This window comes from Oryzias latipes, chromosome 20 (assembly GCF_002234675.1).
Source record: "Oryzias latipes chromosome 20, ASM223467v1".
In the NCBI taxonomy this organism is placed as follows: Eukaryota; Metazoa; Chordata; class Actinopteri; order Beloniformes; family Adrianichthyidae; genus Oryzias; species Oryzias latipes.
Window position 1 is genome coordinate 7591081 of NC_019878.2, and position 72089 is coordinate 7663169.

The following is a 72089-nucleotide window of genomic DNA, read 5'->3' on the forward strand; positions in this document are numbered from 1 at the left end:
AGTCCATTGGTTAGTCTCCTTAAAATGTCACAACGTTGGGATAACATTGCTAAAATTAACCCACAGATATTTCTCTATCTTTGCACTGATAGACAGCAGGGAACTGACAAAGATCAGTTTGTCCTTGAAGATGTCAATAATACATACATAAATGAACTGCAGCGTTAATCCCATTTCAGGTTAAATCTATATTTGATCACTGTTAACTTTATGATTGCACATTTAAGGCCACCTTAAGGAATCTAGCAAAGTATGAAAATCTGCTTTAAGATGGACTGGGTATTACTGTCTAATTTTTTAATGAGTTCTATTCTATGGAGCCCATGACCTGACATTGATAAAATAATAAATATCTTGTTCACACAAAATAATATTCTATGGACTATGTAACTCAATGGACTATGTATGGACTATGGACTATGTCACTCAGCAGTTACATAGAGTCCAAGTGGACCCCTCTATTATTTCTTCTGCTGTACAGAACTGTCACTGTAAGGTCTCTGGTCCCTGTCGTGGTAGAAATCCCTAACCTGGGGGTGAACAGGAAGTAATGGATGCCGTCAAGCTGAAGAAGAGTTCTACTCAGCTTGGCTGGCTTGTGGGACTATCGAGGCAGCTAACACATAGTTGTCGAGGCAAAAACTTGACCTGGGAAGAGTTTGGTGAGGCTATGGAAGAGGACTATTGGATGGCCTCAAAGAGATTCTGGCAAACTGTTGGGTGCCCTGGAATTGAAAGCAGTTGTAGCTTTGAGTTTGCTGGACCAAAAGCACCAGGACTGGTGTTTTAAATGGTAAATGACATATACTTATAACGCCTTTCTACTCTCCTTAAAGGCCCAAAGTGCTTTACAGTCATAGTCCCATTCACCCATGCACACAAAAATTCACACACTTTCGCCGGATTTACACAGATGTGGATGTGGTGCATGTCCCTTGCGTTGTGTGAGGAGTCAGTTTCATGACCATCTGTTAGTTTACATTGTCTCCATTGCACCCCCCCGCCCCCCTGCTATCCTGGTTTCTGGAGAAGTGGTTTGCCCTGCCGCCCCCGTGTGAACCAGTTCAATCAGGCCCCACGCCTTCTCCTTCCTCTCTTGAGTTCTTGTCAAATGCATGTGTTATGTCATAAATGTTATGCTTTACAAAATTAAACTTTTGTTGTCCATGGCGAAAAAGGATGCGACTGATATCCTCTGTGATAATGTCACCTTAAGTATAAACAACATTTTATCATTTTTTACTTTGAAAGTACAACAAGTTTTAACTTTGAAACCAGGACCTGTTTCCTGTCTTTTCCAGCTTTTTGCCCACGTCAAATGCAGACATGACGAAGGCCATGTAAATGTTCCAATTGATAAATGAACGTCCATTTTTTGGGTCAATGTAAAGGCCGTGTCTCACAGCTACTACGTAGTTTTTGTGGATTTTGCAAGAATGAAAATTGGTAATACATAAATTTATATGGAAATAGTAAGAAGAAATGGTTTCTTACCATGAAATGTTCACAGATGCATCACGAATGAACCACATTAAAACCACAGAATAAACCATGCAGAGAACACGTAAATCAACGTAAAAGTCTACAAAAATTGATGCAGAAATCTGGCCCAAAATTTAGTTGTGAAAAGCCAAACATTTGCTAATATATCATGCAGAAGTCTGCGCAAATTGTGTAAGACTTACATAATTATTACATATAAACTACATAAAATATGAAAAAACATAATTCTCAACAGACCAAAATTTTGAACAGCTTAAAACCAAATTCACGTAAAGACCCGTCAGCTGAAAGTCTTGATGGACACGTGCGCACATCAACAAATGACGAACACAAGAAACACTTATAAATTACTTATATAATGCATGTATTACGGAAAGCTGAAATTTCATACCTGGAAAATGTACAAATGTTAATAGTGACTGTGTGACATTGCCTTAACAGAGACGCACCAGTGTAAATCAGCTGTTATGTCGGCTCTGCTGCCTAACGCTGGCGCCACCAGGAGCAATGTTGGGTTTAGTGCCCAGGGCACTTTAACACACGGGGGCAAAGTGGGCATTAAACCAGCTATATTCCTATCAAAGGTTGACCACTCTACCTCTGCACTACGGAGTAGTGCAGCCATTCATTGAACAAAGCCATTGCAAAATGAAGAAAATAAGCAACGAAATCTAGGGATTCAAACCAGCAATTATTTGTGAGACAGCAATCTAAACCACCATGACACTTCCTCTGCTTAGAGATGCAATATAGTAAACATTACAGTAAATGATAAATGACGTATTCCTATATAGCACTTTCTACCTTCAAAGCGCAAAACAGTTACCCCTGCACACACACGTTCACACACTGAACACCAGCACCAACCTTTCACCACCAGGAGCAACACGGGGTTCAACGTCTTGCCCAATGACACTTCGACACATGAGCGGGCAGAGCAGGAACGGAACCTGCAATCATATGATTAAAACATTTCAGTCTTCTGTTGTTAAACTGATATGATCTTAACTATAGGGCTTTTATATTTTTGAAATTTTTTATTGGATTTCATAAACAGCTTCCTGTGATTTAATGACTAAAATGTAAAATTGCATCAGTTAAAACTAAATGAATGTGAGTTAGCTGCATCAGATTCCAAACTGTGTAATCAGACTAAGGAAGCCCAACACTCGAGAGACCACTCAGCCCTGAAATATTGCACTCCATCTGCATTGTCAGACTGGTACTTTGGCAAACTGCAGTGTAATTATATATTACTGCAAACTTATAAAACTTTACGCAGATTGGAAACACTGGCATGTCTGCACGATGAGCCTGTATTTTCCCTCTGGCTCTCCATCATTCTTCTTCCTTGCTGTTCTGCCTGTCTTGGATTGTCTGTGCATCTGCTGCAGCAGGAACAGTCTGACAATTGGACTCTGACCACACTTGTGTGTGCATGTTTGTTACCAGCTTTGTGGGTTTGACCATTTAACAGCCCAGTGACACTTGGCGGAGCAAAACAGAGACACAAACAAGAGAGTGTGCAGACTATACGCCGACTGATTCACTCAGATATCCATGGAATCTGGTGGGCCACGGCGATCCACGCGGATGCACATGCAGGCTAGAGGATCCATCAATCAAACGATACCTGTGGTGGGCCGAATCAGCTGTAATGAATCAGGATTCCTTTTCTGCAGGGAGGTTCAACGTGTCAGTGAATCACCGTGTCTCTGACACTTTCTCCCAACTTTCCGTCTGCAAAAGGACAGCAGCTGTCACTCAAATAAACCTTCTAGGGCACAACTCCTGTATGAAATACAGCGGCGCCTGGAAGTTGAAGCAGAAGACGAAGCATGAAATTGTGAGACTGAGAATCAGTGGTCCAGGGAGGACAATAAGCCTTTAAATCAGAGTACTTTTAATAAAGCTTAAGAATAAAACACATGGGAAAATTCCAATAATAGGATGCAAGTGTTTATATTTAGTTATGCAAAGCATTAAAAGGCACAAGTCAACAAAACGTAGTTTCATTTATGAATTGACAGTAAATCCATTTCTGCATTTTGGCCTAATCTACCTTTCTTTATCATTCCATCAAACAATGTCCTGGCAGTCAGAATTCTTTGAATGAAATACAACATGTGATCTTCAGTGCCTCCACTCTCTTCTCATAAAATCAAGTCTTTGTTATTATTTTGAAAAATCTGTCTACTTTTCAAAACATTCATTTATTGTTACTGTCTCGAAACAGCTATAAAAAAGTTGAGTTAAAAACTTTATTGGTTTAGTTTTTTTAAAAACTGAGGAATGTGAAAATATGTGTTATTTAAAGAAATATTTAATTATTTTCCTTTACAAAAATATTCTTTTAACTTTAGGTGTTTTTTTTTTGTCTTAAAAAGGCTATTTCTTAGCAGTTTTATTCATATTTCTGTCCATATTTTCTGACACTTTCGGATTCTACAATGTGTTTGCAGCCAGTTCAGCTGAAATTTGTGTTTTCCTACTTGGACTTCATCTCCTCCTTTTGCCTATGTCACATGCACCCATACAGGGGTTGACCTGTTCAGGTGCTGCAGGTTTTTGGGTTTTCAAGGCCTGTGGGGTTGTGGACAGGAGGGGCGGCATCTTAAGAGGGGTGCAAGTCTGTCTTACAGATTTTTTAGGCTAATGCTGGCACTTCGTAATGAAAATAGAACGTAGGATTGTTGTGCGTGTGGTAAGTGTATCGTGAAGTATTTAAGGTTGACTGCACGTATGATGTCCTTGGATGTGCGAGGACTGCACACCTATCACATAAACAGGACTAATGGGCTTTTTGCACGGTCCACATGGTTCAGAGAGGCAGAAAAAAGGAAAAATTCCAAATGACGTGACTGAGTCTCACCTACTTCACCCTTGTGTTGCTAAGGTGTTCACTGCGACCTTTTCGCCCCAGCATGCCCAAAAAACATGTGCTTGAACTGTTTTGTTCATGAGCGACCTTTGACTTTGATATTTCCTGCAGGCCCCTGTGTAGATTTGGCCATTTTTCACCTTCATCTATAAGGGCAGTTGAGACAAAGGTAATACAGAGTTTTGTTCAAACTGTTCAATTATTCCTGAGTTCTAACCAATACTTTTGTTTGTAAGTTTAATAAATTATTCTTCATTCCAAATGCTTATTTTCTCTTATTAAACACTTAAAAGTCTGAGATGTAAAATTATTAACCAAATGTCTGAACCAACTGAATAAAAATGATGAGGTAAATAATAGCAGATCAATTCAAATTGCAGGTTTGAGCTGAAGTGTTCAAGATCCTTCTATTGTGACACCATGGTGGTTCGTAAAGTGGGGGGAACTGTCAGGGGGTGGGAAAGATTGCTCCTTGTTGTTCTTACCTTTCAGGTAAAAATCACTCAAAAGTGCCGTCGCAGGATGAGAATCTGAGACTGCAAAAATATATAAATAAATTTATATAAAGGAGAGTGTATCAGTATGAAACAGTTGAGCCTCTATTGTTTTCCGCACCGTCACATTGCGTGGCAGCACTGCTCCTTTGTTAGAAACAAAACAAAGCCTTTTACTGAATTGATGCAGTCAGTTACTGTCTGAAAGCGTTGCGAGGCTGTTTGTGAAAGTGATTCTACAGCAATATGAACAGTTACAGAACTGGGAAATATGATTGTTATGGGAACCTCTGTAATATTAGCACTTTAGCATGCTTGTCTCAACCATAAATAGGGTGCATAGAGATTCCCGTCAGTCTGTCTGTTGATCCGTTTATCTGTCTATTTACTTGTCTGTCCGTCCCTCTGTCCGTCCGTCCATCTTTCTATCTTGGTTTTGTAACATGGCATCAGAAAAATGTAGCCATGTCCTTCATGACTTTGAATTAACATAAACAGCAGGCATTATGATATAGCAGCTGCCTTAGAAAGAGCTTTCCATCACCCTAAAGATGTAAAAAGGACAGAAAAGTGCTGGAGGCTGTGAATAAGTGAAGCCATGCAGCAGTAACAAGAAAAAGACATAAACTGCTAGAGGACTAACCGGCTAACAGCAACTAACATCCGCTTGCTATCATTTGTAGTACACTATATATCAATAAGGCATTAAAATATCAGAAAATATCTATTTTGTGTAGATTCTTGTTGTATTCTAAACATATAGCTACAAGTGAATGGTTGATTAAAACTGTAAAAATGTGTCATTTAGTATAAAACTGTAAAGTCATTATTTAGCCAAAAAAGCCACCCCCATATTAACCACCATCTATCCATTAGCATTGCATTAAAATCCTAAACTTAACAGTATATTCTTTATTCTTATTAGATTTTTTTTTTTACACTTTTGCTTTAACGTTTTATTTCACTTTGACAGCGCTTCAGTATTTGGTGATACTGTAGTGTTTAATGGATGTTTTGCTTTTGTGTAATCATACTTAACAAGTTACCAGAGAAATACCAATGTTTTACCAAACCATATCATTGTAACACTTTGATAACCATCCAGTATTAACAAATTCATGCTCTCTTGTTTCTACACAATTACTATCTTGTTATACTGCATTTACACCAAACGTGTTTCACGCGTCAAATTGGAGTCGGCTGTTGCTATCTTGATACTTGGGGAATTCGCTGCTCAACGCTTGTCCAAAAATGTGTTCATAAAACTGATGCAAGTGGGAGGAGCTACCGCCAAATGTTTTTAGCCTGATCGCAACATCTGTATCTATATCATTTACAATGCATGGAAGAAACGGATGAGAGATCAGGTTTATTTATTTTGAAGAGCTCTACAAACAATGATGTAACCATGTCTCCATGTCTGGGTTCATGAGATCATTCAGAGATTCTCCCCGTACAGTAAGCTTCACCATCTACTGCAGGAGCTGTGTCTAAATTATGGCCGCTATTAGTGCTACTTCTGTCTCTGTGACCCACTTTGACGACCTGCTCCCGCATTCGTCCGAGGAGGAAAAAAAAGAAAAACAACTATTTGATTATTGTCTTGATGCAAATAATCAAGTTTGGGAGTAGATTGATCAGCTTCGCCCCAATGTTGGATTTGGACTCCACCCCCTGATCGTGTCATTGAACACGTCTCTGAGGCCCTAATTGGTTGGCCTGATGCCAGTTCTTGGCAAAAGTTGAGACTTTTTAACTTTGAACATGTCGTCCAAATCCTGTCGCAAACCTGCTGCTAGACCGATGCGCCGCAGGACCTCAGATCACATCTGTACATTGACTTAACATTGAAACTAGAAGCCTCAGATGCGCGAAACGTGTTTTGTTTTGAATGCAGCTTTACTGTGCTGTGATGTCAGCACAGTATAAGCCTTGATTTTCTACAAGACAGACTTGTACCAAAATTAATAAAAGCTAGTAAAAATGAGGAGGTACAAGAGTCAAACTAACTATTCCATTTCTGTCTGTGATGTACTCATGAATGCATCACACATTTTAATTTCCCTCCTTTTTTCCCCAGACAACTTTATCTGCTGAACTGTATGAGCCTGCTCTTGTGAAATGTCACATTATCACATTTGGCACGAGGAGCTTTTAAGTGGAGATATTAAATTAGCCACAATGTCTGCATGGAAGCACTCGGAGGCATGACTCATGACCAAAGAGAGGTCAAAAACCCTGCCTGTGGGCGCGTCTCCACTGCGTTCAAAAAACATTGATAGCTTATCAAATACGCAAAGGTGTCAGAGAGCAAAGGAGATTTCTGAGCTGCACCGGAGTAGCAGGCTTTAAATGACGCATTGTTACCACTGCAGATACCAGTTTCTGTAGGTTTAAAACAAATAAAACTTATTTAATTACAAAACTTTTTCCAAAGTAGGCCTTGTGTCCTTGTAGCCGTCTTCAGGGGGTTCCATGCCGCTCAAAACTCAACGAGAGGAGGATTTTTTCATTTACCAATTATTAAGAGAAGAGAAAGGGTGTATCACTGCCTCATTGGTTCCAGTCCTACCAATTATTACACCACTTTTAAACAAGCAGCTTAAAGCAGATTAAATGAAATCTTAGCAGAGCAAAGAAAAAAAGCTGATGGGGTTTGCTGCCAAATGGCTCACGGTTTTTCAGTCCTTGGCTAAATATCCAAGATCCAAAGAGGCAATTAGCTGCAAGGATTCATCAGCTCCTCATAGTCTTTTTTTTTTATAACTCTCAAAGGTACTCCGACTGAGTAAAACATTTGATAAATATACAGTAAACCCATTTTGGCAGATTAGTTCACTGCATGACGTTTTGTTTTTTAAACCAACAAGCATTTATTTTTCATCTTCAAAACCAAGACCAAAGCTCGTTGCAATTATAAGGCGTGGTTGGAAAACACTCGCTATGCTGACGTCTCATCCTTCATGTCCCGGACTGATTAATTATGAAGAATCATGAGCAGCACATCCCGTCCCCGGTCAGATCTGTCGCTTTACTGATCTTTTCTTATCCATGTTTTGCGGCAAAGCAGGCATTTGAAATGCTGCATCAGCATGTGGGTTTTTGTGGCCACAAATGCAGAAGAAAAAGGAAGTCTGAGCGGATAATAAAAAGTCTGATTTGTCATTGAAAAGGTTCGAGGTTCATTAGCATTTCATCATTCAAAGGGTTCATGTTGCAGTGATAGAAATACTTTTGAAAACTTCAAGGACTAAAGCAGATCACATCAATTTGTAACCATTTGCAGCATGTTTCATAAGACTTTTCATGAGCAAGGGTTTGAGAATAAATTCTGTTTCATGCATTGTTTTACCACTTTCTTCTTTTTTTTTTTAAAATAATCTGGAGCTTGGCATCTGCAGCAAACTGACTCCAGAGAAAAAAAAACATCCTTCTGCTTGCATCTTGATGGAAAAGGAACTGAAACTGCAGCAGGATATGGAGCCAAAACACACCTCAAAGCTCAGCGAGAGCTACTTGAAGACCAAAGAGGACCAAGCAGCGTCGACTGTGGAGGGCTGTTTTCACACATGCACTGCAGCCCTCAAATATTCAACACATGTTCTGCAGGCCTTTCATGTGAAAACACAACTGTCAGGGGCCCTGGAAGTGGCAGAGTTTACCCAGTCAGCTCACAAGCAATAAGTCTGCCAAATCAAATGGGACCATGAGGGACTTCAGCAAATACAATTGTACTCTAATTGTTATAAAACCAGAAAGAATTGTGACAAAATAAAAAAAGACTGAAAAGAATGTACAGAGGAATTTGTTGGGAGTAAATATTTTTTTTAGATATTATTAGGTCTGTGCTTATTGGTATTGCTTCAACAAAATCAGATTTAACAGGTTTATGGTGAATGAATACATAGTTCTGACATTAAGATGGCTGTAATTCAAGCCTAAAAAATGTTTTTTTTTTGTCATTGGTTAGTCAAAATAATTTGTTCTTCATGAAGTCAAATGGTGTTCCTGTTTACAAATCTTGTATCTAAAACTTTCAGTCAGAAAAAATTGAATAACTAAATAAATAACATTTCATCAGACATTAGGTATTTACCATGTGAGCTCCATCATTTATGTCAGTGTCCTAGGCACTTTAACGTTAGCAGTTGGGTCATCTAGACCCATTAGACAGTGCGCTGGACCATTTTTCTTCAATGATTTGTGATCTTAACTGGTGTCCATGGATTACATGAAATCTTTCCACCTTTATGCACCTTTGTCATGGTAGGGAGAACATGTCAATGTAAGGGTGGGGTCATCTAAGATGGCACAAGGGTTAAAAAAAAGTTTGTCTTAATTTTGCTAAATATTTGTATTTTTGAGAGGAATTTTGTCAATTAAATAAATGCAAAGCCAATTTATCTTTATCTAGGTGTTTTTTCAGCAATTTTTGTGGGATTTGTTGCACTTTTCAGATTTACCTAATGTTTTTCAATCAAACAAATCAAGATCATCTTTGACTAACAAACTATTACCATTTAAACTCAATAGTTTATCCAGTTTATTAGCTTTATTGGCTTCATTTAGCATTGTGCTTAACGTAAGTAACACCAAATAATTCCAAAGGTCACTAGCCTTCTAGATTTTCTTGCATAATTTGGCTCATTTGAACTCTTCAGCTGTTAGCATTCTTACAAGTATTTTTGCAGCAAATGTAACTTGTAATAATTTGACTTATTTAAGTTAGGGGAAAATGCCTCTTGAGGTGTCCATTATGACAAATTAATGGACAACGTTGAGCTGTGAACTGTCCAACGTGAAGCAGATGCTATTATTTTAACTATAAAAAATCTCATGGATAAGCTGGAGTTGACAGATGGAAAACACTCTGTTCATCTTCCCAGTAGAGAATTGATTTACTTGGTTATCAGACAGAGAGAAAAGTCCGACTGCCAGAGTTTCAATAAACCTAACAGTTCTGCGGTTCATGACCGTCGAAATCTGATAACAGGAATCACAGCAAGCTTGGAAAAAACACCGAGAGAAAACATCTTCATTTCTTTCAGGTTTGCAAAGCTGATTTCCAGCAAACTGCATTGTGAAACTGTTGGTTGTTTGGCTCTGTAATATCTGAAGTGATGCATAGCTGCTGTCAACAACAGCATGGGACTCTCTGGAGCAGCTGCACTCTGAGCAGCGACCTGCATCCCAATCTTCATCATCACTGAAAGGGATTTCATGTTTGTTTGTTTGTAACAGGATGAAGGAGATTTCTTTGGTGTCCTCCTTTTAATGTTTTGTTGGAAGTTGTGTTGCTGAGCACTATAATGACAGAAATGTTCTGGGAGTTGCAGTTCATGGCCTGCTGCTGGGAACTGTTAGTACAAACAGGTTGGTTCGCGTAGATGCTTTGTTTCCAGTTTGATTTGTTAGGTGGGAAAACTCACCTGTACTCTGGTGAGGACTAAAGGAGTAGATTCGATTGCCTAAAATCGAACACGCCTGCTTTGCAGAAGAGTTTGATTGACAGATTCATTGGCCAATGACTACTTTAGTTGCTGCATCAGGAGAGTCTCATATTTCACCGCAGGGATTTCTCTCACAAATGTAGGGAGATTCACAAAAGAGAGGGGGTTTGTAAATGCACATTCTGTAATCTGTGAGTTCATATTACAAGTGTACCTAAAAATTGTGTTACAGCTGTGAATCAGAGCGTTTGTATTTGTGAAACAGGTTGTGTGCATTTCTGAATGTTGAGACTGAATTAACTTTATACTGCCTCGGCAGCGTGTTTGTATTTCGCCCACAAAAAACAAACAACATCCAAACTTTTACATAGATGGATGTGCATACTGTGCATAGAAAATGAAAGTGTTTAGCTGATCACCGCTGGCTCCGTGGTGATAGTGTGTGTGTTTCTCAGGTGTGGGTGGGGGGGTTGCTCAAAGAGGCATGAATAGATCAAAATACATCTTTGGGGATGATTTTTCATGAGAAATTAACATTGTAATACACTTAAAAGCTCAAAAAGTTGATTTTTCCATTTAAAAATCAAATTCCAAATTAAATCCTCTTCGCTTTCCGTGAGGTGAGACACCTTTGAGAGTTGGATTCTTCCAGGCTTGTCCTTTGTCACCGATTCTGTTCATGACATTTCCAAACAAAAATTCCTGTTGCCGCCACATGGTAGAAGGGTTTGATTATGAGACGGAGAAAACAGAGAGGAGTTTCCCACAGCAGATACAGGACACGCAGGAAAGATTGTATCTCCAGCCTGGCCAGGAAACGCCTTTGTGGCCTCCCAAAGGAGCTGAATTGGGACATCCAGTTCTAAGCATCCTTTCTGAACTGTTGCCACGGCAACCCAAACCCAGACTTAAGCAGAAGATGATGGTTGACGGATGAGACTAACAAGTGCTATAAAGTGTCTCTCAGGCTTTAGAAGACTCCTGGTTGGGGAAAAAAAGACAAGTTGGGACACCAGAGTAACAGAAAAATGTAGCCTTATTCTTGCAAAGATAATTTTGACAAGATGAACAAAATTTAAATTACAACATGCTAAATAGAGAAGACCAGCTATAAGACACTAAATGCTCAACCACAAGACTGGCAACAGCTAAAAGCTTCATTTCTGCCTATTCAGCAGTGTGTGGAAGTCCATTTTGTGTCAGGACCATTTTGAACTGACCACAATAACAGAGTCTTTTACTTTATCCTTCAACTTGCTTTTTTTATTTCCTCCATGTCTTGTGAGACTAATAAAAATATATTGTTATGGTCTTCAACTAAATTGTTCCAAGAGCAAGATTACAAATAAATTGAACCAAAGTCATATTATGATGCAGACAATCCTTTTTTTATACTATATTTTGCTGAGAATCCACAAAGGCAACAGAAGAGACATTGGTCATAGGGTTCATTAGACATCACATATCTGTGTTCATACCTGGGAATAACTTTGCTACCTGTTTTTTGTCATCGGTTTTTACTTTTGTTTGATATCATATAAGTCTATTCTCACTATTTTCCCACTAATGCTTTACATACACCTTTGACTGAATACAGTACTCCCAATAAGCAATGGATGTCGTAAACATAGTGTTTGTTTGACTTCACAGATTTTTGGGATAAAGAGATAATTGTGTTGGGGTGATAGACGCACTTCAATTTGTGTTTTTTACACATAACGACCCTAATGTGTATAGTGTTATTTACTTATTGGGCCCAAAACAAAAAGAGAAAGGAAAAAAGCATTTCAATGTGGTCGGGTCACATTGCACAGAAATGATGGTCGTCAGCGTCGCTGGAGAAGGTGGATTGAGCGACACACCGAGGTCAACGTGGTACCCCGGGTTCACTTTGGTGGAGGAGGTGGAACAGTCTGGACAGGCATCACCAGTCAGAAGAATTCCACAAGTTTCTGTTCATGGATGACAATGCTCCACCACATGATGACAGAACTGTCACAGCTGGACTTCAGGAAGTGGAGTATTTCATATGGTTTGGTCAGCAATGATCCCTGATCTGAACTCCATAGACCACATCTGAGGCCAGCTACAGCAGAGACTGGATGATCGGACGTCACCCCCAAGTGACCTGGTAGAATTCCATGTAGCACTTGTGGAAGAGTGGAACTCATTGGCTCAGAACATCATGGGGCTAGTGAGGAGGATGAGATGTCACTGTCAAGCTGTAATTGGGGGAAATGGTGGAAATACCCGCCATTGACATGGCCGATTATGTTACTTGGGGTTACCTTTATTACTATCTTAATTTGGGGGGGTAATAAAATATCAAACTAATTGAAATAGTGTTTCTTTTCATTTATTATTAGTAATACCAAAGAGAAACATTTTATATATTTGATTAAAATTCAGGCCAAACGGGAAAAAGTATCATTTCATATCAAGTCGACAAGACTCATGAATTAAGTTTGGTTGTGTTGTTTTCCTGCAGGATCCTTAAAACTACACGTTAAACAGAGGTCATACATTGAACTAAATTATGCCCTTAAGTGTAATTCTTGAAGCTGTGCTATTCTGGATTGTAACATAAGCAAAAAATGTATTGCACATGAGGTGGACCTCACTTTTTAAAACCCCACAGCTTTAGTTAGAACCAGTAATCTGACAAGCAGCTACTACTAAAGTTTTGCTCCCGGCCTGTCGGCAGAACAGCAGGGAAAACAGGGATTTATCCAGGAAGGTAATAAAAACAGGTAGATGAACACTGTTTTTCACAAAATATGAGCACTTTTGTCTGCATGATTTCAGCTTAAGGTGGATCAAAGCCAGTCTCTGCTTTAACTCAAGGCAGCTGTTCACACTGCTGGTTCAGAGGTGAGGGGGGCTTTACATGATCCTGATGTGCTGAGAGTGGCCAGCCTGCCCACTCCGCTGCAGATCGCCTATCTTACAACAATAACCAAAAATCCGTGGCCAGCCAAAACACACGAAAGCACAAAAATCCCCGCCCTGCCCCTCAGATCTCCAGAGCAGGAGCTTCTGGGTGGTGGTTACCCCCCTGAAAGAGTTCCGGCTTCATATGGCGAGCTCCTCTTCACATCTGGCCCGAGTTACTGCAGGCACTTCATCCCGTCAAAGCCCAGCTGTTGTGGGAATTGTTTTGTTTCTATAGAGGCGTTTAGATCCCAGCTGTACGCGGCGGGAGGAGGAGGCCTTCACATCTTATTTGTATAATGTGCTGCTGTGTGTAAATGATTGTTCTTTCTGATATTTGACCATTTCCCCTACAAACTAGTTTCTGGTCTTTTTTACTGATCAGTTGCAGTGGGCTGTCATCCCAGGAAAACAAAAGCTCTCCGTAGGAAGAGACTGAGCAGATTGGATATCCGGCTTTGGGTTATGATGTAGTGAGCTCACTTGTTGTTAGTCGACTCTAAACATAATCACATCTCAGCATGTGATGGGTGACCCCGCACATTCAGTTTTAGACACTGCTCACAGACAAAAGACAACATCCACGGTAAAATGTGGATCCCTGCCCAACAATCCTCCAAACATTTGCATTGTTTTCCTGCCATCCACTCACTGCAAGCACTGACTGAAGAATGTAGCCGAATTAGGTTTGTGCTGCACTGTGGTGCAATTGTTTGGGTTCAGGTCAAGTCCTGCATCTCTGCCACATCCATTCGAAGGATGCAGTGACCACTGGATACTCCAGTGTTCTTAAAATACTTCTAATTATAGGTCTACAGTCGGATTCGGATGGGTAATGGACAATTTTGGTCCAAAGGGAGCCACAAATTTGCAGTTATTACAGCTCAGCCAAGTTTAGCACATTTTTCCTGCATGAAAAAAGATGTCCAGCTATTAAAATCCAGATACCCTTATACCAGCGGGAAGCCATTTTTTTCTGGGCCTCAACTTGAAGGCTGAAGTGGAATAAAGGGGGGGGGGGGGGGGGCGCCGCCCCCTGTAGCCATCAGCCGCACGGAAAAGTTATTTCTCGTCAGGATGCAAGTCTGACAGAGTATTAGTTATTTGTCGATGGGATTTCAGAACAAATGGGGGGACGGGAGCCAGCTTCTTGATGACAGTGGCTGTAAATTACACATCACAGAGAGCATGGTGTTTGCCAGGTGGCACCGTAGCCCCCTGATGGTAATCTGTCAGGGCCAAGCCAGGCTTTAAAATGTCACTGCGCCACTGATATTGGGATGGCTGCAATTACAGCTCTCCAAAGCCCATTACCTGCTGATCTATTTAAAGCCACTGTAACAAGCCTTGTTCCACAGCTGCCTTTGATATGAGCGCCAGAAGTAACTCACACTGCCGCACGCTGAGTGGACATAATGACAGGAATATTTAGACTTTGCAGCCAGAGGCATTAGCACAGTCATGGACACTGAGTTCCATTCTAAGCAGTTCATCTGTCTTTTTTCTTTTAGGAAATGGATAAAGTCTTTGTGCCTTTTTGGGAGTTTTCAAAGGTTTACACAGCCACTTTTGCTTGAAGTATGAAAACATTGATTGGAGTGCATCTTCATAAATAAAGAAAGGCTTTAAAAAGTTGATTTTGTGCCAAAAATTAGTTAAAGAATTCAAGCTTATTATGTATTACATTCATTTATTGGAGGAGGTACATTTATAAAACAACCTGCGATAGGTGATCTTTGTGAAGTGGGATTACAGATGTTTTAAGGCTGTAAAACTCCTCAATACACACGTTGTACACTTTTTTCAGACATTAACATTTTTACACATTTCTCTCTTGTTTAAAAAAGCAAAGTTTAATCCTTCATAGAAAAATCCGTTGAGGAGTATAGAATCAAACCAAAGATCTGATCGCGATGAAGATTTATGTAAATGTGGCAACTTGATAGCAGCCTGTCCAAGAGACACGGCACTGGAGAGATTGACAATGTCTACAGCCAATCAGAACACAGAACACATAAAATTGCTCCAATAATTCTTTCAAACAGCATGACCATGATAGGTGACCGGCAATAAACCACTGTTTATAAGTTCCTTGCACACAGGTTAATAAATTTTAGATGTACATTGCCTTTAACTGTCACTTTAACTAAAGCTTGACAAAAATACGTTTTTCAGTTACTTAGAATACTACAGAAGTTCAATTAGTTATATAATTTGAAACTCTTTAAAGGATTCCCTACCCTGTGATGGACTATTGAACTATCCAGGATGTACTATCTTCTGTGGCTGGGATAGGCTCCATCAACCCCAACCGGGAATGCAGTGGACTCAGAAGATGGATGTATGGTTTTGTGGGACTTAAATGGTCTTAGAGTCTGGATCAAGTAGGGGGGAAGACCCCTGACCTGACAATGGTCCTGTAAAGGGTCACTTACACCATGCACAGAAAGGGTTAGACACAAAGGGTTTGGCTGATGAAGCTGGCTGTTCACAGAGTGCTGTATCCAAGAAACCTGGTGCTTAAAGACACACTCAGAACATGGGCTCCTACAATTGAATTTCTTTGGCTCTTAAGGACAACGAGAATTGAACGGTGGCTCAGTTTCCAAAATTAAGGCTTTTTTTATTATAATTTTTTGCATTTCTCTGCTTAAGTTATTATATATATTTTTATCTGAGTTGAATGTTGAAAATATTAGAAAATGCACCGCTAAATTATTCTTCCTTATACTGGAAGACATTCCTGCTCTTGCACAGAAAGAAACTTATACTAACTATCAGAGCAGTTTGGTGGATATTGTAAACATTTAGAAAAAATTCTGATTCCAATGAAAAAATCAATAATTCAAAAGACGTTTTAGATTTTTACAAAACTTTATTGAGTACACCATTTTGAACAGAGTGGCAGTTGTGATGTGTACCTTTATGTTAAATTCATATCGCCAACATTCAAGTGACCACTTTCAATGAAAAGTCTATGTAAACACGCGTCTTGGGCTCCAGGGTACAAAACTCTTGTACCATTGAACGCCCTCTGAAAGCTAAACCAGGTTGAACTTTGACCAATCAGGGACTTGGATTTGGTAGTGGATTTGGGATGGCATCCCTTTTAATTCATGGAACAGTCAACTATTTAAAAGTTGATCAAGAAAGAGAAATTAATGAAAGTGGTTGGTGCTCGGCTAGAATTATATGACAGCAAGTCTTTCACGCATCAGAATAGCTGTGAAAGCAAAAGCAAAAGGCTAGGGTGAGATTTACGAAGTTTGCACAGGTTCAATATTTAGCACCAAGCCTTTTCCAACTGCAGGTGGTGGGCATGCGCTAGTATCAGATAGTGGCGGTCCAGTGTGAACACCATGGGCTAAATGCATGTTAAAGAACACACGCCACATGCACGCTGTGAATGTAGACTCACTTCAGCTGACCTGAGAGAATTGATGGGCAAATAGATGTATAGCAATGCTTACTTGGACCAATCTTTTACCCTATTTAAAATATTTTTTTCCTCTTCTGTAATTTTTTTCTTTTTCATATGTCGTCATTTTCTAATTCTCCTGAATTGTTGGAAGTCTCAAGGAAGGCATTTCTTCTTTACTAATTTTGTTTTCCTCCATATTTCAGCATGTTTTTAGAACCAAAACAACATGTTTTTTGCAGATACCAACATGCACACGCCTCCAGAGGCATGGTGTTGGTCCAGGGTTTTAGGGAATTCGGGAGCCTCAAATGCAACAGCCCACAGCGGGCAACGCTGCTCCGCGAGCTCTGAAACGCTCAACCTCAAAACCACAGCTGGCAGAAGGAGCCATGACATCAGCGTCTCTGAACCACGTTTAACTGCTCTACATATGAGCTGCATGTGGACGGCACAATGGAAAACAGACGTGGCTGCGGCGCTGGGCCGTTGGAAGTAAGTGCTACGTGAGGAGCGCACTGAACATTTCGGCACAGTGAGCAGGACACGTGCTGATCTCCAGTGAGACTGAGCAGATTCCAGTGAGTCACAGGACAAGCTGATATACCCAAGTGATATGCCCTTTCCAAACTACTGTAACAACACAGCCGTCACGTCTTCTTCTGTTGTTCTTGTCAGGCCCCACTCTCGTTCCGGACATTTTTTTTTTATCTTTTGACATTTCATGTTGTTCCAACTTTTTTATTTTTAAGGATGCATCCTTTAAGGGCGAGCTGGAGCTCAGATTAACGTTTTGAGTCTACTGAGTCATTGGGCTGTTTTTTTTTCGTACACCGCGGGCTAGAGGGCATGTAAAGTCAACAACTGGAACACCGTCTGGCTTCACAGGAAACAATATAATCGTCAAGTAGGTGATTCAAAGTGAAGCAAAGTTTATGCAAACATGACAATTTTTGTGAAGAGCACAGCTGTTAGCAGCTGCGATCCGTTAAACTGGACAGCCAAGGCGGTCATTACAGATAAATGACAGAATGTATTTCAGTGGTCAGCCAGTGGGGGCCCACCAGCCTCCCTTATTTTCAGGGGGATTCAGTTATAGGCAGCACCTGTGTAAATATTTTGGAGGCTTCAGGGTCCTCTGTTGCTTTTAAGTTCAAAAAAGACTTCCAGCCCACAGAGGATGGAGACAGATGGGCGTGAAGAAGGGTTTGGGAAATATTACAGTAGAAATAAAAATAAATAACTGTTGTAAATATTTTTTTTCTAATATCAGTATTTGAACTGCAGCCTAAAAACGACCTTTTGGTCTAAAATGTTTGTTAGGTATAAAGGCCAATTCAACCCAAATGAAAGTGTTTTGTTTTTTAAAGATTTTTAGACTATTGGTTAAATTTGCTGCACTAAAATTACCGGTACTGATTTCTGAATTACTATGACATTAAAAGATTTTTTTTTAGATTTAGATTATTTCTTCTCCAAGGATGTTTAATTCTCTGGCTGTAATAAGTCAACGGAGCCACAATAGTGCAAAAGTGTTCCCCTTGTTTATCAAGGAAGTTACATTTTAAAGTGACCATCTTTACTTTTTATATGTCTTATAATAATTACAGATGTTTTAAGTCTGTAAAATCCCTCACTACACACGTTTCTCCAACAGACATGACCATTTCCATTTTTTCTCTTTATTTAAACACTCAAGGTTCAAACCTTAATAGAAAAATAATTCCAGTATTATAGAATGGATACAAAGAACCCTGAGATGTTATCCAATCAGAATTAATTGATCATTAAAGTAGGATGGCATACCTGGAGAGGCATGATGGGAGCAAACTAAAGCCAGAAATTATGTGAGTGGTTTCTGTTTAATGCGAGTTTTTAATTTTTAATAAAGCTCTACTTATCTTATTAGCATGAGAGGATTACCATACATAATCTTATCAAGTGTTGGAGTCCATGTACAGTGCTGCAGAAAACTGGCTGCCTCCTTCTAATTCCTAACATGTTCATGATTTATAATATTTTAGATTATCAAACAAGAGGACCTTTGTGACTCCAGAGAAAAAAAATTATCTTATTAATTTGGGGCAAAAAAAGTCCAAACCTACATATCAAAAAGATAACTCCCCATTCTAAATCATGATTTCACTGTGGTTGCTGACACTTCTTTGGAAAATCGATAGTTTAGTTTCATTTGCCACACCCAGGCCTGATTACTCCCAGATCTCTTCATCCAAAAAATGATTTTTTATTAGAAGCATGAAGTGAAATATGCCAAAGGATCTCATAAAAATGTAGATCAACATTAAAATGCCATCTGAAGAAGCCCAAGTTCAGATGGAAAACAGTTTTGCTGCTATCTCTGCTCTTGTAGGAAATGATTGTGTGGTCTCGTCGTCTCTCTGAGCAAACACCTGATTCTCCGGAAACATGGATGACAAACCTGACATCACTGAGGTGAGCCGGTTTGACAAAACCAAGCTGAAGAAAACTGAGACGCAAGAGATAAACACACTGCCCTCCAAAGAAACCATTGAACAGGAGAAGGCAGTGTCTACTTCATGAAGATAAAACCTCCCAGTCCCTCTTCAGCCACAGGATTGATCCATTCCAACTTTAAGCTTTGAAACACTCAGCTATAATGGCTCTACATCCATCATCTCCAGCTTCACTGCATGGTCCTCTGGCTTCATGTGGACATTGGAGCTTGGGTCGTCTGTCGCTCGGGCCTCGTTTTCAGTGTGGCATTAACCCTTGTGCTATCTTAGATGACCCCACCCTTACATTGACGTGTTATTCCTACCATGACAAAGGTGGATAAAGGTGGAAAGATTTCATGTAATCAATGGACACCAGTGAAGATCACAAATCATTGAAGAAAAAAGGTTCAGCGCACTGTCTAATGGGTCTAGATGACCCAACTCCCAATGTTAAAGTGCCTATAGGTTAAGTGCACAAGGGTTAAGAACCTGGCACAATGTGATCCTTCATATTTTCTAAAACCTCTGGCTGCCTTTGAATGCTCACTACAGTGTCTCTGTAAATTTGGAATTCACACTCTGATATTAAAAATGAAATGGAATTTAAAAAAAAAAACACAGATGGAAAACAGTTTTAGACAATCTGGTAAAAAAACGAAGATCTCAAAGACTAAAGGATTCCAAGGAACAGTGCAACATGTCATACACGGATACACAGAACTTGGACCAAAAGGATCACCAGTCCAGTCCATAATGATCCACAAAACACAAGTTATCCAGGAGGTTATAATAGAACAATAATGTTACAGTATGTAAAGAACTGCAGGTCTTAGCCGAATCTGTTTAGGTCAAAAATTGATCCAGTTCCAAAAGAAAGACACTGCTAAGCAATAACATAGAATTAACTTACATTTGACAAAAATATCTGGATAAATTGTCTATGGACTGATTCTGCGCTCTACTGGAACATTTGAAAGGAAAATCTCCATGGTGAGGTCATGACTTGTTCTGAAGAACAATCAACAAATCAGCTGGTAAACCTCTAAACGGAAACTAAATCAGTGTTGAATCCCTGAGCTTCATGATGGAAAACACTGATGAAATAAAACAATTCTGCCAAAAAAGGGCACAATTAAATTCATGAAGGCGATTATGGAGTCAGACTTTTTTTGGGCGTACATCAAATTATGTGAAATGTTTTATTTTCTTTCTAAATAAATGAAATGATCACTTAAAATTGAACTGTCGTTGTTAGATCTCCATGAAGTCAAACATGGTGGTGGTACTATAATGGTGGGGGAGTTAAAATGTATAAAGAAGATTGATAGGCATTTATTTTTTAACATCAAATAATGTGGACTATTTTATTTTGCTCCTCAGACATCCTCAAAATTGAAGTCTAATTGTTTGATCTGGGCAGAAATATCACAAATAATGCCTTAAAATAAAACTGGTTAGCATCTTTTCAAGTGTTGATTTTTTTATTTTTTTATTATGTAATATAAATAGTCGAGATGAAATGAAGTAAATCTGTCGGAGCACGGATGACTTTGTCAAAGAAGCTCTAAGAGTAAAATGACCTTCTTGCTGAGCGGAATCCAGCTGCCTCCCAGTTCCAGAGGAGGGATGTTTCCACGCAGCTGTGGGGAAGGGGGGCCGTTCCCTCAGCAGATCCCAGCTCAGTCCGTCCAGAGCAGCGGCGGGGATGAGCGCGGGGGAGCACGCAGCGGCGCATTTGGCAGGTAAATTGGTATCCAGGTCGACGGGGACGCGTTTCATTTTTATTATTATTATTTAAAAAAAAAAAAAAACATTTTCGGGGATTTTCTCCTCGTGCCACGACGCGCGCGGAGGCGAGCCAGACGGTCGGTGGCGGAGAGAGTCGCCTCCAACAATTCCAGAGGTCCCTCAACTTGCAGCCAAGCCGATCCGACCCAGCTGTCACGGCTGGAGCTCCAGAACCCACATGGTGACAGTTGGTGGAAGAGGTGAAGCTGCAGGAGGATCCGCTCCGTATCGCTGTTGTTATTTGGTAACTTGAAGCGTGCGCGGCTGGGAGCGCCTGTCTGCCTGCCTGCGCAGTCTGCGTGCGTGCGTGCGTGTGCGGATGCGCTCCGATCAGCTGAAGGTTACAGACTGCTGATGGAGCTAGCCTTGGCTAGCCTTAGCTCCGCCGCCGAACAGAGGCCAAACTCCGCTCAAATCGCGCAGATTTCTTGGTCTGTGCCGGCGCGCGCACGTTTGGAAAAGAAAAACACGGAAGGCTGCGGGGGCGCAGCGTGGATTCGCCGTGTTGTGTTTCACACTGGCATCAGCTGTAACTTATAGGGATGCTGTGCTCCATTGCTCCCTCCACTGTTTGAACCACGGCGCGCGGGGGATCTGGGGCAGCTGATTTGTCGTGAAATCCAGTTAAAACCCGGGATCGGTCAGAATTCCACGCAGGACCTTCATCCATCCTCTGCTGGTCTGACGATTGTTGTTGTTTTTTCTTTTCTTTCTTTCTTTTTTTAATATTCTTCTCATGGCCAAATTCTCAACCAGACAGATGTTGAAGGGAAATTCCCCATTTCCACGTCACATCGGTGCACCTTCCTTTCCACGCAACAGCATCAATCATCCCACAACGACATCATGACAGCACCCAGGCCCCACTGTGTGCCAGCTCTCTGTTCTGCTGGCTGCGGAGGAACACCATATGCAAATAGCGCCTGGCAAACAGCGTGCCAAGTTTAGGCTGCTTTGATGTGTGCGTGTTGTCACTTTGTCACACCTGGAGGATGCATGTGTGCGTGATCGTGGCTGCAGCTTGACCTCCCTTCTGCGTCCTCTTGCAGGCTCCTTCTCTGGCTGTCACTTTGCAGACAATTCCAGAGGATTTGTGCATTTGAGCGTGTTGTTCCACGAGGCCGGATGGTATGCCCTCACACTCCAAGTGATGTCAGAGGGCTTGCTGTGTTTTTATTTTAGGGCTACTTTCATGTAAATTGCTGCTGTCTCTAGGGGACCTCTACATACCTGGCAGTTGAAGTTTTATTTTATTTTTCCCCCCTAAAAAAAAAAAAAAGAACTAAGGATGTGTCAACCTTGGTTTGATTAACAAATATGATGCTTTTCGGAGTATTTATGGAAACCCTTCCCAGGAGTCTGCTCCTTCCCACCAAAGACCTTTCATAGCTCAGTGAGCTTTCATCAAAAGCTGTTAGTAAATGTCAGCAAAGAGATATTTCCCCATCGCTGGACTCAACCGGAGAGATGTATGTGAAATAGAAATATAAGTGTGGCATTAATGGTTGGGTCTTTTCAGGCGTGAGCTTAGGGGTGTGTGGCTAGTGTTTCACACATCCCAGAGACTGGGATGGGGTGAGAACTCAAGGCCGGGCTTGATGCCCCAAGGAGGTTAGGGTGTGGAGTACGCTGGAATGGGAAGGAAGCAGCTCATTAATTCCATCCAGCAGTGAAAAGAATGGGTTGGTCAGCGAAACTGGACGGGGGGCCCCCCTTCTCCACGGCTCGGAGAGGACTTACACTGGTTCGGCTTCCAAGTGTGTGCCAGATAGCTCCTTCTTTGGAGCGCGTGCGCACCGATTAGATCAGGAATCTGCGGCTGCAGACAGCTCTGTTTTCTCTCTGTCAATCTTAGGCGCCGTTTCTAGGCCAAGCTGCACGTCAGGGAGGATGAGTTTGTCTGCCGGCGGGGAGCCGAAGCCTGGAAAAGTCATGTGATGCTGCCTGGCTACAGGGATCCCCTCTTAGGTCCTAGGTGATGTCACAGCAGAGGTGACGCAGGCGGGGGGAAGGTGGGAGGGTAAAGCCAGCCAGATCTGTGTGAAGGCAGCTGAGTGATACAGTTGGAGGCACGGCGTGAAACTGAATGGGGATCTTGTGGCTATTGTTGAATTCTGGATGCTCAACAGACAAGCTAAGGCAACGCCACCAAGAGCACAGCGGTTCCTGCATTCACCCGACTCCACCGCGCCCCCACGTTACTCTCTTGATCCCTTAAAGCCATTTTAATGGCTTCAAATCTGCTGGTAATACATGTTTTGCCGGATTGTTTACTACTTTCTCTTCCACAGTGCTGAGCAGGAGACATGCAGAGTCCACATCTGATTAGCAGAAAGCCAGAGCTGCGAGTCCTTTGATCACCCTGCTCCATGCTGATAAACCATGCCACTGTCGTCTCCAGCACGCCCCAGACCCTGACAGACACTAATTACCATGAAGTCAGTTTGGCAGGCTCCAAAGCAGCATGGGCTGGGCTCAGTGCTCTGCAGGTGAAGCCTACAGTAATGAGTAGCGTTGCAGATTAGCATGCTTCAGAACCTGTGTTTTATGTTTTTGTTTTTTTTTGAGTCCTCTCGTGTGACATGATCACTGTTCCGCCCCAAACCGCTGTTGGAAGCTTTCAGATGAAGAAAAAGCAGTGACGTCAAACTGCGATGTAGGAGCTGAACCGAGCTAAGTCTGGTTACACAATGGAAAAATAAGCCTGTTGACATAATTACGCCGTCAGTGTCTTGCTGGTTGTGCATTTATGAACCACAAGGTCCTTTTAATTTCTTTTTGGGAGGAGGGGGAGGGGGCGAAGAACTTCACCACTGCATGAAACCTGAAGGACAAACGTTTGGCCTCATCGTTTGGAACAAATCAAAGCCAGAAACCTCCTTTGTGCACACTCTGATGTGCTGGGAGATGGTGGAATGAAACATCTCTTCCTCACTGCCACAGCCTCCCTCCCAACCCACCCCGCCTTTGATTTCTCTGCTATGGAGCCTGACTCTAATAAGTTTTTGGATTGAAGCAATTCACAGGGAATGTTTTTGCAACCCGTTTGCCAGAGCAGGTCTCGCAGTGGAATGGGAACAGCTTGGGTTGGGCAAGAGTCACAGATGAAAGGGGCGACGTGTCAATATTTCTGACAAAACAAGCTAAAGATTCATCTTTAATTGTGCTGCTCCTGTGACGTCGATAGAAAGGAAACTCATTAATGTGGAATCAGAGATCATCCCTTCAGGCTTTAATTAGCAAATTTATGATTAGGAGTTTCTTGATTGTCTTAAACATGAACAGTTGAGTAATTATGATTAGAGTACAAAGAGTGACAGAGATTGGGATCAAGTGACCCATTGGTTTATATTGGTTGTAATCTTGGTTCAATATTATTAAAGACCCACTCCGAGGAAAATTGTGTTTTTAAAATATTCTGTCTCTCATGATGGAAAAAATCTTTAAACAAAATTAAGATTAATACTGCATTTCTGATTTTTTTTTTATTCCAATCGATACAAATCAGGAGCAGACTGAAAAAACGCAGTTGCAAAAAACTTGTAGCTGTGATGCAGATGCTGCAGATGGCCACAAGCTCCCCACTCCTCTCTACTCTGATGCAACCATTTGTAGACAAATAGATCCATGTACGTCTCTTTTTTCCTCGTCTGAGGTGGAATCTGGATCTAAACTGTATGACTGGATAGCGCCATTATTCTTGCTCTGCAGAAACTATGTCCTAGAAAACCCAGGTTTTTTATATTGCCTAAAAACAGCATAATTATAATTAAAAGACCACTGTGAACACTTTTACGATCAAAAGAGGATCGGAGTGGGACTTTAAATTTCCAACCTTTTCAAAAAAACGAGGAAGGATTCACAGCTGGTTGTATTAAAAAAAACTCACCCCTGTTTGAATTTTTATTGGAAATAATAAATAAAATGAGGTAAAATAAAACAAAAGAGATCGGCTTCTGTTGTGCAGTGTTGCTTTTTTAGATTGAGGAGAATTGGACTTGATCTGCTTGTGTAAAGGCCTCCCCAAGGCTATTTAATGAACTGACCTGACTCCAAGAACTTCAGTTTTCCTAACTAGCTGCAAACAGGAAGTTAGGGAATTGAGTTTTGGCAAAGTCAGAAGCTTTATGCCACTCTTCAAAATGTGCCTGAATTTTTGACATTAGTCTGAAAAATGTTAAACGTACAACCATATTTGCAATGCTAAAAAAGGGGTTTGTGTTTTGTACATAGTCACACTATTCTCCCATCCTATATGTAAGGATTAACCAGAACAAACTAGATGTGATATGGAGACCTCGTGGCTTCAGGTGATTCTTATTAGACCGTTGTTTAAAACAGTTGTAGGGAAGGACGAGGCAAAGGGTTAGCATCTGCTGGAGTTTATAGACAGGGTTTTTAAACTTCAATCTGCAACGTGGAAAAGTACTTATCCTAATTTTTTATATTAACATGTAATACGTCAGTAAAATCAATAATGCATATAGGGTGTTCAACACCTCTGCCTATCAGTAGCTGGGATAGGCTCCAGCAACACAAAGGGATTAATCAGGTTTGAAAAAATGGATAGATTACATAACATGTATAAAGGGATCTAATTTGTGCATGTATGTACAGATTCACACAAAATGTTGAACATTGTCAGGTGTTATAGCCCTGCCGTGGTCTGGCAAACCGTCCAGGGTTACCCCACGTTTGCCCAATAGTTGCTTAGTAAGTTTCTGCAACCCAGTGGTCTTGAGCATGACAAAGCAGGTTAATAAAATTGATGCATAGATGTTAGATTTTAGAAACGGGAGATACTATTATACTCACATTTTTGGGTAATCATGTTCTAGTTACTCTTAGCAATTGTCAATGGCTTTATTTACTATATATATTACGTTTGGCATATTTCTGAATTCGCCCTGTGATGGACTGGCGAACTGTCCCCACTTTTCCCCGACAGTAGCTGAGATAGGCTCCAGCAACACTCATCCTCTTCTGTTTTGTCCCTTACGGAGTCACTGAGCTGCCAGAGTCAATCCCGGCCAATTTTTTGGGACAGTGGGAGGAAGCCAGAGACCCTGGAGAGAACATGCAAACTCCACACAGAAAGGCCCCCCATTGACTTGAACTGGGGGCCTTCTTACTGTGAGGCAAGAGCGCTTATCACTGCGCCACCATGCAGCAACACTTTTACCCCAAAATAGGAATAAGCAGGTATAGAAAATGGACGGATATACATTTATTCATCATAATGACATTTTCCCAAAACACATCTTCTATTTTCATCATCAGACATTTTAGTGAGTCTCAAAAAACGCCTGAAACAATCCAGATTACACATTTAGAAGGGGTTCCTTATTGTAAATGTATCTTATTTTCAACATTAACAGAAAAAAGTCATTTTTCCTAAATCTAGTTCCAAATCTTCATGTTCCTGTTGCTTTGCAGAGGCTTCTGTAGCTTCAGCAGACAGTATAAGTTACACAACTGCTGTCTGCTATGTAGAACTCTTAAAACTTAAAAAAAAAGATGTTTACAAGATTAAAAGTTGCATTTGTCATTGCTTCGGGGGATCATGTTGTAATTGCCCTAAACTAAAGTGTATGCTGAGGTCAGTTGGATTTTCTTTTTGATGGATAGCTGGAGCCAACATAACTCAGATAATATGGCCACACTTCTTGTAGCTGAGTTATTGTCCTTATTGAAATGGGAGAGAGGATCACCGAAGGTGAAATATGTCCCCAGCACCATCCAAGTGTTTAGATCTCAAGCAAAAGGTGTGCCTGCCATTTCTCACCCTGGTCAGCCTGAAAAGAGTCCAATTGGAAACATTTGTGACACCGTTGCTTCTCCTCCATCTCCGCTGTGACGCATTTCCTCAGGAAAAGGGAGACAGTCCCTCAGCTGGATACACTGATGTCACATAGACAAACAATCTGCGGACGGTTGCTGTTTGCTGACTGTGATGGCCTGTCATCCCTTAGAAAAGCCCTGTGCGTGCACAGTTCCAACAGATGCATCACTGGGACTTAACAGGAGCGTACGCACTTAGGTCACTTACAAACCCAAGGAGACTGGAAACAATGGACTTTAGAGGTGCGGCGCTTGTGGCTTATTTTAGGAAGAGGGCGCTTATCGTCTTCCAGGCTCTGGTGTTTTTGAGAGTTCCTTTGTTTAAGCTAGATCATACTAAATCCAGGTTTTTCTGGCTTTTCAAAGAAGCTGCAGTCTTTTAACACAGCTACAGATAGTGGAAATAAATTAGAGCTCCTTGTAGTTTATTTTTAATATACTTAGAAATTTAAAAAGCACAAAACAGGTAGTTTGTCTTTCTATGGACATACTGTATACATTCTATTTGTCCTGGGTTTGGTTTGTCGGATCAGCAACTAAACAAGAGAGCCCAAATTTCCCTCTTGCTGATCACTTCTTCCATCTCTTCCACAAGGTATTTTCAGGTCAAATGATAGATATAATCTCTCCATTACGCCTGGAGTCTACCATTGGCTTTCTTTCAATTGGACATGATTTCAAGCCTCACCAAGATGGCGCCTTGGTGGCAGCCTTATCAGATGTCCAAACCATGTTGATTGGCTTCTACCCACATAATTTGGAGGGTTGGAGCTATGCTCTTTCCTAGTTTCCAGGAATAGAAAGTTCAGGAAGTGCAATATTCAGAGAAAGTGTTTTGAAAAAAAAACAACCATTGTACTCTTTAGAGTTTTCAGCTAGTATGCTCAACAGTGGTGTACTTGGAGATGTTCTTACCATTCAAATATGTTTATTTGCAGTAAAAGCAGATGTGTTTTCTGGACCACTGCCATCCCAACATCCCTGCATTGACCAATCCCAGCTAGTCCTTGGTATAAGCATCTTAAAGTGTTTTGGGTTAGACAAATACAACATTATAAGACTGCTAATAGAACTCCTAAAACAGAAATACAGTTTTGATTGAAAACCTGCTGGTGTCAAAGTTGGACACTCTAACACTCTCCCATGAGAGATACAGTACAGACCAAAAGTTTGGACACACCTCATTCAAAGAGTTTTCTTTATTTTTCATGACTATGAAAATTTTAGATTCACACTGAATCAAAACTGTGAAATAACACATGCAGAATTATATGCATAACAAAAAAGTGTGAAACAACTGAAAATATGTCATATTGTAGGTTCTTCATAGTAGTCACCTTTTGATTTGATAACTGCTTTGCACACTCTTGGCATTCTCTTGATAAGCTACAAGAGATAGTCACCTGAAATGGTCTTCCAACAGTCTTGAAGGAGTTCCCAGAGATGCTTAGCACTTGTTGGCCCTTTTGCCTTCACTCTGCGGTCCAGCTCATCTCAAACCATCTCGATTGGGTTCAGGTCCAGTGACTGTGGAGGCCATGTCATCTGGCACAGCACCCCATCACTCTCCTTCTTGGTCAAATAGCCCTTACACAGCCTGGATGTGTGTTTGGGGTCATTGTCCTGTTGAAAAATAAATGATGGTCCAACTAAATGCAAACTGGATGGAATAGCGTGCTGCTGCAAGATGCTGTTGTAGCCCTGCTGGTTCAGTATGCCTTCAATTTTGAATAAATCCCCAGCAGTGTCACCAGCAAAGCACCCCCACACCATCACACCTCTTCCTCCATGCTTCACGTCGGGAAGCAGGCATGTAGAGTCCATCTGTTCACCTTTTCTGGGTCGCAAAAAAACATGAGGGTTGAAACCAAAAATCTCAAAATCTCACCGGTTTAATGTCCATTCCTTGTGTTCTTTAGCCCAGACAAGTCACTTCTGCTTGTTGCCTTTCTTTAGCAGTGGTTTCCTAGCAGATATTCTACCATGAAGACCTGATTCACACAGTCTCCTTTTAACAGTTGTTGTAGAGATATGTCTGCTGCTAGATCTCTGTGTGCCATTGACCTGGTCTCTAATCTGAGCTGCTGTTAACCTGCCATTTCTGAGGCTGGTGACTCGGATGAATTTATCCTCCGCAGCAAAGGTGACTCTTGGTCTTCTTTTCCTTGGGCGGTCCGCATGTGAGCCAGTTTCTTTGTAGCGCTTGATGGTTTTTGTGACGGCACTTAGGGACACTTTCAAAGTTTTCCCAATTTTTCGGACTGACTGACCTTCATTTCTTAAAGTAATGGTGGCCACTTGTTTTTCTGTACTTGGCTTTTTTGAATCTACAATTTTCATAGTCATGAGAATAAAGAAAACTCTTTGAATGAGAAGGTGTGTCTAAACTTTTGGTCTGTACTGTATATGAGTACACTTAATCAGATTTATGATTATAATTTCTTAATTGGCCACAGTGGCTTACTGTTTTATCACAGAATGTTCTTTCCAGTTTGTAGTTTTGCCTGAATGGACTAATTTCTGTTTGATTAGACCGGTTGAATGCAAACAAAAGATATAACAAAACCTAATCAATGTAAAGACCGTAGCTCAATGTACAAATGACACCAATTGCGTATCATAGATGGATCTCAATATCATGCTATGCAGTTGTGATGACCACACTCCTACCTGACTGGGGGAACATTCAACAAAATCACAAGTCTTAGATTGGTGTCCCCCAACCCTGGTCCTCGGGGAACACTGTCCTGCATTCTTTTTCAATCCTACTCTCTTCAAACACACCTGGCTTTGATAACTGCCATCATCAGCGCTCTGTAGAGCGTGATGATGAGCTGAATCAGGTGTGCAGAAGCAGGGCAACATGGAAAACATGCAAGACTGTATTCCCCGAGGACCTGGGTTGGGAAACACCATATCTGGATCAGTATCCATCAGAAGAGGAATGACCAGTGATAAGTCAAGTTGTGTACTGTATAACATATTGTACCAAATTGACAAAAAACATGTTTCAGTACCGAAAGTCGTATGGAGTATTGGGGGACAGGGACCCTGCATTGTTTGCAGCCATCAGATTTGGAAGCCTTGCAGTCATTCAGTCTGTTTAGATGCATCGTTTTGTCAAGCTTCAACGACAGCTCAACTCGGCCGGTAAATCGGCCAGCTGTCCTTGTCCCATCGCTAAACTGGGGGAATTTATCGAGGGAGGTTTGCCACCATGGTAGGTGGAAGTTGGCCTCCTCTCAGGTTATCAGTATTGGATTTTCCTCTCTGACCCATTGCACATCAAAGCAATTAACTAAGAGTTTAAATGGCAGAAAATTGGTTCCATGTTGACCAGTAAAGGAAATCATGGTTACAGCTCTGTAAACTGCAGTTTTTTTATGAGATGCATGTTATCCCTGCAGGTGATCTCTGTTGTTGCTGCCATCTCTCTTTTTATTCCTGGCAGGAACTGCAAACGCAGCTTTATTTTTTAAAGTTGCTCTGTGTTGGCATTAGTCCATGCAAGAAGCTGATTGTAGTTAATAAAATGCTTATGCTCATCTAGTGTGCTCTCAGTTGTACTTTTACAACATAAACATTCCCATCCTCTTGGCCTCCTGTTTACCATAAAATAAATAGTACAGTGTAAAAATGCATAGAAGTCAAATGAGAGACCACCTGGATTATCCAGTAGAAAAACACCAAGAAAAGCTTAAATCAGGTTGAACAAAGCCCTGCAGTGGTGCATGACTTACTGGTGCCTATAGTCTTGCTCATTTTTTATAACATCAGCCTGCCTGCTACTGATCACTTGTGTCAGGTGTGATCAGCCTTTAGGTAGCTGCAATAGTAGAAATGTCTGGTTGACTTGAGTTGACCACTTCTGGATCACGGTTTGCGACAATATGATGCCACATTTGGGCTCCAACTTAACCTTCTTACGATCGGCAAGAGAAATTTGTTCTTTGCAGAGAAAATTTCTGCATTTGAATATCTCCAAACCTCTGGAAACTACCGATTTCACTTCCTGTGGTATTTAAAGAGCACATGTGGGACTTTTCAATGAAACTTAATGTGAAAGGGTGGGTGGGGCTCTAGGAATTGTAGTTCTTGATGGATAAAAAAAATGTTTTGACTGGAGTTTTTTTCCAGATGTAGTCAGGGGAGTTAAATGACAAGTCATTGGGTTTTTTTTTTTCAAATCATGAGCAGAAAAGGAAGTACTCCTATGTCATATAATTCCATGCACAAACCATACACAAACTTTAGTTATTAATTTCTCCTCCATGATCAATGTTCAAACGATTGACATTTCCGTGCATTAAATGGGATGCCATGCATACGTCACTACCAACTACCAATCCTGGATTGGTCAAAGTTCAACTGCATTAACTTTCAACATGCGTTTTGAACACGGAGCCTAAATACGGACTTAAAAACCTGCGTAGTTTAAATGTTGAAGCCCAAAACACAAGTATACGTGCATTTATATAGACTTTACATGTGAAGTAATGATACAAATGTGTGTTTCCGAGCCCGGTTTAAACCTAGCATGAATGTAGTCGAAAAAATGTCAACACTGGAGCTAAGACTCCATTGTAAAAGAGTTAAATTCATACTGCTGTAGATTTTGTTGCCTGTAATTTATGACCTTTGCAGGCCATGTTTGTTTATCTAAGGTGGAGTTCACTTGAACTCTAGAGCTCCTAAACACAGAGATCTGATTGCACTTCATAAATCTGTGATTCTTTGTATGCACTCCTATGCTTTTCATAGACCTTTCTGCTTTAATTATTCAGTCAACCTCTAACCCTTTGGGCCTTTTTATCTACCTTTTATGCAGTCTTTATTAACAAACTCCAACTTTTTCTTGCCCAGGGTCTTTTTCAAGCCGCTGCCCTGTACTTCGGCCTCCTCACCGTGCCCTCATCTCAGCTGGGCCATGAATAAGGGGCTGACACCAAACTGTCAACCTGCAAGCTGTTATAGCCTCGCAGGAAGCCGCTGGTGTAGCCACCAGCAAGGGCGCAGGACTCCCCTTGCGTCCACACGCCCAGGCTGTTATCTGTTTTAATAAACCATGGCCTTGAGACAAGTTCGCTTGACCTAAAAAGAGCTGGTCTTACATCATTCTGCGAGGGCATTACGGTAATAGTGTGCATGCGCTGTTCCGACAGCAAACGCGTGCTGTTTTAGCTTACGCAGCAGCTCATATTTTTCTGTAAACCATATTTTTGCTTTTTTTTGCTCTTGAGTGCAGCATCTCATTGAAAATATAACATATCCACCCATTTTTTTTCACAAGTGGCCACAATGTTTAGTTTTCTTTTAAACAAGAAGGCATTGTAGAGCAGCACAATGTTGTTGTGTTTTGGGGGATGAAAGCCGGCCATTGTTGCGGGCTGCCGCTAGAATCCCAGTTTTTGTTTGACATAAAATGGGTAATTCCATTGCGTAACCGCATTAACACCGTTTAAGCAGAGCTGGTCGTGGGAAGGAAAGGGTGGGATGAGGGTGAGCAGGAGGAGAGAAGCTGACTCACTTTACAGGAGGAAATCCTTACCTTTTAGTGATGATGGAGATAATCCTCATTTAGCAATGACACCGCGGGTAAAAGTCTCAGATTAAGGGTTTAACGTGATTGGGGTAGCATATGGGTGTCGGGTTAATATGGTTAATATGCAAACACGATTTGATAAGGAGTACGGACCTAAGGCTTTCTTAAATTGAGTTTGCCTGTTTGGAGGGAAAGGCCTCATCTGCTGGAAGGAAACGGTCCTGATACCAATCTGATTCTGATCTCGCTGTTTGCCTCTTTGAGGCTGCAGGCACAACTGGTGGCCACTTTTAATTTAAAGTTCGGCAGGAAAAGTTTTTCTTACTTCTCAAACACCGTTTCTTAGGTTCACATCTCACCGGCGTTTGCACCGTATCTGCGGCATGAGGTGACTTATTAAACGTTACCACCAACTTGTGCCTGAGCAGAAGTTAAATGGAAGTTCACGGGTTCACTGTCAGTGAGTTCTTATCTGTGTGCTGGAAGCAGGTCAAGCAAAGCAAAGCCCTTCCTTTTGCATTTTACTTTGGTTCCAAAAAGCTTGTTCTAGTGTCAGAACCAACCTCTCGTTGTGGAAATTGCAGAAAAAAACGTAGATGGAAAGAGTTAAACTTCACTAAAGTCTTAACTGGGTAAGCACCAAGAGTCAATCCCCCAAAACTAACAGGTTTAAGGTTTTAAATAAAAAAAGATAATCGTATTAGAGAGCCAGACGCACAAAGAGAGCAGCATTTCACGCTCTTGGATCCTGTTAATCACCTAGCAGGCTGTCCTGGGGTCCAGGTACTAGAAGAAAGGACTGAGGCTGCTCTCTGAAGAAGGACTGTTTTTCCTCTGCTCTGTCCAGCTATCAAAGCAAAACAAACCCTAATCAGTTTGATCAAAATATATTCAGTCCAGACTGATATGGCTGCCTGCTTTCCAAAGTTAAAACAAGCTATTTGGTCCTGCCATTTAATAATTATAGTGCATCCGTTCGATTCTGGCAGTGAGTCTGGTTGAATGGCGTTTCCTTTAGAGCGCAGTCAGATCGTTGGCGCTCGGCTCCTGTAGATGCTACCGACTGACTGAACTGCAGCAGCCTCTTTTCCGTTGACAGGGCAGCAAGCACGACTTCATCAGGAGAATTACATCTTGAGAGGATGCACAGTGGGAAACCTTAGTTCAATTCTGCACCACAACAGTTTGTCCTTTTTTAAGCCAGACCATCGACAAAAACAAAAAAAAAAACTTTGTTGTTTTCCAGGACATAGTTTCTGCAGAGCGACAGAAGTTCTTTAGAGATTCACCTCTGGGTTGTGGGTGGGTTTTTGATCTGGAGTGAGCCTGTCCATCTGTTTAGATGGTCTCCCACTAGCGTGCAGCCCCTCTTTTCATATATCCTACACAGTTTCTGTCATATTTATCATTCTGATGATCCAACTAGTCATTTCCATCCATCTTTTCGTCCATTTTAAGATCCCTTCATGGGGTCACTAGGTTGCTGGACCCAACCCAGCTTCTGTACACCCAGAACAGGTCGCTAGTCTGTTGCAGGCCCATACCATCACACACACACTTTCTTACCTAGGGACAATTAAGAGTCACCAATTAACCTATGAAGCATGTTTTTGGACTGTGGGAGGAAACCGGAGTGCTTTCACATGCACGATGCCAGCAAGGATTAGAACCAGAGCCTTCTCACTGTGAGCATTAACCACTACACCACTGTGCAGCCCTGCTTGTCATTTTGCGGGACATTTTTCAGATTACTTTGAAAATCTGGCTCATTTGTGTGAGAGCTTAAACCATCAGCCGAGCGAAGAAAATGCAGTCATGCAGATGACTCCTTGCTGTGACTTGGAGTAAGTTAGAGGGCAGCCCACAGTCCACAGTGACATTTAATGTTAGAAACTTATCAGTAATAGGGATGATGCTGTTGTGGGTTGTTTGTTTTTCTCTTAATCCCTCTAAATCCTGGAACAAGGATTGATTTATTGCCAGCAAAGTCCATGTGGAATGGAAAATTGATATTTCTTTTTTTTTTTTCTGGGAGGGCGGGGTGGTTGAAATAATGTTTTTCCCTCCTCCTTATGCTGCCCATCTCTCTCTTTCTCCTTCTTCCCAGTGATGGCCGTGGCTGTAAAGCGGTGCGGGTGATCCTGGCAGAGACCCAGTGAAAAAGACCTTCCTCTCACTCTCATGAAAGAAGCCAGAGGGGGGGGGGAAACGAAGCCCACGCTGACGTAAACACATGCTACCATGTACAGCGTGGAGGACCTCCTCATCTCTCATGGATACAAGCTTCCCAAGAACAGCGCTTCCTCCACCCAAACGCCAGTCCCCACGTCCTCGTCCCACCAGCCTCCACCTTCCTCCCCGCCGTCCTACAGCAAACACCACGAAGCTCTGGAGAGCAGACACGGCCCCAGAACAGCCAATGGCTATGAGCGAGGGCCCGCTGGGGCTTTTGGGAGCATCAGTGGAACAAGGCAGCCTCAAGCGTATGGCGGGAGTTCGCCCAACAACAACAACAACGAACCGAGGGAGAGGAGCCAGACAAAACAGGAGGGCGAGAGCCGGGGCCACGCTGACAGCCACTCTTTAGGAGAGTCCCTGACCTTAGACAGTGGGTAAGATGTTAACGGGATTCCCCCTCCTAAATTGATGAGCTCCCTCTGCATCCTCTGTGCTGCTTGTGTGCCTTTCGCTGACAGATAACATCAGGTTTCTTGTTGCTCCATGTTTCCTGGAATGAAATAATTCATCCAATTGCTCCGCTTGGCCGACTTTGCATCATGTCACAACTGGAGCCACACTGCTGTTCACTCTCTCTTCCTTGCTTCTTATGCATCTTTTTTCTTCCCCTCTTGTGTCTCATATATTCTCTGTTCCTCCTCCTTTCAGCCCAGTCTTAAGCAGAGGGAGGAAGAGTAATATATGCTTTTTTTTTAATCTCCCACATAGGATCCAAGAGTTGTAATCAATACAGATTTGGACAAAACCTGTCTCACGTACAGTTTCCCCCGTTGGGCAGGAAATCCCTGAAACCCATCCTAACGAGCTCAGACTGCTTCAAAAGCATTATATCTACCTACATAATGCATATCACATCAATAAAGTAGGAGCCATATAGGGAATATTTAAATATGTATATAGGGAAAAGGCTATTTTTAGTCCAGTTTGGAGTTATGCAATTGAAACACTCCTGGGTAAGTGTGATTCTGCCACAAAACTCTGCATGGCTTTCAGGCTGTCTGCATTTGTCTCATATCTGGACTGTTTAGTTTGCCTGTTTGCTGCACTGTGGGGGTGGGGGGGTGGGGGGTGGGGGGTTAGTGTGCTGTAACTGAGACAAAGTCAATACAGATGCTCCCTTGTCTACACCATTAGGCAGGCATATCAAATGTTTCCCTAAACAGTAAGTTGGCATGGTGTTATTTGGTGTGTCTGAGCTGCCTGCGCCAGCAAAATAGGATCTCGCGTTAATCAAGTCACCTTGACAATGCTCGTGGCTGTGAGTGAGTGTGGGTTTGTTTGTTGTTCTTATAGTTGTCTTCGACAGGACGAGCAATCTGCATTTTCGTGTCTTTGGTCTGCTAAGTGATCGTTCCGTAAGGAATAGTGCAGACATATGTTCAGCCATTTAAGTCTGTTGTTTGCCCCTATTGTCCAAACTCATTGGCTGGCAGACTTCATTTGGATAAGGCGTAGACCTTTTTCTTGGCATTCCCACTAGACAGTACTACTTAGACCTAATTAGACTAATGATGGTAACTCATCTTACATGAAATGCCTTTAGATTCAGCAGAATGTTGTGGCCAGGCACCCTATACCCTCTTCCAACAAACACAGTAATGATCATTGATGGAAATGCTCAGTGGCCGGAGCCTCTGGATGGAGTACCCATGTGCTTGCATCTTGTTTACCATGTCAGTCTGTCTCTATGCAAAGAGTATAAAATGATTACTCTGCATGTAGGGGCTCGCTGCAGCGCGTTGTTTTCCATCAGGTCTGCCTTCAGACATCAACTCTGTAGACGGAAACACAGCTATTTTACTCAGATTAACTGAAGAATACAATATTTGAAAGATCAAAACTGACATTCCTTAATCTGTTTAGGAAGGAAAGAATCACAGGACCAAAAGCCACATTCAGTCATTGTGTAATGAATTCATTTTGCCCCATAGATACTAAAAATACACTGAATTGCTTCTTGTAGTCTTCTGTCTCCATCTAGTGGAAGAGGATTTCTTTTGTAATCTACTGGGTCATATCAAGCCCAGTTCTCCAAATGAAGGACTTTATAATAGCCTAAACATAAGCCTGGCTTAAAGGATACTTTATCTGTTAACTTTCTCGACACTTTTCCATTATTCTGTCTTGGTTTCTTTCTTAGAAGTGCATCTTTTTCCAGGGTTTACAATCAACCAAATTTCACTGGACTTTAATACCTCTAACTCTATACCTCAAAAAATTCTAGGGTATGAACTAATGTTCTGTTAAGGAAAGGGAGTTACCTAAGAAATGAAAAATACATTATTTGCAAGATAAAAAAGGCAGAGAAAAACTGCAACTGAAGCCATGAGGGATTTTAGAATGGCTGATGCCCGACATGCATTCTAGTGCAAGCATTTTCACGCTTGTGTTATGTTGTTTCCTCAAAGGTTTTCTGATGGCAGCAAAGCCCCTCAGGCATTGTCCAAGGATGTGTCCTACTGGAGGAGGAGAGGCCAGGACTTCACTGTGTTGCTGGACTATGCTGACTTAACGGAGTCCTATGGAGGGGTCCAGGGAGATTGCAATCGGCCAGAAGGTCAAAAAGCAAGAGGTCAAGAGCTCTCCACAGAGGACCGTCAGAGGTTTGCTCAGGAAAGGCAGCGCTGGGCAGCTCAAGCCCAGGCCCAGGCTCAAGCCCAGGCCCAGGCCCAGGCTCAGGCCCGCTCTAGAGAGAGGGAGGCAGCTCTTCATCAGTGGAGAATGGCAGCTGAAAGGAAGTGCCATAGCCTGGGGACGGAGGAGTGGAACCCAGCTGTAATATTTGGCCGCCAGCTGTCTCAGAGTGAGGGTGAGCGTTGGGCACAGGATCAGCACCGGCTCCATGCCAGGACACCGGATGGCATGGTAGTCCACCCCAGGACCAAAGTTAAATCCCAGTCTCTACCCAGGATGGTCCAACCCGAGAGCTTGCAATATATCGACGTGGTTTCGTCAGGTCAAGAACTCTACAAGCGGGTGAATGGGCACCCATTTGCACACCACCAACTGTACAGAGCACCACGCTGGGCAGAGAACGGTAGGCCTGCTAGTGCCAACCAACTCTCTATAACACCAAAACCCCGCTTCACCCGACCCCCCAGACCTCCATCCTATGAGATGCACCAGCAGATCAGGGGAAGCTGTGAGGTGCTGTCAGGTAGAGAGTCAGTCATTCCCCAAGCCCGAGACAGAACCCCCATTCCCATGTCACGACCGACTGACCCCCATTTGGACTATTTTGCACAGGATTCTGGCCCTCCAGGATATATTCCTCCTCCATCATACAAAAGAGTTCCAATAATGGGAGGGGGGCTCCGGGGATATGGAGAAATAGGTGTGGATTACAGGTAAATAACTTTTTTTTTAATGGAAGTAGTTCAAAAACATTTATTTTCAATAATCTCATTTGGTTTTGAATTTTAACACAGTTAATTGTTTTTATTTAACCTTTATTGCTATGTATTTTATGTCAAAATTGTTGGCAATAGTAAATATTACAAACTTTTTCTGTTTTTGCGCTTTGGAAATATTTGCTAAAAAAAGCCATGCAAAGAAGTTAAACTGTACGTTTTTGCTGTTACACATTCAAATAACTGGTAAATGTATCATGTCATTATTGTTTTATGTCTCTCCTTGTGGTTTTTGCCTGAAGGTACAGAGGAAACATGTATCAGCAGATACACGTGGCTCCAGATGGATCTCATTGGTTTATCAGACATCCAGCCAGTTCTTGGCCTCATCCACAACGAGAGAGAAGCTTGTCCAGCCAGAAGCAGCTTTGCCCCATCTACTCCAACCAAGAGCATTCAACTGGAAGTGTTCAGTATATTCCATTTGATGATCCCCGTATTCGTCACATATCTTCAGCCCTGGGTGGGAATTCCTTGACAGATGCTGATAAGATCCGCCACATTCGTAAAGAGCTTCCCAGTGTCACTGTGTCGGAGTCTGCTACCAATGACAGTGCCTTTTTGCCCCCGCCACTGGGGCCTTTCATCACTGCCAAACCGGCAGCTGAAGCTAACCAGATATCTCCTAGCGACTTTGACAATGACAATAAGAGGTGGCGAAGCGATTTGCACAAACAGACTGTTGATAACTTCCCAGCACCAGACCAAAACTTAAACAACAGACATCTCAGAAACCAACTTCCAACTCCATCCACTTCGTCAGCCTTCCAGGTCCCATTGCCAAGAACTTCCCCTCGCCAGGGATCTAGATCAGACCAGATCTTTGCAGAAACTATTACACAGGTGAAAAAAATTGCCCCAGATTCAGGACCAGAGAACTACAGGAACACAAAAAGAAGAGTGAGTGAGACCATATTCTGTCTGGTATCTGTTCCTCTTCACACACCAACCAACATCAGCAAAGACCTAGTAGCTGATCAGAACAACAATGAGGCAATACCAAACTTAACCATGACCAAAACCGACACTTTTGCTGTAGGCCTCAAAGAGAGTCTAAATATTCGCAGCAAGTCTGTGAACGAAATGCCTATTAAATCCTGCTATTCTCATTTTCACACCAGCAACACATCCTCAATGAGGAACTACAAGAGAGCTCCTTTAAGAAAAGAGATCATCGATGCATGGGCACTCCAAGCAAATGAAGATTTATGCTATGCTAGGTCCTGGCCTGGAAACCAGTACCGTAATCAGGAAACTCAGACGGGTTCACCTTTGACGGTGGTAAAAAGCCCAGAACCTCAGAGCCCTCCATGTGGAGAGGAGCCTGCTCTGTCTGCCTCAAATGCAACTACTGACCTTGATGTCAGGTCTGACAGCAGCGCCTCCTACGGCTATCCCATGGCAGGCCAAAAACACCTTAATCCGTCCAGCAACAGCGCCTTCTCCCGTCTCAGCCCAGCACAAATGCCAACGCAACAGGACTCACCGCAGCAACCATCATCTCCTTCCAAAGCAAGTGTTCAGTCAGACCAGCAGCCATCCTCCCCTCAGAAGATCGGTTCTCCAGACAGCGCAGAGCATGTGGTATTTGGTCAGTTTCTCTTGAAGCCAGTAAACCGACGACCCTGTGATGCCATTGGTGAATTAGAGACTATAAATAAAGAAATGGAAGAAACAATCAGCAAGAGACCAATCATTGGTCTGACTACTGGAGATCTAGATGGGTTTCATAAAAAGCTGGCTTGTTTAAAGTCAGAAGCCCATTTCACTTGCCCAGAACCAGGCCGGGAAGCAATCAGTCTTCCTCCACTGCACAAAGACAAGCCTAATAGTATAAAAAAGAGATCAAAGTCATTTGCCTCGACTGCTGATCTTGAATCCATGGACACGAATAATGCTTTCTCCAGGGCACAAGCAAACCACATATACCCAACAAATAAGCTTTCCACATTGGTCATCCAAGAACCCAGAGAGGATTCTCTCCTCTCTCCTGTTTCCTCAAACAATGAATTGAATCAGCATTGTCGGCAAGACATCCCAGTTCCTCAAGAATCCCTTCTGAGGAACGTGGGGCTAACCGTCTACACAGAAAGCCCTAGTCGGCCAATGCAGCGCTCACGTTCAGCCCCATTTCCACTTGATCATGAGGCCCCAACTCCATCAATGTCAATCTCCTTGGACACCAGGTCAGGACTTGTTAAAACCAGTTGTAGTTTGGATTTCACCTCAAATGAAAAGCCTAGGGATTGGTTAAACAGTGAGAAAACAGCTACTTCAGACAAGAAAGTAGTTTGTCTCAATGGAAGCATCTCTAGGTCTGGGAATGAAAGTTGCCAACCACTTCTGACAGAAAGTCTCCCACAAAGGAAGACAAAAGAAGTTTCTTTTGCCTTTGAGAATGAGGTTGACAAAAAATATGCCCTCCCTGAACCCCTCACCTATAAGAATGACTCAACTATAACAGATAAGCATTTAGAGAGCTTACTGATTCAGGAGAAAGCCAAAACGTTACCTGTGGAGGACCTAAGCAAGCTGTATGAGATCAAATGTGCAGAAGGCATCCCTGAAAATGAGTCTATAGAGGAGAGGGCGGCACGGATCTTGGGTATTTCTGTTCCTGTTGGGGCTTTAGGTGTGGGGGACAAACATATTGACGATAACCAGGTTGATTTAGACACCAGTCCTAGAGAGAAACGGCCAAGTCCAAATGAAGAAACAAAGAATGCGAAGGAGTGTGAGGAAGTCAAAGAGGAGCTCTTGTTAATCAAAGCTCCAACTACTGTTCAGGTCAAGGTGACAGGGTCAGGTGACGATCAAAAAGAACACAAAGATGATAAAGAGAAGCACAACAGCGAACATAGAGATCATCAGGGCATAGAGATTCGGGCAGGAACAGAAAATCCTGAAATCCCACCTCTGCCTGTGACCGCTGAGGAAAAGCCAGCAGTCAGTGCATCGCACGGGGATAAGAAAGGGAAAAGTGGAGCAAGCAAAGTCATCGAATCCATCCAAGATAAGCTGAACAGTTCGTATGGTACACTTCTGGCTCTGTCGAGCACAGAAAGAAGGGCACGTTTTAAGGAGCTGGACTCTGTGTCTCGAATAAGACGCCTCAGTCTTAAAGGCCCAGACTCTGTAATAGAAGTTATTTCTAAAGATACAAATGTCAGTATTGAAGAATGTGAAGCTAGCAAAGAAATTAAACTAAATGTTGAGCAACAGCCAGCAAAGCAGGTGAAGGAGGAGAAACAAGAGCAGGAACTTCAGGATGAAAATGAGAATGGACAAGTCTGTTTGGGAAATCCTGAACGAAAAAAAGAAGAAAATATCAGGGAGACTACAGAGAAGAGACAAAGTGAGGAGGAGATGGCCTTTCAAATTGCACTTAAAGCAAACAGGGAGCAAAGTAATAATTCACATTATGAATTAAAAATGGAGGAAGCAGAGTTGGAGTTAAAAATTGTGGAAAGAGATACAGAAAAGCCTTCGGAGGTCACGAAGGAGGAAAGGAACACCACGGGGGCCAGCAGAGCCGAGAACGCTCACAGCGCAGAAGCAAGACCGGTGCCCAAACCAAAGCGGCGCACCAAGCTTCAGAAACCGCCCCTGCTTCCCAAACCTCGCAGTGTCCCCAAGAGAGAAATAACGCTGCCAGTGAGCCTCAGCTCTGGGACCTGTGGTCACTCAAATGCAGAGGAAGAGGAGGAGGAGGAGAAGCTCTCTGTCTCAGGTGGGTGCAAGGCAGCAAGAATATTAGCTGTTTCAAATGTTTATGAACCCTTCAGTGAGAAACATTATGTGGTAAAAGTGACAAATAATGGTTGTAGCTTCACTTAGACTTGTCTTTATTAAGTATTGTATGTTGCGGGCAGTGATGTATTGCTTATTGCTCTTGCCTCACACAGTGAGAAGGCCTTGGTTTGAATCTTGCTGGGACCTTTCTTTGTGGAGTTTGCATGTTCTAGTCTAGTTCATGAGGGGATTTTCTCTGGCCACACTGGTTTCCTCCCACAGTCCAAACACATGCTTCATAGCTTAATGGTTATTTCTATATTTCCTATAGGTATGAATGTGATTACGTGCTCTGCAACAGACTAGCAGCCTGTTCAAGGTGTACCCCACCTTTACCTAACAATAGCTGGGTTGGCTCAAGCAACCCAGAGACCCTGAAAGGGATATAGCGGGTTAAGAAAGTGGATGGACGTTTGTTAAGTATAAATGTGGGTGCTGCCAAAAAAAATAATCAAAATGTGATCCATAGAATTAAAATATTGTTTTTTAGGGAAGCCTTCGGAGCATTTTCACACTTTTGGTCCCTGGTGAACCAGTTTTGTTTGGATAGTTTGCTGTATTAAAAAAAAAAAATTAAAGGACCAACCCAGGCATACTCAAAACAAACCTTTACCACCTTAAAATAAGGTTCTTGGTTTGCTTCTAAACCAACTTGGAAAGGTTGTCTCACTAGTAAACATGGTGCAGTGAAGAGGTCTAGTGGGTCGACTTAAAAGCTTGTTTTATATCTACCAAAAACAACTGGTGTGGCTATTTTATGCCTCCAGGGGATTTGTTTGTTCCTGGAATCCATTTTTTAGGAATTTTTTACTTACCAAGGAGGGTCTCAGGGCAGGGATGCCCAGTTTAGCTTAGTCTGTTTACCTTAGTTTAGTTTTGCAGTTACATATTGAATTTAATGACTAATTTCATGTTCTTGTACAATTACCGTCATATGAAGCCCATTGAGATGACTATTGTTGTTATTTTGGGCTGTATAAATAAAATTGAATTGAATTGAATGTAATTCTGATTTGATTTTTAATTATCATAAAGTATTTCTTCCTTTATTCAGTCATTTAAATTAAATTAGAGTCCATTCACAGTCGGGAGATATTAGGTTGCCAGCTTGCTATATCAAATAACAAAGGAACTGAAGCGTGTACCGAAGATTGTGAGTGTGTTTTAAAGAGGCTCAGAATGAATCTGCTTGAAATCAAGAAAAACAACAAAGGCGTGCAATGCAGTTCAAAACTACAGCAACAGGACATCTATAGAGATCCCATATGCAATCAACAGTCTGATCAGGGGTTCTTAAGAAACTGCAGGATGGATTTTTAAATAACTTAATGTCATTTATTGACATTCACTGTTTTTTCAGTCACTCTGAAAAAATCAGCATCTGAGCTGACAGAAATATAGGAAGGCAGCTCCACACAAAGGCAGTTCAGAATGCCTTATTGTGTCTGCAATGGGAAAAAAGTTAGTTTTTGTTTCTAAAAACAAGAAAACAGACAAGATTTATTCAAAACGAGCAGAAACTTGAACTTTATTTTGAGCCCCATTTAACTATTTATTTCATATTTGATGCATGCATTTCTGAGACCCTATCTCATTATTATGATCCAAACTTCCCTTAAAAACCCATTGGATATAGCTGTCAATATTTTTTTGTGAGAAAAAGGTTAAACAAATCATGAATCACTGATACTATCTACAGTATATCTCATAAAAAGTGATACTGTAAAATTTTTGTAGATTTCATAAATGGTTTAGAAAAACATTGTAATTCTAAAAATATGTCAATTTTCTGTCAATTCTTTGATGTAGTGGACTTAATAGGGTTAATCCTGATAAACGTCTTTCAAAGAAGTGCTCTTTAAGAAAATGGACTCACGCCTTGTTTTCTCCATCCTTCTCTTCAGACTCGTATGACCCCAGTCGAGTGGAGAGGGTGTAACTCCTGACAGCTGCCTTCACCACTGTGGAAATCTGTCTTTTGTCAAGTTACCAACTTTTTTTTCCTCTGTTTTAATCCACCAAGAAGACCTTCATCTCACCTCGTGACGCTGTCGGAACCCCTCTGGATCCACCTATGAACTTCCCACAGAAGTGACTGTGCTGGTGCTGCAGGAGCTTCTTCCTGTTTCTGAACCAGTTTTTTTTCTCCATAAGCATTTTGGACTTCCTCCTTTTTCAGGCATTACTTTTGGGAAATGAGAAATCGAAAAAGGCATGTCATTTTTCCACCTGCACATGGGCTCCTCGCCAAGCGTCTGTGTGGAATCATGAATGTAAAAGTGCTTCTGCTCCACCAACAAACAAGAAAAATGTACCAGAAGAAACCACAAGAGAGATGTATTGCATTACAATCAGTATTAACCAAATGTAAATACGAGAAACTAATGACATTTTGTTAAATCTATAAAAATAGTATCAAACTGAAATGTATATTTTCTTATATTTGTTTAAAACCTTTGGTTTTCAGAAGTGTAACATTTGGGTGTGTGATCAATAATGAAACCCCGCCCCCTGCTCTTTATTCTTCTACTCGTGTGATAGAGAATGTACTCAGAGAGTTTAGATTGCAAAGAAAACACTGTGGTCTTTGAATAGTTTCACTCCAGAGCAATATAGCCGTCCCAGACGAGCGTCTGCGACCCGCTTTCAGTGGAGCTAACCATTCATTTGAGATGTTTTGGTGCACGTGTCGTATTTTTGTACTGCTGAGATTACTGGCTCTGTGTCGTTTGCAAAACACCTGATTGTGGTTGTGTCCGAATTCCTTCACTACTCAATACTTAGTGCACTACATAGGATATTCGCCATTGTGTAGGGCAGTCTGAATCTACAATTCCAAAATCCAGTGTCCTTGAATCTTCCCAGAAGTCCCTGCGAAAAACCAGTGTGCATCGATGCACAAAAGGAATATTGACCACAACGCATTGCTTTTGAACAATTTTTGTGAAAATAATGTTTTTTTTTATAAACCATTCATAAATAGTTTTCGTAGAATGTTTATCAGGCTTTTATTTTGTGAAATCGGTGACGTTAAAAAATAATAGTGAGCATCGTGTCTACATTGCTTTTTAAAATCCAGGGCACTAGATAATCCCAAACTATATAGTTTTTAGTAGCAAAGGATAGGGAGGGAATTCGGACATAGCCTACAAGTTCAAAATCAAGTAAAAGTTCCCCGAAGTCTCTGCGAAAAACTGGTGACCACTGATGGTCACTAGATTGGCAAATATAGGCCACAATGCAACCGATTAAACTATTTTTCATCTAAAAAAGTTTTTATCTTCAGCACAGTAAATTCATAGTCTTTGTACTTCAGGAAATCAGCAACGTCATGTTTGCCGTTTAAAAAAAGAAGTAGTGATTAGGGTGTCTGAATCCAGGGCACTAGATAATCCCGCACTATATAGTTTTCTTCGTAGGTAGGGAGTCGGGAGAGTATTCGGACATGGCCTACGTCTTCACGTTGGGATGAGATCCTCCTTAAGGAAATGTTCACAGTGAATCCCCACGCTGTCTGACCTTTTCCATCCTTCGCTTCGTGTCTCACATGCGCTTCTGGTAGGAAGCGGCGTAGATGTAGCTGTCCCGAGCTGTCCGCTGTCGTAGGGTCTCCGTTGCAACTGGACTTCCATTTCACTGAAATGAAAATCATGTTTGTGTAGGCAATAATATTAACATGAATAAGCTTAAGATCCTTAGTAATGTCGCTGTACAGAACTTTGTCTGAGCACGTTCGATAGAGGTGACGAACGGGGTAGCAATAGAGATGAAATTGACCAACGAACCAAAACAAACTTTTATTCTATGCATTGGACATCAACTTTCACTGGGTGTTAACAGAAAATTAAAAACCATGTCAGTGTCTGTCAAGTGTGTGGTGAAGCTGCAGAGTTTAGTGTGCGTCCTGTCTCCAGCCCCGTACCTCTGTGCTCCAGGTAATGTGTTATCTGGTCATTCTTGTTGGTCTTTTTTGTAGATCTATTGGTGCACATCTTGCTTTGATATTTTCTATTTTCATACAGAGGTATGTACAGGTTTTTTTCTAAACGCTGCATCTTTTTTTTTTTTTTTAATGTTTTGTCTTCTCGCCTTTTCTGTGCATGTAATGCGTAAGAAGTCACGGAAAAAGTGTATTTGCATATACTTGCATTTGGTACTATATATGTATAGTCTATCCAATAAACAACAGTTATATTTCATACAATGTATATTTTATTTTCAGAAGTTAAGCTGCATATTTAAAAATAAATAAAAAGGAGTAAGTATATTTTTTAGAAATATTGTGAAAAAGGGAGGTGTTTTTTGAAGGCGCAGTGTTTGTCTTTATTTGCTGTGATCATTCTAAAAGATCCCAAATAGAGACAAGGATGTGCTGTTGTTCAGTGCTGCAGACAGTTCATAAATAAAATCCTTTGCATGAAGCTGCCTCTGATGTTCTGTGCATTAACATTGTAAGTTATGCAGGAAAGCCCGCTGCACGTCTGAGAGCTCTTTCTCCATTATTCATCCGGTCACTGTACGCTGCACTTAAGGGGCTTCGAAAGCAGCTAGAGCGACACAAACTCATAGAAGGAAGTTGACTAAGGGAAGCTAGCCAAGTTAGTTTCAGAATTATTATTTTTTGTAATTGAATATCGATATGTAACCCCTAGAATTTGAAGAATATATAACCCATAGAAGTGGTTCAGAATAATTATCAGCAGATCATGGATGCCATACATGTAAGAGGCCCCACTTCAGTTTAGAGGAGCAGACACATTGAAGGGCAGGGTGCAGGCCCCCTACGGTGTGGGGGGAGACTGTTTGCAGGTTGTGTTGTGGATTCTTTCTGTGTATGGAAGCGATTCTGTAGCATAATTAAAAATAAAAGTCAAAACCAGAAATACTTTTTCATTTTCGAAATGAAGCTGCATTTTTTGACTCAAAATTAACATGAAAAAGCAATCCACCAAAATGCTTTTTCATTTTCTACTTCTGTCACTTAATTAAAATGATAAAGAAAATGGTATTTGACATTTCATTTTCAAAAAGTTCTCTTGTAAATGTGTAGATTCACTTAAAAATGTCTAATTTGACCATTTAAATGGATGAACAGAAATGCTATTTCATTTTCAAAATGTAACTGCATCAAATGACTCAAAATTAAAATGAAAAATCAATACTTCAAAATGCGTTTTCATTTCTACTTATTCTATGTCATAATTAAAACAAAAATGCAAAGAGGGAATGCATTTTCATTTTAACATCCACCCTGCGAACATTGTCGCATAATTCAATGTGACTTAGCATTTCCAGCGGGGAGGTGGGGCGATGACGTCAGTGCTTTCCGTGTGTCCGGCTGCTAACAGACACATGCTAGGAACTCGGAACTCCGATGGACAGAAAATGAACCTTTTGCATCTCTATAAGAATAAATGAACTTGACAGGGCAGAGGCCTACGGAGCCCGTGACCTGACATGGGTAAGAAAATAATTACATCCTTACCACAAATTAGGATTTTGTTACCCCGAAAAAGTATTTCGTTCCCACGAAATAGTAATTTGTTACGACGGAATGATTAAATTGTTCCCTCAAAATATAAACTCGTTTGAACAAATAAGTATTTAAAACTAGAAGGAGCTGCATTTCCAGAAGAAAATGCAGGGTTGAATGCTGTCTTGCTGAATGAAAGCTGAATTTGCTGAAGAAATGGCTGAACTGTTGAAAAATTGTAGAACACAAAATGGCTGCCAAACCGTCACCATCCCATAATGATTTCAAAACTTATTTTGTAGTTCAAAGCCTTGTGATCATTTTAACGTTTGAATGGTGTCTCTAGCTAAAAGTATGTTGAAGTTTTATTGGTTTAAAGAAGCAAAGTTTTCAAGGATTCCCCATGTATTTCAATGGAGGCATAAATCCTGAAAAATCCGGGAATTTCTAGAAAAGTTCAAGGACCAAAAGTCATAGCAGGAACAAGCTAAAAGAGCTAAAAGTTTTAATAGTAGAATGGTTGAAATAGGTGAAAATTGTAGGAGTTAAGCGCAAGGATTCCCCATGTATTTTAATGGAGCCAAAAATACTGGAAATCCTGAAATATCTCAAAAAGTTCAAGGACCAAAAGTCATAGCAGGAATAAGCTGAAAGAGCTGAACGTTTTAATAGTTGAATAGTTAAATTTTTTTTTTTTTTTTTTTTTTTTAACTTGTCCTGTCCAACAGCTGGGCAGACAGACGAGAGCTGAGGGCCTCTTGTGTTGGACATATTTTGCTTTAACAAGAGGGGTTATTAATCTTCTGACAAACCAAAGGTATGTCTGAATAAACCCCTTTTGTAATTGAGGCCAAACTTTATTAATTTCAATCATGTCTGAAAATCTTTGGTGTTGGACCGGACGGAAAAGGAAAGAGGGGAAGAAGAGAGAGGGACGCTAGAGAGAGGGGGGGGTAGGGGGTGATAATAGGAGGGGAAGGGGGATAAGACCATGAAGCAGCATACAGCAACAAGTTTACTGGTTGTTAATCATTATGGTAAGGTTCAAATGCAGTACAAAAAGGGCGGGGCCTGTCCACACACACACTCAAATGTTATAAACACACCTGCTAGCTGCAAAAATGTCCACCTGTCGACATGTACACAAAACAGATAGTGTTCACACGCATACTTATGCCTGATAACCAACTAGTGTGAAATATTTCAGTCATTCAGTCATGCAAGCTATTAGTGCAAAGGTGAGCTAACACCAGTGCTCAGGTGAGGTTTTATGTTCTTCTAAAATGGATGGTGGAACGTGAAAAGAAGGAGGGAGAGTGCCCAGCCATCCCCACCCCAAGACCCCCACCGCAGCAGCAGCGGCAGCCGGAATCCCCCCAACGCCACACGGGAACCGGCAGGGAACAACCGCCGCCCGGGCGACCAAGCCCGCCACCCAGGCCAGGGCCAGCAGGGCCGCCGCAAGGCCCCCAGAGCCAGAGGCCAGGGAAGCACGGAGGGAAAGAGAGCGCCGCCCCAGCCCAACCAGGAGAGCAGCCCCCCCGCCGCGCCGGGAGAACCCAACGCAGAGCCCCACCGGAGAAGGACGCCCACAGCCCCAAACGAGCACCCCACCACCACCCAGGAGTTCCGGGCATCCCCCCGCCCCAACCCCAGGTACGAGCCAGGACCCCCCAAGGGAGACCCGCTCCGCACTCCAGGCAACCATCCGCCCGGCCCACGGTTGGTCCAGGGAGGAGCGAGGCAGGGGGCCCGCCGCCCCCGCCTCGCGGGAACCCCGGGGAAAAAAAAGAGGGCCCACAAGGGGTGTTATAAATATGGCCCGACCAGGCTCGGCCACAGTTGGAAATTTGGCGGGGCCCAGCACTCAGGAGCAAGGACCAGAACCCACCCCCCAGGGACCAGACACCCCCGGCTCAGATGTAATGTGAACTCCCCCACCGCGCGGAGAGAGCACCGCCGGGCCCAGGAAGCCGGCACCCCGGGGACACGGCCGCCGTTGCAAAGGGGGGCCCGCACCCCCCACCAGGGAAGAGGCAGGGGACAGACGGACCCAGGTCCCACCTTCCTTGCAAATTGTGTGTGCGTGTATGTGTGTTTGAGATGGTGTGTGTGTGCATGTGTGTGTGTTTATGTTGGGATGTATATATTGAGGGGGGAGGGGTGTGTGTACTAAGGGGGGTGCAGTTAAAATTGGCGGGTAGGGCACTAAGGGGACATCTCCTGATTACTCACAGTGACGTCCCCTCACCCTCCCCACCAAGGGGCCCTAAATGTCTAAGGTGCGGTTAAAATTGGCGGGTAGGGTGCTAGGAGGACATCCGCTGCTTGCTGGCAGTGATGTCCAAGCACCCCCCCTACCAAGGGCCCTACATGTCTAAGGTGCAAATAAAACCGAAAGAGGGGGGGCCCACTCCATACGGCAACCATAGGAGGGGGGCCACTGCCTAGTAAACCCCCCCCCAAGGCTCATCGCAGGCTAAGCCCCCCACCCCCTCACCCTATTATGAAGTTATATGAGGAAGGGGGTAAGTTGGGGACAGCTGATAAACTGTCCCCCGGTGGTCAAACAGCTGTCCCCCGCCCCTCCCCCAGCAAGGGGGCCAGGCCCACCCAGCCCAGGGGCCCCACCCCTGGAGGCGCCGACACCCCAGGCCCAGCACCACCCCCCCCACACAGAGAGAGAGGAGCCAGAAAGCGCCGGCCCCCCCCGGAGCAAGCCCAGGCCCCCACCCCCAAACGCCGGCCCTAGAAGAGCTCTGGTCAGGCCTCGACGGGACCGAGGCAGCCAACCGGCCGAGGAAACCGCCGATGGCCTCAGCGGAGACCCCGACCCGTCAACCCCCCCTGCCCCGTACCAATAGTGGACCCCCCCCCCCCCCTCCCCCAGAATGCCCCCCCACAGGTCAGGGCCGACAAGACCCCCCACCCCACCCCCCCCCAGACCCCGCAGCCGAAGCGGAGGACACCCAGAGCGACCGGGGGCCCCAAGAGGGTTGTCCCGTCCCGCCCCAGAGCCAGGGAAGGGCCGATCCCAGCCCCAGGCGTAGATGGGAAGCCCATCCAGTGCTGAATAGTTAAAAATTTGAATGGTTAAAAAAGCTGAAAAATTGTAGGAGTTAAGCAGCGAAAAATGGCGGAAGATACTATACCAAAGAAAGAGAAACAGGAAAACAAAGGGTTGAATGCTTCAACCAATAAAGAAAATACTCAAAGCTGACTTTTTTCCCCCGCATGAACCATACTTACTTGTCGGGTAGTCTTTTTTCTGGCTAGCCCTGATTTTGTAGAAAATGAAGCGATTCTTTTCATTTACTTTGTTAGATTTGCCAAGTTTCACTTTGCAAAATGTGTAATTACACTGTTTCCATTAAATCATTTATAAACACAAATCAACTCACACAATAAGTTATTCAAAAACACAAATGTGAGCAATACTTGGATTTACAGCAGATACTTTTCCATTTCTGTCTGTGTGTATCTCATTACAATGCATGGAAGACACGCAGGATGTTTAGAGATCAGATTTATTGCTTTTAAAAAGCTCTACAGAAGCATTGGTAATCACGTCTCCATGTCTGGGTTCATTCACAGTCAATAGTGAGCCTCACTCCCGCTGCAGTTAAGCCGCTCTCCACCGCTACTTCCTTTTCTCTCTGTTTCAGAGGGTAAAAATAAAAACAACAATCAAACTGGGGGATCTCTTTATTATTGTCTGATTGAAAAAAGGAAAAATATCATAAGGAGGCCCGAGCTTGCTGCCTGCTCATCCCGCAGCAGCGTTCTGTCTGCCAGTCAGTGAGCTGCCCGGGTGCCGGCATGACAAGCTCCACCGCTGGAGATCGCTATGCCGCTCCGGGTGACAGCGGCTGTCTGTCTACGTCCAGCCGGTCACCTGGTTGGCACCTGGCGTAGCAATCAACTCGCTATATTCAATGGAAACATCAATACGGGGCGAGGGAACGAATTCCTTTTTTTTTTTTTTAACCCATGTTAGGTCACGGGCTCCGTAGAAGCCAGATGTCATATATTTAATTATTTTGGACTGTATCCAATCAGAAAATGTTGCTATAAAAAGGAGAAGCATACCTGCATTCTTGAAGAATACTCTAAAAGATGATCTGAGCCTGGGTAGAGTTCTCAACATCATAATGGTATTCTGTAGGAAAGCAAACTGTAATGTCGCGTTTTAAAAACTAAATTGCTGGTTGTAGCATTTTAACTGAAAAAAAGATTTTTATGGGATTATGATGAAGTTAAAAAATATTAATTTGAAACATCAGGGTGAACAGAAGTGGTTTTGTTTTTCACACGACTGTCGAAAACCCCTTCTACGTTTTTTTGCCCTTTTTTAAATCTTTTTTTATGGGCAAAGGGCTATTTGTACTCTTTATAAAAAAAAATAAAACTGGAAAAAGCACGAAATTACATTTTTTAGGTATTTTTTGGACAATCTAAAGATTGTCCAGTTCTTAAATGCATCTGTTGCCCCGAGCACACCGGTATATGATGTCTGTGTTGCATCAGCCAACAATAAACATCTACTTGGCCATTTACTCATTCAATCATTCTCTAAACCTGTTTTGTCCCTGTTGGGGTCAAAGGGCTGCTGGAGCCTATCCTGGTCACTCGTGGGGAAAGGCAGGGGACATCCTGGACAGGTCGCCAGTCTGTCGCAGGGCCACACAAATCACACACCCATGCACACTTGCATTCACACCTAGGGGCAATTTAGAGTAACCAATTAACGTGTTTTGAAGGCAACGAAAAACAATTTCAGTGTGAATCTTGTGAAAAAGTATGTGATTATTAACATCTTTGGTGATAATTAAATAAGATACATTTTATACAGAAAAGCTCGGCTTGGGAATTTTGCTTTAATTTCTAAAATGTACGTTGTTTTTTTCTTATTTGTTTATTCTTTTTACACTTTGATTTGTTGGTGTGATTTGCACTTCAGGGCCACTGTGCTGCTCTTCCCACAACTCACCTTTCAATCTTGCTGACAATCTTTTGTCGCACATTTCACCTGAAACCGTCCTCCACCCGTTTCAACCTGGTTGCACCTCCTCAACTCCTCTGTAATGTTGATCCTCCACCTTCTTCACCTCTTCTCCCTGTAACCTCATCACTCCACTTGAGTTTTTCTTATTTTCACACTTTGTCTCCACTCTTCTCCTTTCCAGAGGAAACGTCCACCTCTCTAGATGTTCCTCCACCTGCTCTCACTACAGATGTCATCTACAAACGTCATTACGTCCACAGTGATTCCTGTTTGACCTCATCTGTCAGTCTGTCCATTGAACAAACAGAAGTTCAACATGTATATTGGATTAAAAAAACGAATCAGTTAAAGAGTCATCACTAAATTGTCATCAAAGCTGCATTTTTTTTGTCTGGTTCATGTCTACTTACGTGGATGTGAATAATAAAGTACTCATGGAGACAGACGACAGCATTTCTCCTCGTTTTGGCTGCATCCCAGCAGGAACATCACAAATCTGAATCACAGCTTTGAACTTACTCTGGCATGTGTAGGTGGAGCTTTGATTTGAACTGTGTATTGACATCAAAGACTTGCTGCCTACACATTTCTTACAAAGTCCTTAAAGTGGAAGTACTGTACCAGATTATATGGGCTGCCTTCACTCCATTGTTATGCAGGGCTTTGTGCAATGATTGATTTGCTCGGGTGCATTTTGTTGATGCTGAAAACATAAAGAACACTTTTAGGAAACATCCAAACAGTCAAATTTGTGTGTATTTGTGTCTTGTTTTCCTTCTATGTAACTAAAAGAAAACAGTTTCTTTTATGTGAACAAACTCTGATCTTGATTAAGACTGTCATTTCAAAAGTTCAATGCAGGACTTGGGTCATTACTCTTTTGTTTTCATCGTATTTATTTAACTTTCAGCTGAAACTATGCTGTACAAAGTAAATTGATGTTAGTGTATTTTCAGATCTGCATAAATTTGTGCACTGACTCTCATCACGTTGACAGTGCTTCAGTGTTTGATTTGAGGCAATGAAATGACGTTTGCGCATCCAAGTTGTGGGTCCATTTACGGAGAAACGTCTCCCTCTGCTGGAAAAGGTCGGTAATGCATAATTTCTTTACATAAAGATCCATCGGAGGTAAGAGAGCTAAATGTCCGCAGAGTCCAGCAGAAATCGGTTTTAAAAATGTCTTCTGTACAACAGCAACACAAATATTTCGAGTTTTATATATGACCTTTTGTAGTATTTTGTTTTGTGACTTGATTTGTTATTTTGCAGATGGACATCTTTTTTTTTATTTTTACTATACTATCTTGCTAGTCGATACTTAGAAAGCATCATTGAGATTATCTTTTAGTAAAAAATGCAGTCTAGCGGTGCAGAGTTGTAATAAATTATTTATTTCTGAAAGGTTGGACAAATTTACAATACAAAAGCATTATGCGTTGGCCGGGAATCGAACCCGGGTCAACTGCTTGGAAGGCAGCTATGCTAACCACTATACCACCAACGCTCCACAGTGATCATTGTCCACCAGACATACTAAACTTTCTTCATACGTTCAAGGAGTGTTTTTGGCCTCGTGGCATTCGTGGCTAACCTTTTATGCCAAGTTATTTGACTTCAAGCACATGAGATTTTGGAAATATGAACTACATGGAAGTTAAGACATTTCGCCCCAAGGACACCAGTGAAGATCACAAATCATTGAAGAAAAAAAGTTCCTCACACTGTCTAGTGGGTCTAGTCGACACAATTCCCAACATTAAAGTGCCTAAGATAGCATAAGGGTTACAACGGGAAGAACCAAAACCTGTGAAGTGGACCCTGATGGCACGATGAGGGCTGTAGAGCTCAATGAAACAGGCCAGCCCAGCTTGTGGGGTGCGAGTGCCTGTAGCTGTGGCTTCAATTTGAGTTTCGCCTCCCCAGCATTGTTGGGAGAGCGCACAAAAATGTGCGGCTCAGCTGAAGTTCCCATCTGTAGATGTGGTCCTTTCTGTAGTGGATCTGGAAATGTTTCTGTTGCTGCCATGGAAGCAGCAGGTTGTGGGATGCCCTGGTTTAAAATGATTTGTTCTTGTGCCTGGCACCGCCTGCTGTACCTGTGAAGACATGCAAAACAAAAAGGTTCAACAATAGAATCAAAATAGGGTAACAGCCCCAGCTGCCTCTGTGTTCATAAGATGCAAGACTAATGAAAATGCTTTGCCTTCCTATTGTTTGATCCTATTTTTTTACTAAACTGTTTTGATTTTCCTCTACGCATTCTAGAGGATACAGCTTCTTATCTTTTCTGTTTGATGCTATGGAAAATGTATTCATAAAGACTGAAAATGTCATTTAATAAGATGATTCTAAATATAATCAGCATTTACTTCTGGGAGCTGGATGGTGGTCTCCCTCATTATTCTTGCATTTGAGACGATGCAAATCGTTTCAAATGGTGGCGTAGATCCGCACCACCAAAGTGAACCGAGAATTGCATTGGACGGCGTTTGGGTACAAGGCACAGAGTCTCACAAATATGGCCTCCACCACTCGGTCGCAGTCTGGCCACTGTGCAGGACTGGGAGCCCCGATATAACACCTGAATGAAAAAAGAGGGGGAAAAACAAGGACACAAAAATCAAGGATATATGATTAAAAGCATTATTTTAAAGCCAAACATTCGGTTCTGTGTCATTTCTTTTGGTGGCTCAGCTCTTGTGTGTTTTTTGCCTACTCACCTTTTTGTGCTTTCAACACCGGGGGCTCCAACTTTTTTGGTGGCCCTAAATCTACCCTGCTTCAGGTGGGCTTTGTGACATTGGAAGTAAACCGTTTTTTGTTCATCATAATCCCCAAATGATTGCCACAGGGAAAGTATCTGGTTTGACTCTTTTTTAGTGACCACAACATTATTGTGCCGGAAGCCAACCAAGAAATTAGCCAGCTCCTGCACGGCCTCATAACCCTCCACGTTGTCAGGGCCGACAGAACTCTGGAAAATAAGAACAACTGTCTTAATGAATCAAATTGAAAGAAAAATGACATTTATGCTTTAGAAAAGAACTAATCTTATGTCACAGGAAGAGTCCAACTGTTGACAGGTTGCTGGCAGATCTTTTTTGGAGGCTGTACAAGAAGAAAAGCAAATCTCTTATTAAACAGTATCATGATACATCCTTATAATTAAAGCACTCCTGGACCTTTGTCACGTTTGCAAAACAAAATAAATACATAAAAAACATTCATACTACTTTATTTTGCTTTGTTTTTTTTTCAATGGAAAAGTTTAACTAAACTAAACTAATGTTATTTTCCAAAGTAAAATAAAAGGACCAAATATATATTTTCTTGATCAAATACTGCCAATCAAAAACTAAACAAAAATGTTATCAATAATGGACAGATTTGAGCTCTAATAAAATTTTAAAAAAGATCCATGTTTTTTAAAATCAACTCCTACCTAACACACATATGACTATTAGGACAAGAAATTCAAAAAGTATCTGTCACAAAACATTTCTTTTTGCAAGTAGATGAAGGTTTTCTTCATGCAGGTCTGAAGGAAGTCGCTCCCTCATGGAACAAGCTTCAACTGGTCATTCGTGGAATTGTAATTTAAACTTTTACTTGTAAAAAAAGAAGGTGGTGTTTGATCCGAAACTTATTGATGTTTTTTAAACCCTTGTGCTATCTTGTTGGGGTGCAGATGACCCCACCCTCACATTGAGCTGTTATTCCTACGGTGACAAATGTGGATAAAGGTGGAGAGGATTTCATGTAATCCATGGATACCAGTGAAGATCACAAATTATTGCAGAAAAAAGGTTCAGCGCACGTGCCTCCAATGTTAACGTGCCTCCAAGGCATGTTAGCGTTGGTAGTGGGGTCATCTTGACCCCCGCAAGATAGCACAAGGGCTATAACAGCTTTGGGGAGTGCTGTACTAGGTTTGTTCCAGCTTTTTCCAGCAGATGGTGATCTTGGTTTAAAAATTCAGCCTCAGCAGTGAGCTTCAACTCCGAACACTTACAATGGAGAGGCTCATGTGTTTGTACTTTTGTTCCTGCCTGCAGTGTGGACCTGCAGCTCACACAGTCGCACACGGTCGGCTGACATTGTGTTGGGAGTGTGCGTGCCACCCAAGCTGAACCACGTCTAAACATGTAGAGATAAATTGACTTTTAACTGTTTTTGGGAGAACTCACCGACACTGAACTTATTTTTGATTAAAATAAAGAACAGATTCTTTAAACATAAACAGTTGAGGCAAACAAAGGAATAAACATAAAAATTTCAGCCTAAAAAGAAAATTTGACGAAGACTCTGGTCTTAACTAATGACATATATACATGGATTTTTACCAGGACTTTTAAGGCAGTGTTAAAAAAGCTGTTAGTGCTCTCAGTTGCAGACCCTCATAAATTCACCAACATTTTGACAGCTGTTGAAACAACAAACCAATTGGGAGAGAGGAACAGCTGCACTTATGTTCACTTTGAAAGCACAGGTTTCACTTTCCTCATTGTTTTTTAAACTAGTTTGGTGTACTTAGAGCTTGAGGTGTCATATCCCTGTCAACTTCCAAGAAACCATGCTATCTTTATATCAGTTCATCTCAGCATTTATCTATCTTCACCTTTGATCTAATTGTCCTATGCGTTTTATGTTGAATGCTCTTTCTGAAACTACCATCTGCATTTACCGGGCTAGGGACAGGCACAAGCAGGACAATGGTTTTTGCCCTGTATTTATCTTTTTTCTTTCTTTTTTTGCCTGTCTTTTTTGTCTTTTATTTTATTATGGCCTTTTTTTTGTTTTCCGTAAGTTTTTTAAATTTTTTTATTTCTTTTTGGTTTTTGTGTTGTTGTGTTTTTTAATTTCTTTAGATTTTTTCTGATCATCACTTTTGGGGTGGCAGGAGCGGTATTTAGCGAGGGCAAAGCCTGCATCTGGCCTCTTTCTCTGAGGCTTCAACAATGAGTCGATGACTCTGCCGTGTTTTAATTCTCATGTCAGGATCTTTCAGGGAAGTGAAATGAAAACAGAGTCAACTAAAAAACAGAGATGTTAAGCTCTGACCGCAGAAATGCTGCTTGTTTTCACATGAAGCAATCCTGGCACTGCTGTGGTCGGACTTGGGGGGAAAAGAAGAGCCTAAAACCGGACTTGCACGCCTTCCCACATTGGGAAAGTCAGTGAAATGGCGCATAAACAATCCAATGAAAGAAAACAAACTTTATTTCATTTAATTTGTCACACAGAGCTGATTTGAAACCTCCACAAAGACCCAGCTTTCCAGCCAATCTAAAGTCCTGTTTGCTGTCACTGGCAGTATTTGAGTTGCATTCTTTTATCATGGAGCCGGTCCACAACATTAAAGTAGATGCTGCAGTGACAAACCAATAAGTCTCTTTAAAGCCAACAAACAGAAAAAAAGTAAGCAGTCCGGGATTTAGACTGGCCTCTCAAATATTAGCACCATTCCACAAAGAGTTCAGAAAATGACTGCGGGTGGTCCTGGATGGTCTTTCCTACAGAAATTCCACCAAATCCTTGGTGACATTTTGTCAAATCTGAGTTGACCCAGTTGATTTACTGTAAACTGCTCCCTCTGCTCCACGCAAAGACTTCCAGGAGCTGTTTTATTGGTGCTTTAGGTCTGACTGGAGCTACGGTTATTGAAATCACAGAACCTTTTCGTCAAACCTCCACATATTCCATCTGCGTCGCATTACCCATCAGCTGGCGCTCTTTGATGTCAGGGCTCCTACTGTTTGAGCTTTTCTGCTTTTTAATAGTGTGGGAAACATTACCGCCCCCCCCCCCCCAACCCTTACTGACCCAGATGAAAGCCCCTAAAGCGATGGATATCAGCTGTCAAAAGTGTTAAAACACACAGCACCACGCACGCCGCTGGCTACTGTGGAGTGCTTCAGCTCCAACTCGACGATCAAAATGAGTCAATATTAGAGGGTCTCCGAACATCCTGGCTGCAGAAAGAGATACATGATGGTGGCACAGGAGATGAAAAAGTACATTCAGCGCACAGTTGTTGTTTCGTTTGGGGTTTATAACCCCTGACATCATTCGAGGATACCCTGGTTTATCCTGGAATACTGGCAAAAATATTTCTTTTCTTCTTCTTTTCTTCGTTTTATTATTATCATTGTTATTATTATTAAAACAGCAGTTATTCTAGCTGATATGCGAGTAAAATAATAAATTTGTTATTTTTGCAATGCTAAAAGAAGCTTGTATTGATGATTTCTGAATCGCTGTCAAATATAATACTAATATTGAATCAAAAATTCAGGGAGGGACAAAGCTTTTTGTGGAAATGGGGGTTAAAGTCCCACTCCAATCATGTTTGATCTGTTTTAAAAGTGTTCCCTGTCGTCTTTTAATAATGATTACGCCATTTTTAGCCAAAATCAAAAAACCTGTGTCATAGCTTCTGCAGAGAAGCAGGAGTTCATTAAAAAATCACCTCTGTGTTGTGGCAGGACTGTTGGTGTGGAGTAACCCCATCCCCACTTCCCATCACCCATCTGTTTACAGCTCCCTCAGAACCCCAAGCTAAGATTAGCAGTGGAACAAAAATGGTGAGCAATATCAAAGCTATCCAGTCGCACAGTTTTGATCCAGATTTCAGCTAAGACGAGGAAAACAAATATGTCCATAGTTCTCCAGACATGGAGATGAGATTACAGATGCTTTTATTGCATTTAAGATACAACAACAATAAATCCCGGTACAAACTAAGTTGACTGCTGCTCGATTTCGTTCTTTTGCTGTTTTTTTTTTGTATTTGCCGGCCGGCTCTAACTGAAAGAAGATACCCTTAACTCTGAAAGTGACACAAAACTTTACCTTGCTAAACAATGTTGTAATTTTTATTGTAGTAATAAAATTAAAAAAAGCTTTTGGACTGTCTCATGCATTTGTAATGTCCACATAAAAAAAACAGTAATAAATACATTCGAAAAAATCATATATGATTAGTGTTATATTATGTCACTTCTGGGATTCAAGACGTTCCCTTTCCGTTAGAAGCCGTGTCTCCGCTTTCATTGATGTGTTTCTGGATTTAGTCATTTGTATTGGGATTGCTTTTTGTGATCCGGTATTTAGTAATTTGCACAAGGATTTGCGTTTCTCTTTCAGGACTCTGTTATTTGTCCCATGGTTTGCTGTTTTGTTTCAGTATTTGTTCATTTTTTATCGAGATTGTTTTTAGTGCTTGAGGATTTGTTAGTCTGTAACAGGATTTGTTGCTGTGTCTTAAATGTAAACCCGTCTTGCACCGTGCAGTCACCGTATTTTGTAGAGATTTTCAAAATAAATAAATCAGACCTATAAACATCCTCCGTGTCTTTCATATGTTGTAATGAGAAATTCACAGACAGGAATTTTTAAGGCATCTGCTGTAAATCAAAGTATTGTTCACATCCGTCACCATATTTTTGAATGACTTATCACGTCAGTTGGTTTGTGTTTATTCCCATAAATGACCTCATGGAAACAGTATAATTACACATTTTGCAAAAGTGAAACTTGGCAAAAAAAGTGCCAAAATCAGGGCTAGCCAGAAAAGAGACTACCCCACAAATAACTACTTCCAGTTCATGCCAAGAAAAGTCAGCTTTTAAGATTTTAAATACTTCTTCGTTCAAACTAATTGTTATTTTGAGGTAACGATTTAATTATTCCGTGGGAACCAATTATTATTTTATGATAACAAAATCCCAGTTGGTGGAAACGATTTTATTATTTTCTTACCCATGTCAGGTCACAGGCTCCATTACAAACAACAGCCAGGATGAAGATGATGAAGGTATTTGGTCTGCGTGGTCTCATGTACCATTATGGTGTTTTATTCTGAAAATGCTCCAAAAAACAGAAACAGAAATATTGTTACTGCAGGAACACCTGTAAACATTCTTTGTAACCCTTGTGCTGTCCTAGGCACGTTAACATTCGGAGTTGGGTCATCTAGACCCACTAGTCAGTGCTCTGAACCTTTTTTCTTCAATGATTTGTGATCTTCACTGGTGTCCATTGATTACATGAAATCTTTCCACCTTTATCCACCTTTGTCATGGTAGGGAGAACACGTCAAAGTAAGGGGGGGGGGGGGTCATCAAAGATAGCACAAGGGCTAAATAATTTCTGATTTTCTTTTCACTTTTTTTTAAATGTATTTATTTGTTATGCAAATCTCTACAACAAAATACTTCAGTTGTACCAGGGATCAAACCTGACTGTCCCCGTTTTTTTTCTGGGTGGGGTCTGGATGCCTTGAGAAAATGGAGACAAACAATCCATGGGAACATTTCCTGCTGAAAATCCACTCATATCTGCTGGGTTTTTTTTCGACTGAAATGTTCAGAAGCCGCAGAAACATTTATTTGCATCTTGATTTCAACAGTATAAATTTTCAGCCAACTTAAAGCCCCAAAGATCCTCATAAAACAATAACAGATATTTTATTTGGCCAGAGATCAGGACACACCTCAACCCTCCTATTTCACTTGAATCAAGCTGTCTCTTCCTAAAGTGAGTTCGCTTCATGACTTCCCTTGTGCTTCTCTCTGAAAGTCTAACTCCCCGGCGTCCCGCTCCTTCGTCCCGCTCCTTTTCCTCTCAGATGAACATTTCCACAGTTGACAGGCCAACTCACTGTTTCTCCTCCACACTGTGGAGCGGAGTGGGAACCTTTTTGTGTAAACAAAGGTGAAATGAGAGATCTGCCCGAGGTAGTGGGAGAGTTTAACCGAACCTGCTGTGGTTGTTTTACCATTTAATTTAATTTAATCTTCCCTCAAGAGTACTTGGCACACAGCAGCTGTCAAACGTGAACCAATAGCTGCTGTTAATCTGAGTAATAAATGTCAATTAACTGGAAGGAGGCATGTTCTGTGGCCTAGAGTATCTGTCCTGAGGTTTTTTTTTTTTTTTTTTTAAAGAAGGCTTTCAAATGCATCTGAAAGTGTGGAAAATTCAATAATTATCTCTGTTAGTTATTAAAAATGTGGCATTATGCATTATTTGTGTTGCTTGTTGAAATCGTGCTCAAATACCCCGACTAACGTCTGTCATTTATTTCTAGACTAAGAATTTTTTTACTGATCTTAGTCATTTTTACAAATGACTAAGATTGGGAAAAGAAATAGCAATTACTTTGTTTTTTATAGGAAATTATAAACTATTTATATCAGCGTCTGGGTGAATACTCGATTCTTATTGGCTGCAGGGTCTTCATTAAAAAGTAAGAACACCCCTATAAAAGAAGCCTAAATATTCTATATTACTGCGCTGGACTAAACAGGCTTAGAACTTAGAACATAGCTTTGTAAATTATTTTATTTTCTTTGAAACAAACGTTTGCTTCATCAACTGGATAAAAACAAACAGGAAGAGTTTAACTTTCCCTCTGAAATGTTTTGTGTCACGTAAAATGATGTTTAGTATTTATAGCACTTTTATTTGCTGGTTAGTTCTTATACACCAGCTGCAGAAGCTCCTCTGCTTCGTGTTGGACGTTTCACACCTCTGCATAGTCCATTAATTTCTGTCTGTAATCAAGTGAAGCACATCGGTGCAAAGTAAATATTATCCCTTGCGTAACATCTAAACAAAATGAACTTCTAGACAAAGTACTAGCCATTTTCCCCCTTTATTAAATGTTATTGCGTGTTTCAGGCAAGATGGTGCTGCAGAGTCTAAAGAGTTCTCAGACCACACAGTTTTAATAACCAGACTTAAGGAATTGAAGAATCATGTCACTAATTGTTTAATGTTTTCTGAAACTTCTGTGAAATGTGTTATTATTTAATGAGTCATCAGACTTTTGACCTTTTTACATCAGAGCTGTAGCCACAGTTTTGATATTCTTTCAACCATCGTAATTCTTCAACCGTTTACGCAATTCACATAATTCCAGTGGATCCTAAAGCAGAGAAAAACATATTTGCGCTGATATGCAACACTTTACATTAGTAAAGTGAAGCATATCGGTGCAAAGCCAATCTGAAAAGCTGCTTTGCTCCAAATCTGCTGATTCGCATTGATTGCGTAAACAATTGAGGAGTTACGGTAGAGTGTGTGTTATTTAGGTGTCACCAGCTAATTCTCTGGTGTTAAGGGTTAAACTAAAAAAAAAAACTTAACGGAAAAAAGCCTTAGCCTTCCATTTAGCTGATGCTGTCGCACATTTGGGACCCAAGAGTCTCTGACTGGACAAAGATTGTTCAGATGAAAGCACAAAATGAATGAATCCTTTTTACAAGGTTTGTAAACTTCCCTTCCTGTGCATTATTGCTTAGCTGGTTGGTCCCCTTTGTTTGCATTTGCATGTGCTTGACCGTCTCCCGCTCTGCTGTTTGCCTCGCCCTGACATTTGGTGCCTTGGCCGTTTATCTGCACCTTCAGCAGACATGCAGGCCTTTCAGGAATGCGTGTGGGAGAGGACAGCACTTGGCGCAAAGACTCGTCCTCCAGCCCCATCTCTGTTTACCTGCCATTGTTCGCAGCTCCTGTTTGGAGATGAGGAGAAAGAAGTGATTTATGCGAGCACTGACAATAACAAGTGTTTGGGCTGCAGTGGCGCCAACGCTCCTCTTTCTCCCGTGGAATCGTCTGAAGCCCAAAGGCACCGACTCCGCATCAGTGTTTATTTGTGGGGATCCCAACTGAATGTTGACTGTGGATCAATAGTCGTTGGTGATGAAGCAGATTGTGGTGTAATAATTTATCAATGCCTAAATTAAAGAAAACACTGTGGCAAGTTGCTTGTTTTAGCCTGCTCCCACAGTTTTGCTGAACCAGCTTTTCAGCCTCCTAATGAAGTTAGGTTGGCCACAAACGGACTCCACTCATCAAACCTCTACTTATCACTTGCAACATTATTGAAGTGTTTTTGTTACTTCATAAAAAATGAAAAAAGTCCCGCCACATCAGGGATCAAGGAGTTCTGGCTCATATCCTTCCTGCTGCTTCTTATCTGAAGCTCAGATCCTGGCCTGACCTGGTTTGGACCCCCAACACACACATACACAGTCAAAGTGTGTCTGGATTTCTGTGTTTCATATTTATCTCCCTGAGAGTTTGAGGTAAAAGCAGGACGTTCCTACTTGTTCCTTCCTGCCTGAGACCACACCGCACAAAGAGACTTTGAGTGAAAAAGTGGGTGAGATACAAGACAGGGAGGGATGAGTGGATGGATGGGTGAGGGGTTTCTCCATGTGAGGCTTTCTGTTAAAGGTCCTCATTTGCTCCAGGGGCCATTTCCATGACAGCCTGTTTACAGCCACTGACAGGTGAGGTTTTCTTGATGAGAACTGTTATTCTTTTAGCTGTCGTGTATAAACATGGCCAACACGTTTACGCTAATTGGTCAGGTTTTCAAAATGTGCTATTTGACCAATTTTGTAAAGAAAAAATTTACTGTAGCTCTAGGAATATGTGGAAGGTGTGGTGGTGTTAACCTCTTCTCTCATTCAAAGTCCCACTCTGATCATCTTTTGATCCATTTTCAAAGTGTTCCCAGTGCTCTTTTAATTATGATTATGCAATTTTTAGCCAACAAAATAGTCCATTAGAAAATTGTGGACTGGACCATTGGCATGGAGCAACCCCCCACCCTCCTCAATGCTGACAGTTCTCAGTTCACGCAGAGCAGGGATCTTTTTCAACCTGCACTTTTTTGTTTGCTCGAGATTAATGTTCATCACATATGTTCTCCATCATCAGAAAAATGCCACTAGAACATGTAAAAAACACCAAAACATGATTTTCGTTGGAGATGGTATTTAAAAACCCACTTTCCTCTTCTCTCTTTTTTGCGTCTGGTCCAACAAAAATGTATAAAAAACACAATTAATAAAAAAAAAAGTTTGGCCTCAAATACAAAAGGGGGTTTACACAAATTTAAACCTCATGTATCTGAAGATTCATAACCACGTATTGTAACAGTAAAATTTGTCCAACCCAAAAGGCCTTCACCTTTTGTCTCTTCGCTCAGCTAGACACGACAGGTTAAATAAAAATAAATAAATAAAATCCCAACAGTAACGGCTATATCATGAAGGAAGAGACTTTTTTCTAAACCAATGACACTATTCTATATTTTGATCCACTTAATTTGAATATTAAGAACAGTTACTTTCATAATTTTTAATATTAAAATTATTTTAATTTGAAATATTAGTAATATGTTTTTTTCAAATCAGCTGACTTTTATTGTGAAACCTTTCTCTATTTAGGATATATACTTGTATTAGTTCTACAAATTGCCATTGAATGCAATTTTTTGGGTAAATCATAAAGTGATACAAGGTAAAAATCAGCGCCATGAGGAAACAGAATTAACCTTTTTAGACCTGAGCTAATATTTGCGCTAACCATCTACACATGTAATCACAAGGCCGCAGTTATGCAGAATTAATCACTGTGGTAATATAACCTAAAATGTAATGTTCATGCATGTGGACACCAGGTCAACGAGGTTAAATAAAACAAACAATAGCTTTAATGTTATTAAAAAAAAACTTTTGAAAACAGTGGTTTCCAAATTTGAGATTGTCCACATTAAGATTTTTATGGTGCCTCTAATCCTGTTTTTGCTCACACACCATTTTCATCGGAGTGGGTCTTTCAACAGGAACTCTAGCTTCAAGTTTCTTACTGAGCATGGGTACAGTAAAGGCCTTGACTTTGGTCAGAGCAGTAATCGTATTTTCCAGTTTGTGCCTGTGTCCACATTGTGTGTTTTATTCCACCCAACATGAAGACCCGGGCTAATTAGGCTGGCCTGGAAGCCCTGTTTTTCCAGCGGCAGGGAACTCTGGATGACCTCTCGCCCACTCGCATGTGGATGTTCTTAATTAATGCATTCTGTTTTCCATAAGTCTGTTTACACAGAAAAAGAAGCAAGAGGAAAAACATGGCATCCGAGGAGGGTTGGTATCCGGAGTAAGGTTTGGCATGCAGCTCAGCCAGACCACAGACATTCCCTGGTCTTCCGCCTCCTCCTTCTCTTCATCAGTGTACCCATCCTCCTCTTCCTCCTCCTCCTCCTCCTCCTCTTCCAGGGTCTTATAGACTCACCGTTTAGCTAACAGTGAGGCACATTCACCTCTTTGTCTTTTGTGATTTTGGGTCCTGACCTCTCTGAACAATGCAGCCTTTTTTTGGGTGTGAGGAGGGTCATGACACCTAAACAGGGAAGCCCGTCTCCCATTCTTATGCTGCGCACATATACATGCACACGCATGTCAAAACACACTGAGCTTCTTGTCTAATTTACACATGCAAACAACTGGAGTCTGTGTCCGCCTGTTGTTCCCCTTACGCCCCTGGCAGATGGATTGATGGTGGGTGTGCTTTAGAAAGATCCCTAATTCATTTATCCAATTAAACCAAAAATAATGCTACATCATTGATTTGACAGAGCTTTGTGGCTAGTTAAGGAAATTTCATTTCCAGGGGAAGTTGTGTCAGCTTTAACTTTCAGTTTTTTTAAACTAAAATCAAAGAAAAACAGTGATTTTAAGCTAGTTATTTTTTTGGTGAATAGCCAATTTTAAGCTTTTTAAAAACCAAATGTGTTTACACTATTGACTGTACAAGAGAACCCCCCCCCCCCCCCCCCCCCCCCGACACGCACACACACACCCGGTTTCCAAGCAGGAAGTACCCGCTGGTTCCAAGAAACCAATATCCCATGGCCGTTTAGAAATTAATAGCTATTACTCAGTCATTATAGATAGTTTCTCTCTACTGGAAGTTATTCAAGTTGAGTCAGATGACTCAATAAGGTCTTACTTCAAACGTTTGATTGACAGATTCTCCCAAGCCCGCCTTCAGTGGTACGGGTGTGAACTTCCAGCAACCTCACTCCTGATTGGCGAGAGTGGTTGCTATAAATCGTTGACTCAGAACAATAACTGCTTACCGCCTACGTCTGGCTTCAACATGGCAGCAGACAAATCACCAATTGAATTAATTTGGTTGGAGCTGGAAGTAAGCCATTTTCTATGGATGATGTCACACTCACTCAGTCCATTTCTCATCACTTAATTTTGTATTTTTATTTTTACTCCCACTTGTATCCTTGCAAGGTTATGGGAGCAATAAAAACACTACTAATTATTTTTCTCTAAATTAAAAAAAACAAACTGCATCCACTGCTGCCCTTGATTAAAATCATTTACTAATCAAAAATAATGCTGCAGTCTTTCCAACCAAGCAGGCAGTTTGCTACAGTAATGTGACATGTTGGAAATAGCCTATTAAACACACTATGTTTACAGGGATGAATATTGGGGTCATCAACCATGCTGCCTAATAGACTACCCAACCCACTTAGTTGAGGGGGTGGCTATTTTAGTTATATGTTGAAAAAATGTGGACTGAACTTGGACATAGGCATATTTTATTTGGCATCATAGCAAGTTATTTAGCAGAAAAACCCATAAGAATTACTTGTATCCCTGGATTTTGAAATATTTTACGGGGGTACTGACTAATGTATGCATCTTTGGCAGTTGTTAAGGGAAACTGACCAAATTGAGACTGTTGAGGTTGAGGTGATAACATCCACACATAATGCCAGAGCATGTAGATGTAATGTTGCTTTTGATCTGCATAGCTAAAGCCGGAAACTCCTGCCTTGTGTCTGCCATCATTCATCTGCTGTGTGTTCTGGAAGCACAGCATCACCTCTTTTCACAAAGACTGTTTTATTCGGAGAGTGGCAGACGGGACAGAGAGAAGCCAGATTCAGGAGTCTCTGGGTTCCACAGGAACACGTCTGGTTGACCTTGTGTGAGTTTTACTAAACTTTAGCACCACAGTTCATATTCACTCAAATCCCTAGAGCTGGTCGATTGTCTTTTTGGATTCACAACAAAAGCCAGTTGAATGACTTCCTCTAAATTATTTGTGATGTTTTTCCAAAAGCTTGTTTTGCAGAGGCACAACAGAGTCCTAGTATAATATTATTAAAAGACAGATCTTAACCATCTTAACCATCATGTCCGTGCAAAACATAAATTGAGGCCTAATTTAGCTAAAAAATAATAGTAATGTCTTCACAGCACGACAAGTTCTTGGACTCAATCTGGTTAAACAGAAGGAACCTTTTGAAGAACCTGTTAAATTTATGGAAGTAAATAAGATGCCAGATCATGTGGTTGAAAATGTCAAGAACTCCCAATATCTTCCATGACTGTTTTGTACGGTGGCCCTGAAGTGCAAACCATTCAACAAATCACTCGATACAAAAACATTTTTAAGATCACAGCAACAATTTAAAAAGCGTATTACATTTTAGAAAACAAAACAAAATTTCAGAAACCAAAACATAAAAAAGAAAAAAGAAAAAAAGAAAAAAAGATTTCAGAAAACAAAATTAATTTCCAGAAAAAAAAGAAATATTACAAAATGAAAACATTTCAGAAAAAAAAATAATTTCCAGAAAACAAAATGAAATAAAAAAAATGAAAACATTTCAGAAAAACAAAATGAAATATTAAAAAATGAAAAACATTTCAGAACACAGAATGAATTTCCAGAAACAAAACGAAATCTTCAAAAATGAAAAACATTTCCAAACCGGAAGAAGCAGGTACTATGGGACAACGCTGATTGGATGATGATGTTTGTCGATCATTTGAACTGAAAAGTATTTTAAATGAAGCGACGACGGATTTTATCGTCCAAACAACAATGTACCATGATAATTCCCGTATTTCCCATTTACATATTAAATCAAAAATGCAGCAAACAGATAATGAAGGTTTAAATTATTTTTTGAATATTTCGTCTGAAGCAGAACGGTCACCCGGAAGTAGTTTGTGTGGATGACGTCCGTTCTGCAGGTAAACAAAGAAAGGGACGGTAAAACGTTAACATAAACTTTAATCTTTGAATATTTAGTGGATGTGATGACAGAACGCACGCAGAAATATCAACACCAACCAGGTTTACAAATGTTTCGAAATGTCGTGAGAGGATTCTGTCTAAAGCAGCAGCTGCGAAGAAACGGGTGTTAAAGACGGCGCACATCATCAGGAAATGCAGTCCCGCCATCCACAGATAAGGTATGGAGGCACATTTGTTTGATCTAATAAATGTAGCGTTAAACGTGATTTCTAGGTGGGTGTTTACAGACAGATCCAAGATCCTTCAGTCATACGTTAATGACAGGTTACCTCATCAGCTGGAGAGGGGGGTCACGTGGGCAGGATTCACAGACAGGTGTACCAGCAGCATAAATCAGCAAAGCTGTCAGGTAAACTGCAGCAGTTTGTGTCTCAGAATAACATTTATGAATGCTTCTTATTCACACTATTAAGATCTGTGACTTTAGATTGTGTCAGTGCACAGAAACATGACAGTAAATGACTGGATGTGCACATCATCAGACACGTCCAGGTGTGTAACTAAAGGTGGCAAAGTCTGTAGTGTAAAATAAATCTTTAAAAAAAACGTTTTAGTCTTTCAGGCAGAGGAGGAATACCAAATTGTTTTAGAATGTATTTTTTATAAGACTGAAATAATGTATTTTATTCTGAGTTTGGTGTTTTGACCCCTCCCTAATGAATTTCTGGTTTAACCCATTTTCTCCTCATTTTGATGAACTCAACTTTTTCCTGAATGAAAGATGAACGGCAGCTGATGTTTTTCTGTCAGGGATTTTTAATTTATTAATTTATCTCTGTCAGGGATTTCAAGAGCTGGAGCTGGAGTCCAGTGCAGAGGAAGCTGCAAGCATGTACGAGCAGGAACTGGGGTCCCTTACCTGTACAACTTCCTCAGGATGTGATGCTGAGCAGCAATGTGGACAAAACTTCCCTGACATGACTCTTTTTGATATAGTTGTTAAGCACAAACAGACTTTTCCCAGATGCATTTTTTCCTCTAATAAATGTGACTGACAGGTAGGCTGAGTAAATGCTGAATGTAAACGCAACATTTGATTGACTGCATGAAGAAGCCCATAAAGGGAAATCAACAACAGTTTCTTTGTTTCTGTTACTGAATAACGTATTCATGTTAAGTTTTCAATAAATATACTGCATTGCTATGAAACAAATTTGTTTATTTTCATATCCATTATTACAATCCTCACATCAGCATTCAGTTTTTTCATTGACAAAAATACATTTCTAAACAACAGCTTTGAAAATCAAACATCATCTTTGTTAATAAAGCTTTAAAACCTAAAATGGTAAACATGGAAAAACTCCTAAATGAAGCAAGTCTAATATGAACATTTTAAACTGGAGTTTTGCTTAAAGGAACATTAAGTTGTTTGGAGTTGTACAAGTGTTTGATGCGGTTCCTCATAGATGTGATTTCCAGATCATCAGCCCGACGCTAAAGCCAGGAATTGTGCTTCGTCTTTCACTCCCCACTGCATCATTTACAACTAATCAGGCTTATGCAGCAGGTTAAAGACTTTTTTTTAAAGGACCTGCAATTAAAAAAAAAAATTAGATATTAAGGTTAAATAATATTTATTGATTACATTGCACATAAATCATGGTGACTTGCCTGTACACTGCACAATGATCTGAATGACTTTAGTCTTTTTGTATTCCCATGTAGAGCTGCCATCTGTTCTTCTGCAGCACAAACCTTTCTGGAACTTCGCTTTGAGAAACTTCACCTGCAGAAATATCACATGTTAATTCAATTAAGTATTTTATAAACTTTAAAGTTCATTTTTAAGTTTCAGTATATGTGTATATGCATGGTTCAAAAATATACAATGCACTTAAATATTATTTCCCATAAGAACTTGTTTACTGATTTCAGTCTTAAAGTCGATTTTTAGCAACACTGATGCCATATAATTACTGTAATTACAGTATAAATCACAGAATCAGGCTGGCTCGGAGCTTTTTCTCTCATGTTGTCACCGAAAACGGGAACGGCTATCATGTGAAGACGGTTCGTCTCCATCGGGTTCTTTTTGCGCATGCGCAAGATAAAAATAAATTATCTTTTCAAAGCAGCACTTTAACATCCTAAAATTAACATCCTTAGAGACATGTGACTGACAAAAGAAAAGATCACAGAATTGATTCTTACCTAAAGATGATTGACAGCGTGAACCTCGCAGCCGTAGACATTAGCGCACAGCGTTCAAAGTAAAAGTGCTCACAAACTACTTCCGGGTGACCGTGTGTCAGGCGAAATGTTAAAAAAATAATTTTAAAGTTCATTAACAGTTTGCTGCATTTTTTATTTGATATATAAATGGGAAATACGTGGATTATTATAGTACATTGTTGTTTGGACGATAAAATCCGTCATCGCTTCATTTAAAATACTTTTCAGTTCAAATGATTGACAAAAATCATCATCCAATCAGCGTTGTCCCATAGTACCTGCCTCTTCCGGTTTGAAAATGTTTTTCATTTTTGAAGATTTCGTTTTGTTTTCTGGAAATTCATTCTGTGTTCTGAAATGTTTTTCATTTTTTAATATTTCATTTTTTTTCTGAAATGTTTTTCATTTTTTAATATTTCATTTTTTTCTGGAATTTTTTTTTCTGAAATGTTTTTCATTTTTTAATATTTCATTTTTTTTCTGGATTTTTTTTTTTCTGAAATGTTTTCATTTTTTAATATTTCTTTTTTTCCTGGAAATTAATTTTGTTTTCTGAAATGTTTTTTTTTTTTGTCATTTTTGTTTTTCAAGTTTTGGTTTCTGAAATTTTGTTTTGTTTTCTAAAATGTAATGCTGCTTTTTAAAATTTTTTTTTTTTTTTTAATTGTTGTTGTGATCTTAAAAATGTTTTTGTATCGAGTGATTTGTTGAATGCTTTGCACTTCAGGGCCACCGTAGTTTTGTCATCTGACCATAGATTTTTTGCTTGACATAGCACTTCCTCTTTATCTTTACACTTTGAAAATTTGCGTTGAAATGTAAAACCTTGTGAGTTTAATTTAGATTTAGCTGTTCTACTAAATTACTTTGGCATACTTTGGACGTCCAACTCTCCAAAATTCTTTTTTTAAGGTTATTTTTCTTAGAAATTATTTTTCCCAAAAATACATTAATATAATAGAATTTCTAGCAGATTAAAGTTTTTTTTTCAGATTTGTGTTTTATTTTTATTTATTCATTTTATAATAACAAAAAGAAAAACATTTTTTTTCCTTTTAAATTACAAAAAAACAACAACAACGAAACAATTGTGTTTATTATTTCTGTTAAATACTAATACTATGATTTTTTTTTTCTTTTCTGGGCTCTATTTGCGGATCCTGACTCTCCTTCAGGTATTGTTCGCATATTTAGATTCTAACATAAAGCTTTTGGATCCTCGGATTGTCTCTTCCAGCTGCTGTTTACTGACAGCCGATAAATTCACGACCCCATAAATGTTCGACCTGTTTGCACATAAAGCAGTTGAAGAGAAAAGATTTACGTGAGCTGAAACTCTGACAGTTTTTGGTTACACTGAGAAAACAGTGGGTGTCTCACTGTTTAACAGTGTGTGAGCGACTGAACGCTGAGAAGGATCAGGAGTGAATACTGATGCATGTTCAGTTACTGCAGATGTTCCTACTACCACACAGAGTGGAGAAACTACTTTAACTCCAGAGAAGCGTTTTTATGCATTTTTAGATGGCTGCTTTATCTAAATGTCCTGTGCCTTATTTGCAAGCAGGTAAATGCAATGCTCAAAGAAATCAATAGAAATCTTCACTATGTTACAAATCATAAAATCTATAACAAAGTTACCGGCGAGGAGCGCAACAATAAGCTCCAGCAACTACAACAAGGCTGTGCTGCACTGCAGATAATGTTTACAAAAATGACTAAATCCAGTGAAGCTGTGACA

The 72089-nt window shown here is 41.1% G+C and overlaps 1 protein-coding gene, 1 long non-coding RNA gene and 1 other non-coding gene across 3 annotated transcripts; 1 reads left to right on the forward strand and 2 right to left on the reverse strand.

Annotated features, from left to right (window-relative positions):
* Window positions 1–16120: 16120 nt before the first annotated feature.
* On the reverse strand, window positions 16121–20844 carry LOC110017298. Its single transcript, XR_002292662.1, has 2 exons — window positions 20735–20844; window positions 16121–19473 (listed from the first exon to the last, which is right to left on the reverse strand). It is a non-coding gene; the product is annotated as an uncharacterized LOC110017298 (long non-coding RNA).
* Window positions 20807–46186, forward strand: jcad (junctional cadherin 5 associated). The gene is made up of 5 exons (XM_004080907.4): window positions 20807–20896; window positions 34433–34937; window positions 36972–37910; window positions 38216–41703; window positions 43670–46186. The coding sequence occupies exons 2-5, from the start codon at window positions 34567–34569 to the stop codon at window positions 43702–43704; spliced, it is 4833 nt and encodes a 1610-aa protein (XP_004080955.1). The 5' UTR covers window positions 20807–20896; window positions 34433–34566; the 3' UTR covers window positions 43705–46186.
* Window positions 46187–53678: 7492 nt separating this feature from the next.
* Window positions 53679–53750, reverse strand: trnag-ucc. The gene has a single exon. It is a non-coding gene; the product is annotated as a tRNA-Gly (tRNA).
* Window positions 53751–72089: the final 18339 nt, after the last annotated feature.

Bases quoted from the DNA above. Each gene is read 5' to 3' on its own strand.
- jcad (XM_004080907.4), top strand. From the start codon at position 34,567: ATGTACAGCGTGGAGGACCTCCTCATCTCTCATGGATACAAGCTTCCC. The intron at 34,938-36,971 runs GTAAGATGTTAA...GTTTCCTCAAAG, and splicing joins TCCCTGACCTTAGACAGTGG to GTTTTCTGATGGCAGCAAAG. The intron at 37,911-38,215 runs GTAAATAACTTT...TTTTGCCTGAAG, and splicing joins GAAATAGGTGTGGATTACAG to GTACAGAGGAAACATGTATC.